Source organism: Papaver somniferum, unplaced genomic scaffold (assembly GCF_003573695.1).
Source record: "Papaver somniferum cultivar HN1 unplaced genomic scaffold, ASM357369v1 unplaced-scaffold_57, whole genome shotgun sequence".
In the NCBI taxonomy this organism is placed as follows: Eukaryota; Viridiplantae; Streptophyta; class Magnoliopsida; order Ranunculales; family Papaveraceae; genus Papaver; species Papaver somniferum.
Genome location: NW_020648415.1, coordinates 833,056 through 905,144, shown reverse-complemented (window position 1 = coordinate 905,144; position 72,089 = coordinate 833,056). Strand labels below are relative to the sequence as shown.

The window sequence follows — 72,089 nt, the reverse complement described above, 5'->3', positions numbered from 1 at the left end:
AACATCAAACACAATTTCCATCTCCATTTCCAAGCTAAAAAACCAAGGAAGGGTACCAAGAGGTCGAAGGAAGAGGACGAGCGCATTAGTAAATTAACCGTGGAACAAAAAGAGGAAGAGAAGAGGTTATTTGATGAAAAATGGAAGGAGGATGGAATGATTTGGAGAGCGTTCATGAAAGCATGGGACAAGATCGTTTGGTCAATAACCGAGGAATGATACGAACGTAACTTGAAGAAGTTTGAGGATGAATATGGCACGGACTACCCAAAGGCCGATGAGTATTGTAAAACACAATGGTTACCGATTAATGAGAGGTTTGTGTATGCATGGACATACGAGGAGACGCGCATTGCAGAGGGGTCTCATGGTCGATTAAAGAAAATACTTCTAGGTAATCAAAATGGAGTTGTGTCGATCCAAGAAGCAGTCCATGAATTCACCAATCGTGATCTCATAAAGATTAAGGATTCTATGCAATTTAGTGTGCATAAATTTCCTACGGAACATGAAAAGGAAAGATTTCTTCTAAGGGGCATCGTTCATAAAGTTTCAAAATGGGAAATAAATCACATGATGGAACAATTGAAGTTATATAAGGCTTATGATGACGAGAATATGGTTTGTGTTTGCAAGGATATGATAGGTATTGGTCTCCCATGTCGTCATAAAATGGGTAGGTACGTCGATGTGATTGACATCAATGATATTCATCCATTTTGGAAGCAATTAAATTTCACTCCAAGCACCCCCGTAGTTGATGGTCCGTCGTTCATGGAGTCGGAATTGTGTGGAAGAATAGCCGAGAGTTATGCTACATCAAATGGCACCAAGAAGCAAATATTGATGCATGATTTGGAGCAAGCTCTTCACCCTAGTTTAAGGGAGGTTGATGAACCTATCAAGCAAAAGAGTGCGGGTAGGCCAAACACCAAAGTGTCGAGGACCATTGAAAGAAAAGAATTGAAGGAGTATTTGTCTAATAAAAGAATATTGTGTAGGCATGAGAGTTTGGAAGCCGAATTTGAAGATGAGCTGGTACCAAAGAAAAGAGGTTGTCCAAGAAAACATCAATGTGGACCGACCGTCCGACAAGTGAGGCCAAAGGTCTCTACCGAGCCTTCTCAAGTAAGTCAAGCCGAGGCGGTGGAAGAAGTTGTGTTGGTGGAGACCCAAACTAGCTCCGTAGTTATTGATCAAATGAGCGACTCGCAACAAGCACAATCAACGGAAATGGTGACTATAAGAGAGGAGTATGGTACTCTTTGTTGTCCTAGGGATTTTAATGGAAGACCAACACGATCAAGATATACGATTATAGAAGAGTATATGTAACAACTCCCTCCACTCATTGTTCCATTTGTTTTGTCCACCGACGAGGTTGATGGGGTTGTCAATTGTGGGTTTCACGTCGTTATGGAACAAATTGGTTACTTTGGAGAGTCGGTGAATGAAGATGTCACCCAATGGAAAGATTTAAGAACTAAGATGGCAGTATAACTAATCAAGGACAAAGATTTCTATATTGGGATGATTAAGGAAGGAGATAGACACGACAAAGAACTACAATTCAAAGACTTAGTTGCGCGTTTAAAGTGCCGAAAGGGATTGAAGATAATCGGATCCAAGTATTGGATGACAATGCCTAAATGTGGATATCTCTTAGCGGACACTTTGAATTGCGTGGTACATTTCTTTGTTCCTCCTAAGTATGGACACTCTTTTACGTTTTCCCCTACAAGGACGGTTTGCGATGGCCGGTCAAAGATAGAAGAATCGTTATGGCATTTGTGAATGAGATGCATTTTATCGGTTTAAGAGTAAAGAGAGAGTGTCCATCACCTCCGTTGGGTGGTTGGATTGATTACTTCCCAAAAAATCATTGTAACGATTGGTTGAAACAATATGAGACCAACATGTTGGATTGGGATCGCGTCATGAAGGACAACTTTCCGGAAGGCCTACTCGAATTGGTTCCGTCAGATGATGAAGATGAATGATCGTTACTTTTGAAAGATGTGTTTTTTTGGAACTTTCTGGAAACTTCTGTGAAGTATAAAGCTATAATCGGTATAATCGGTAGGTATATTATTAATATATCAACCGATTATACAAGTTTTTGTAAAAAGAAACAATCAATGTTATAATCGGTTATCATATTTTCTAATGCTACTTCCGATTGTAAGTCTGACAAAAAAACTAAAAAAGTTTCCCAGAATCGGTAGATTACATATTAAATAAACATCCGATTGTGAACAAACTCTGACAAAAAAGAGTGAAATTTTTTCCCAGAATCGGTAGACAACATATGAAATAAACTTCTGGTTTCCTGTAATCGGTAGACTACATAAGCTAATAACCTCCGATTGTAACCATCGATCAATCATCACACTGTTGCCACAGACTTCAGGAATTCATAACTCCCATCATAAGTGAATTCTTCACCCTTTTCCACTAAGTACTGTCTTTCTGCGAGTGTCTCCTACATAAACAAACACAAAATTATGTCAACTTCATTTTAGTAAGAAAGATTAGACAACCGGTGTTATTTTAAAAAAAGTATGCAAATACTTACAAATTGTTAGATCGACAAGCTTAAGTGGCTAGTGTTAAACATCCTCTTCTATATCGTTATGTAATCATTTACCCATTTTTGGACAAGTCGGAAATGATCATGAACTTGTTGGAGTGATCATTGCTTTGGATTTCCATACTCTTGCACAAATTGGCTATATACCCTCGCCCAAAAGGCTTCGGGTGTTAACCTTCCTATTTTGACATCTTCACGTCTTGTTTCATGATACCATGTTTTCACAATGACCAAATCTTCAGCTGCGTCAAATATTGCCATGCTTGTAAGTTAAGATATAGAATGAATTCACAAGAGTAGACGATGGAAAATGTATTTGTAGAATACACGATGCTATATATGTGTTGTTTGGTGCACAAATAAGAAGAGTTTACTCTCCTTATATAGATGAGAGTTCCAACGTCTCTATTTTTTGAAAATATGGCCGTTGATGCGTACTTTTACAAGACTGTACTGAAATTACGTACAATTATACCATAAAATCGGTAGGAAATGGTTGAACCAAAGCAACCGATTATGCGTAATCGGTAGACATTGATAGTCATATACTACCGATTATAGGTTGTTTTGTCAACAGAGTTCTCAGTCTCATTAGAGTGGTATAATCGGTAGACATTGATTGTTATATACTACCGATTGTGTGTGGTTTTCGAGGCACGACTAGATTATTTTGAAAGAAATAGCCGTTGGAGTATAATCGGTAGGTATATAAAGAATTAAAACTTCTGATTTTCATAAATATTTTGAAATTCATAACAATATCACCTGCATATCATCATAATTTTACATTGAACTTCCACAATTCTATTACAAGGTATTGTTATTAGCGTCGTGGACGTGTTGGACGAGTCCTAAACGGATTGAATCTTTCCATCGCCCTAAGGATTATAAAATGAGCTTCATAACGGAAGCTTGATCTTTTCCGCCATTCCCCGAGAGATCGTTCTATAATCTCATCATTGGTTTCACCCCTCAATCGATATTGATTCACAAGATAAGTTAAATGGACGAATTCTTTGACGTGTGCGTTTATTGAACCAATTCGGCAGAAAAGATCAGCGGAGTGGCGGTTGTTTGGGTTACCGGTGTCGGCGCAGAATATTTCGTAAATTCTCCCCAAATAACTCATACTCATTATGCCGCCTCTACGTTCTTCTCCTTGTCTCGGATAGAATTGAACATAGCGCCTACATAAAGATAAATCTTCTTCAATCGTGAACTCAATTGGATTGATGAATGGTTGGGGCATTATGTTGAAGATGATGTTGGAGAGAGTTTAAAGGTTCCATGGAGGGTAAAAGGATACAATCCTTATATAGAGTTTAGAGTTCCAACGGCTCTATTTTGTTGGGGAAACTGTATAATCGGTGGTCAAATAAGGTGATGTAACTTCCAATTATACAGTTGCCCAAAATTTGGTTTTTGCAGAAATCTTAAATTTTTCGAATTTGAGAACTAAAATAATCGGTAGATAATAGGACTTCCGATTATACAGTTGCCCCAAATTTTGTTTTTGCAGAAATCTCAATTTTTTTCGAATTTGGGAACTAGAATAATCGGTAGTTAACCTGCCTACCGATTCTAAGTTGCCCCAAATTTCTTCTTTGACGAAGTCACCAATTTTTGGAATTTAGGAGGTACCATAATCGGTAGCTTAGTGAGGTTCTCAGTCCTACCGATTGTTATAGAAGCCAGATACGAGTTAGGCACAAAAACACACTTAATCGGTAGTATAATCACGTTAATAAGCTTCCGATTGCGGTATATTAATCGGACACAAAAAAGCTTCCGATTGTGTAAGGGCATTAACGTATTCTCCGCGTTTTTGAACATCCCTTAACGCTGTGTATGGGTTGGGAATAAAAAAATCGCCCCTAATTCTTTTGCGGTCGCCCCTAAAAATGACAGATTGTTTAAGTAATGCTAACATACATTTATTAACTAACAGACACATACCCAAAGTAAATTGAGAAGTTTCCCAAATATTTGTTTAAGTGTTAAAGTTCCTTGGCACTGCAATGTCTCCAATGGTTACAATTTATTGTGTTGCCTGCAATAGGTGGATTTCTTGATGGTCTCGGAACTAGCTTGTATGCTATAAGACCTCAAATATGAGAATGAGGTCTTGGACTAACTGAGAATTTAAGGAGCACGAATGTGTTGCCTGGCAAGTACACTCTACGTATTGCAGCGTGGCTGTAATTGGTATAGATTTCTTGATGGTCGTGGAACTAGTTTATATGCTTGTAAGACTTCCGATCAATAAGGATGCTCCGATGGGATGGACAGCATGCAACACATTTTTATTGATTGTGCCTTTTCTACTCAAGAGAAGTAGTTTGCGTTTCCAAGTTAGGTGGACTGAAGAAAATTAGTGGAGACTATTTCTAAGGAGCAATACTGGCACAACTTCGATAGATTTTTTTTAAACAAAATTGCTTTTTGTAGCTGCTTATCAAGGGGGATTTTATGATGCCAAAACTCCCTTCAAAAAGATTCAAGATCTTCCAAGAGCAAAAACAACAGATTTAAGGCCGGTGAAATACAAATTTGAAATAAATTCGTAATCATTAGAGACATTGCAGGTCTAGGAACTTAAACACTTAAACACTTAAACAAACATTTGGGAAATTTCTCGATTTGTATTAGCCTGTTAAAACAAAGATGCAAAATTTCTCATTGAAAGAACAAAACAAACAAAGATATTTAAGTCAATTTTATATACATACCTCAAAATTGGTTAAAAAGACCAAAATCAACAACCCTTGGGTGAAAATGACATATAGATTTTGATACTGTTTAAATGGACAAAAATGTAAAAATAGCCAGGATGTAAACAGTTTCATCCTACCCATTTTCAAATACTTTTTCTTATTTTTAACTAGTATAGCACGCACGCGCGATACGCCTGCCATTTTGTTTCCGCTTCCCAAACAAATCAAAATTTTCATTTAATAATTTTCCAATTACAATACCCATTTACGCAAAATGTTCATATACTACAGCAAGTAAAACACTAATATAAACAACAAACGCAATTGTATCTTACTCTATGATTCTAAGGCTACAACAGGGGAACGAAGACTTCCTTACCGGCCATCGCCACAAAGAGGTATAGCTTCAATCAAAAAACATAAAAAGAGAACTTTTATAACTTGTGCTCTGTGTGCCAATTCTTATGATTAAAAAATGATAATTGTGGAGAATTTATAGGCCTTCCAACCTCGAGAATCACCTTAATAATATCTCACCACAACAATTGCTAAAGCATTAGACCCTGTTTCAGCAAATGGATGCCAGCAGCTAATTTCTATACCTCTTCGACGCACCTGCATGAATAAAAGCGCAAGTACTTGGTTTACATTTGATAGGAGGTCGAATTGACAAAGACGATGAATTTATTAGGTGACCTGGGAGCATTTTATAAAGCCATGATGTTTTCAGTTTGACATGGCCAGAAAGCAAGAACGAAGTGCGGTTTGAACACATTTGTTATGACTGATAACTACCTGACGTCTATTGTATTAACCACCATGTCGGCCTATACCTAGATCGCAAATCTTATATGTGAACTACTTTAATGAATTAAATTAAAACTACTTTTAGGACAACAATTTGAGATGTAAAAGTACATACCACATCAAGAACTCCTTTTGGGTCAGCTAAAAGCCTTTACCATAGTATAAAACTATTGGATCCATCATCCTGAAATTCACTTATATTTAGAGACCAAAAAAATGGAACACATCCTCCAAATAACATGATGAGCTGCAATTAGTAAGGCATAATTGAAGCAGCAGCTAGTCACCTGTTTCCTTCCATCCATCCTGGAAAAGGTTCCATGTAAGTACTTTCAATGACACTCGGACGTATTATGGCTACAGGTATATCCCCTCTCATACTGTTGATTATCATTTCTCCCATGGCCGTAGTGAGCACATATGTGTCTTGCCAACCTTAGGTCCTCGCCCTGTTAAAATGACAAACCAACTTCCGGTAAAGAATGAGCGTTATTAAACAAAGTTAAAACCTCTAAGAGTAATGTTGTAAGCAGAGAAGTAGAAAAAAAAAACCTGTATTACCTTTCAAAACCCAATTCAAATTTTCTTGGAATGTCTCTTTTGAATGCAAATCCAACTTCATTTCAGCTTCAATATCTATCAAGGGTGGAGCTCTTGCATGGGTATTAGATGCGAGTCGTTCCCTTGCTAGGCTATCCCTGATAGAAAATGGCTTTTCCAAGATTCTACCTTGTCTTTGTCCGTTAACATAGGTTGTCGATGAAATGAAGACTACATCCATATTACTAAATTATATTTCAAACTCTAAAATACAAGAATTATGAAACAAAATCGTATATTAAGTTTGTTTTGATTGTGAACTTGTATTCTTACCACTTGATACTTGCAAGAACAGTTGAAGTTTCTTGCACCTTTTTACAAAGTCATAAGTCAAAAAGGTCCTCGAGTGTTTATATTCATAGCAACATCGTACCTGCAATCATGCAACTACCTGTGTGAGAGAATACAATGCGTGTGCCGGTGTATGTTGCTTGCCTAAGCTTTCCGATCCTCAGTACTTTTCTTGAGCTGTATTACTAAAGTTTCTAACATTTATAAAACCATTTCAAGTATAAGCCATCAAGCAAGTGTCAGTGATTGAGGTATAGAGAGACATACCAACCTCTAATAATTTTGAAATGGAGGGAGTATTCACTTGATTTCTCAACTTTATCTCTCTTAAATAAAAATCATCAGTAGCTTAAGAGCTCTGGTTGGAACCAAATGGAAGTGGTGTTCGGGCAATTTTGGGCTCGGAAGACACCGTGTCTCAAACAATCCCTACTATGACTAAACCATAACCTTAGAATATTTTCATGTTGGCTAGACAAACAAAAAGTTATGGAATAATTTGAAAAGTATGGAGGACTAAGAAATACAATAGGTTGAATAGAATCACAATCTTCAATATTCTCTATTACGCTCTTACAACAAACATACAAAGAATCGCCAATCCAAAGCAACCAAATATATGAGAATAAGTGAACATGTTTTCTCTCAGGAATATCAACAAACTACTGAACTTCACAAATTTAAAAAAAAAAAATCACAATTTCAATGTGTTCTTTGCCGAAATCCTGAAGAATCGAAAAAAATGGCAACTGAAATTGGGAAACAAACTAAAATTCAAAGATAGATCAAATAAGAGTAGAAAAACGGTGACAAAATTCATAAATTTGAACGAATTAGATTTGGACTTGACGAACCTAAAGACACAATTTCGAGATAGAAGTAATCAATTCGTAATCTGTTTCGTAGCCGTTATTGTACTGTAGCTCTGTTCACAGTTGGGGTGTGTTCAAGGATGAGAGAGCAGGACAGACAAAACGAAGATGAAATGGCCTCAGGTGTTCCGTAGCATAATGAATGGAAAGCAATTGCAATGGTTGCTGAAATAGGAAGCCAAAATTAGGTCAAAAATCGGTGATTCAAATTGTCAAAATTAAAGAAGAATAAGATTAACAATCGAATAACCTGGTTTTTAATCTGTTGTTAGGTATCATATTTGTCGTAGCTGTTGTTCTTGTTTCATGGTGGAGGTGTTGTTCTTGTTACATGATGGAGGTGTTTCAGACGAGAAGTGTTCGAGAGTAAAAGTGAAAGAGTGTTATACAGAAATGAAAAATAAAAAGGTGTGCGGGGATTCGAACGCGGAACCTATATGCCCGTGTTTACCACTTTTTTCCGTACTTTACTATTATACCCTTTCCGTCCTTATGTTATTACTTACTATATAACCTGTTAGTAAGATCTAGATAAAAGGGCAGATCTGATATTCCGCCATGCTACACCAAACCACCCAAAAAGGGGTTTTTTCTTTATATTAGTAAGATTTACATCGGTTTCATCCTTGCTATTTTTTAAGTGTAAGTCAGGATGAATCCAGTTTCATCTTTGCTATTTTTTTGGTGTTCATTTCACCCATAATAATTTTTACCCATCCATTTGAAACATGTATTAAAAATATTTGGACAAATGACCGATTTTCCGTATACATACAGTCTCGACCAGAAATTTAACAAAACATTGAAACTAATTTTAGTAAATATGTTAACAATCAACAACATTGTAACAACTAGATCATTTCAAAATGCTAACACTTGCTTAATGTCACTCGCCTTCGTAACCTCACATTGCCTCTATATAGCCTCCACATATGAACATTTGAAGTATGTCACTTTGTTGTTTGGACGCAGAAGACACTTGACCACATCTTTTACTTAATTGAGAGGAAAAATCATAGTGCGTCATGTTGTTGTTCCTGTTGAAATCGGCATCCATGACTTGGTTGTGAAGATGATAATCAAAGAGGGAAATCTGTTGTTGTTGATATTTTTGGGGGTTAGGGAACCTAGATCTGGTTTCTTCTTTCACTACGGAGAGGCGGATGGATAATATGGAGCAAAACTATCATACTTATAAGACACAAAAATCTGCCCTGTTTGATTAGGGTTTATTGTACTCGTTTGATCTGTCTTTTATTATTGGATGTAAGGGTTGAAACGTATGCCCCAGTGTGACCGTGATAGCGGACCTGCATATCTGTGCTAGACAGTTTTGTTAGTTTGACCACACGAGCCAGGATTTTGTGGGATTTTGTGCACATGTAGTGGCATAAAACCACACACTACATCCAACGAAGTATAAGATGATTTAACACAAAGTAAAGATACACAAGCAAATGTAGACACAAGGGTATACGTGGTTCGGTATGATTACCTACGTCCACGGGGTGAAAGGATGAATGTTCTTATTTCTCTTCTTTGGTTACAAGTTGTTCTCTCCTTCTCAAATGGTGAAGCTCTCACAACTCAAGTATGATGCCTTGTTTTTCTCTCTCAACCTACCTCTCTCTTTTGACCATCTCCCATCGTCTTACCGAGTGCTTTCTGATTGTTCGCCCGACCTGTCAGAGGATAAGGATCACGTCACATCTGACCCACGTGATACCTCGCTCCTTGCGCCGTCTGGTTCTATCTTGTGCTTCGCCGCTCTTTGTTCTTTGGTGTATCACAGCTTAGGATCTTGCCACCTAGCCCTGTGGATTATCTACACCTACATTTATGCCCCTTCTTTCGCTCGTGTGCTTGGCACGAGGGAAAGAAAATCGCTCCACCTTCCCACATCCTTGAGCATGCCGAGAATTCCGCCATGCAGTCTCCTACTAATTCTCCCTTTATGACTTGTAACCGTTGTTGTCGGTTGAGGCGCTGCACCCTATAAATACCTACCTTCATGTTCTCTTTCCTTTGCTCGCCATTTTTCAGAGAAACCAAGTGATGTTCTTCTTTTTTCTTTTCCTCTCACTTTACCGACGCCATTAATTCCGGTGATTCCCTTATCTTCTCCGCCTTCGGCTATGTTGTTTTTGTTGGTGAGGTTTGTGACAGTAGTGGTTAGTTCTTCTTTTTTCTTCTCTCTTCACCAACGTTCGTATCTCTCCGTTCGCTTTCTGCCATGGCTACTTCTTCTCCGTCAATGACTGAAAAAAGGTGTGTGAGTGATACCTTCTCCGAGGGCGATGTTGTTTCTCTTGATTTCCTATTTTGGCTTGAGAGTCTTTCCCATCACGATTATCGTGCTATAAATTACCTTTTCCATGATGATTCTCCATCTTTTTCATGTAGGGCTGATAAGAGAGTCTCCAAAGACTTGTCTGATGATGAGTTTATTTAACAGTTGATGGAAGAATTTGGTCTTCACAACTATGAAGTGACCCTAGTCTCGGGCCAGACGGGTGTGTTGAAGAAGACCGATGTCGATAAGCATGATCAGTCGTCCGAGGCGGTCATCGTCACTCGTGGGAAGTTGGAACTTGACCTTCGCTTTCCTCTATACAACCCTTCCAGCCCTTTCTACTATGAGGTATTATCGCAGCTTCGTCCGTATCGGGCCTTGACTCAGTGGAATGGAAACACTTTCCATCTGATGAATTAGTGGAGAGACCGAGGCGACGGTCGCGGATCTACGGCCGATTGGTCGACCTATAAGCCTGGAGATGCTCCCGATTGCACTTCTTCCAATTTTATCGTGAACTACCGGAGCGGGACAGCCACCAATGGCGACCTTGCTGGTTTTGCTGCTAGCCCTCACCGTCAGAAATCTATGCCCGAGGGTGTTGACAGATTGATGCTAGATGTTGATCCCCTTGGTAAAGGTTCCAATAAGCGTGCTCGCCACACCAGTGACCCATACTGGGACCGAGTTCCACTTCTTGTTTGCGGCCAAATTTTGCATGGTATCTTTCCTCCTCCTCAATTTCCTACAGAGCCTTATCCATTCTGGGTAATTAACGATGATAAGGTATGTTGTTTTCTTTCCACTTTCTTTGATTCATGCTGTATCGGCTTAGTGTATTGATTACTTTCTTGTCGTAGGTTAAGCCTCAGGGAGAGCCTACCAAATCTTCTTCTATTTCCAAGAAGAGGAGCGCTGGAACAAGGGTCGAGGAAGACCAGGGGAAGGTAACAAACATATAGCTTTTATTCTAAGTACATATACTTGCCCATGTTTTTTGCCTTCACGTTTTCTGACGCTGAACCTTGTGTAGAAAATCTCTAGGCGCGAGGATGAAGATGTTGGAGGGTCCGATACTGTTGGTGGTGAAGGTTTGGTTCCAAGGTATAATCCTCCTCGGGGAAAGGTGGCGGTGAAGGGAGTGGTGCTGAAAAGCTCGGACATTGTGATCGACATCCCCGATCAAGAAGATGAGGACGATATATTCGGGGAAGAGCAGCTGTTTGATGAGGATGCTGGTGGTCAGAAGGAAGGGGAGGTTCCTGCGGAAACTGCTATTATGACTCCTATCGCGCAGTCTGGAGCTCAGGGGCCGACCCATACATCGCTCCAAAAGCTTCCCTAGAAGGATGTTGGGTCTCCATCGGGTGTTCTGACATCTTTTACCATATCGGGCCCTATGTGTGACTCTCTTGGCGCATTACACTCGGAGGAGTTCGACTCCTATACTGATGAGCAGATGATTGTTGTCGTGCTCCTGTATATCCTGACATTGCGCCGGTCATTGATAATCTGATAAGTGGTTTATTTGAACTCTTCGTTTTGATGTTTTCGGGCCTTACTAATCTCGTCTTGGGATGAAATTTGTAGGCGTTGAATCGGTCGAGGTTGAAGGCTGCACTCCGCCGACAAGAGATTAGGAAGTTGGAGGCTACTCTTCGGTAGGAGAAGGAACAATCTCGTGACCTGGAGATCAAACTCGCCGATGCTCAAGGTATATTGTTTACATAGTTGTGTTGATTGAGTTTTTCGTACCAATGTCCTGAGTCAATTATTGTTCTTCTAGCCGAAATATCTAGTATAGATCTAAACGCTTCTTCGGAGTATAGGCTTATGAAGAGAAAATGGGATATCGAGAAAGATCATGTGGAGAATCTTCGATAACGAATTTCCAATAAGGATGGGAAGATAGACCGACAGGAGGCCGAGATCCGGCAACTTCAAGAGGAATTGGACAAATATCGCATGTTTGAGTATGTCCCCGAGGAGATAGATAACTTACGGGCTCACTTGGGCATGTTTCAAAGACTTGCTGGTGATAAAACGTTACTAGCCGATAATCTGAAGAGTCAAAATGGTTCCCTTAGGCTTCAAAATCGAGATCTTCATGAAGATCGGCGATGAATTTTGAGGGAAAAAGTTGTGGCCGAATAGTCCAACCGAGATCTTCTTGAAAGGACCAAGGGTTTCGATAAGTTTTCCAGTGACCTAGAGTGGACCCAAGCCCAGTTATCGATGCTACAATTTTCCTATAATCGTTAGAGGGCCGAGTGGAGGGATCACAAGAAATATTGCCCTTCAAATGAATTCAATGTACAATACTATAATGAGTTAACTTTGAAACTTTCTAAGGCCGAGGATGAGTTGTCCAAGTACGTGGAGTCGTTAGAATCTGTGTTGTCAACCCTATCAGGTCTCTGGAGTGCATGTTTGGGTGGCCTTAAGACCGAGTTAATTTGTTGTTTTTATTCCATGTTCTGTTATATTCCGTGTTTAACATGCTTATAATGTTTTATTGCATCCGAGCAGGGTCGTGCTAAGGATCTGGAACGAGATGTGCACAACCTCGGGCAAGAGCTGGAGCAGTGGAAGAAGGTTGAAGGCGATATGAAGGTTAAGCTCCAAGCCGCCGAGTCAAGGTCCGAGCAGCTTTCTCAGCATATTGTGGACGAGATAAACTCTCATCAGAGCGAGCTTGCTGAGGCGATCAAGGCCGGTGTAAACGAGTACATCAAGCAAAAGCGTCGCGAGGTTGCTCGGAGGAATGGAGGGGCCGGTGCTGTTCCACCCAGGAGTTGATCAATCCTTTTGAGGTGTTGCGCCACTAATTTTCCCTTTGTTGCGGGTTGTAATTCGTTTGAACACTTGTCCCATGCTTCTTTGAACAATTTGTTTAAATGGGGTGCTGCGTCGCCAAGCTTCTTTTTCCTTTTCTATTTTCCTTGACAATTTCCGCCTTTTTCATTGTGTTGACAATTCTCTTGACAATTTCCGCCTTATCTTGTTGTTTATGTTACGCACCTGCATTTGATGTCACATGTATTGGTTATTCGTACCTTTTCTGTCGAACACACTCAACAAGGAGGGTCATCGGGCCCGATGCCATGTCCCAGCCGAGGTATCTCATCACTATCTTTTAGATTCAGTGGAAGGGTTATAGTCTCCCTAGGTCTAGGCCCGATAATCCCGAGTGGTTATCGACCAACCAACTCGGGCAAGTGGTCACGTCCACCTGCGATGGGGGTAACCTTTCAGATGTAAGTAGGTTACCTAGATGAAAAGAAATCGTATCTTAACAACCTTTGGTATCTGGCTTCCAACTACCAGTACCCTTAGGCTACCTCGGCACTTCCACACTGGCTTTGCCCCGAGTATCGAATAGCCAGTCGACTTTAAGTCACCTCGGCACTTCCACACTGGCTTTGCCCCTAGTATGAATGACCATTCGAGTGTAAGACACCTCGGAACTTCCTCACTGGATTTGCACCGAGTACGAATGACCATTCGAGTGTAAGTCACCTTGGCACTTCCTCACTGGCTTTTCCCCGAGTATGAATGACCATTGGTCGCTCATGTCATATTTCCTACCCCTCGCGGTTTTAAAGAAATGAATGACAAGTATGTTTACCTATTTCCCTCGAACCCCTCATGGGTAATAGAGTTTCAGATGCTGAGCGTTACACGGTTTTAACTCGGGTTTGCCGTCTGGTTTGAGTAATCGATAAGCTCCATCGTCATCTTTAGACACGATTGTGTATGGTCCACCCCACCTTGCCGCTAGTTTACCGCCCTTTTTGTCACGTTCCCAATCGGCTAAATATTTCAACACTAACTTCCCCGGTTGAAACTCTCTTGGTCGAACTCGTTTTTTGTATTCTCGTTGTAATCTTCTTTGGTAATTCTCTATTATTTGAAACGCCATCTCCCTTGTTTCCTCCAAGTCATCGAGCTTGGACAATATTAGATATGCCGATATGTTTCGCCTCCAGGCTTCAGTTCTTGTGGTGGGTATCACTGCTTCAGTTGGTAGTATCGCTTCGGTTCCATAGGTCAGCATGAAAGGTGATAGCCCTTTTGCTTCCTTTCGAGTGGTTCGATAGGCCCATAAAACATTGTAGAGTTCTTCGCAACAATTACCGTATTCTCCATCTAATTTTTTCTTCATATTGTCGGCGATAGTTTTGTTTGTGATCTCGACCTTCCCATTAGTTTGAGGGTATATGGGGGTAGCCTTGCTTTTTCTGATGTTGTAGGTGTTAAATAGTAGGTCGATGTTTTCACCCTGGAGTTGTTTTCCATTATCCGAGATGATGGCCGCCGGTACTCCGAAACGACATATGATGTGCTCCCAAATGAATCTGAAGACGTCCTTGTCACGGATATGTCTCAGTGGTTCCGCCTCCACCAATTTAGTGAAGTAATCCGTCGCTACTATTAAGTATTTTCTCTTCCCCGATCCTACATGTAATGGTCCCACGATATCGATCCCCCACTTTACGAAGGGTCACGGGCTTACTACCGAGTTTAGAGTTACTGATGGTGCATGTATCTTCTTACCAAACCGCTGGCATTCTTCGCAAGCTTGCGCCATTTGTTTTGCATCATCGTTCATATACGGCCAGAAGTATCCCATCGTTTTCGCTCTCGCTGACAGACTTCGTCCCGAGCTGTGATTTCCCGCTGCTCCATAGTGTAGTTCATTCAGGATTGTCTAGCCTTCTTCCTTACTTAAGCATCTTAAGAGTGGTCCCAGGTATGATTTCATGTATAGGATTCCGTCTCTTATCTCATAAGCGGCCGATTTGCTTTTCACTTTTTTGATCTCGGGTCGCCCCTTGGGTAACTCGCCTGTCTCCAAGTACGAATGAATCGGCTTTCTCCAATCTCCGTCCGGATATCTGTCGGTCGAGTTGATAGCCACGTCGATGTGCACGTCGGGTGTCTCTGGTATAGATGGGGTGAGGAGTCTCATGACACGAATACCCTCCACACTTGGGTTTGTGAGATGGGATGAAATATATGCCAATACGTCAGAGTGTCGATTATCTTTTCTGCATATGTGGAGAAATTTGATGCTGGGGATCTGGTCGATATAGAATTGGGCGAGCTCCCAGTACTTCTGCAAAACCGGTTCGTGGATGGCGTATTTTCCTGTGATTTGTCGGATCACCAACTGCGAGTCGCTAGTTAGTCTTACATTTTGTAGGCCCATCTCGACGATTAATCTCAGTGCGTGAATCGTAGCTTCGTACTCGGTGACGTTGTTTGTCGCCTTAAATTCTAATCTAAACGAATGGACCATTTTTCGTCCCTTTGGTGTGGTAAATACTATCCCAAGCCCCGATCCATCTTTGTTCGACGCTCTATCGACGAATACTTCCCAACGTGATGGGCTACTTTCTTCGAGTAAGTCGGACGGGTATTCTCGATCTTCTTCCATTCCGGGTATGTCCTCGACCTCATCTTCGTCGCTTAGTGGAAAATCCGCCAAGAAATCTGTCACTATTTGTGCCTTCACTGCTATCCTCATTTCGAAGAAAACATTGAACTGTTTAATTTGCGCCCCCCATTTGGAGATCCTTCCAGATCGGCCTGCATTGTCCAGTACCGCCTCAATAGGTGATTTTGTGAGCACACGGATCGGATGGGCTTGGAAATACGTCCTTAGCTTCAAGGTGGCGAAAGCTAGTGCTAGAATCATCTTTTTCATCCTTGTATAATTTTTCTCGGACGGACTTAATGTTTTGTTGATGAAGTAAACGGGCTTTTCCTCGTTCCCTTCATTTCGAACTAAGACTGCACTGATAGTACATGAAGTTGCTCCGAGGTATAATGTGAGGACCTATGACGTCTCGGGTCTTTGTAATACTGGAAGACTTGCAAGATGTAGCTTAATATTCTGAAACGCCTCCTCATAGGCGTCCGTCCATTTGAATTTCTCTCCTTTTTTAAGAGTGCTAAAGAAATCCTTGCATTTGTCGGACGACCGAGATATGAATCGCCCCAATGCTGCTATACTTCCATTCAGCTTTTGTACGTCTTTTATTGTGGCTGGTGACGACATCTCGAGGATGGCTCTGACTTTCTCGGGATCTACTTCTATCCCCTTTGGAGTGATGATATATCCCAAAAATTTTCCCGATGTGACCTAAAAATCGCATTTGGTCGGGTTAACTTTCATTTTATATTCTCTCATCATTTGAAAAATTTCCCGCAGGTCTCGGATGTGATTCTTGGCTAGGAGACTTTTTACTAGCAGATCATCGACATGGACCTCAATGGTGTTGTGGATCTGGTCTTCAAACATGTCGCCCACCAACCTCTGATATGTGGCGCCTGCATTCTTCAGCCCAAACGGCATCTTGGTGTAGCAGTATAGGCCCCTTGGTGTGAAGAAGGAGGTGTGTTCTTGATCCTCAGGAGCCAGCGGGATCTGGTTATACCCCGCGTATCTGTCCATCAACGTTAGTGCCTCGTACCCCACTATAGATTCCACCAGTTGATCGATACTTAGGAGAGGGAAACTGTCCTTCGTACAAGCTTTGTTCAGGTCGCTGAAGTCGATACAGATTCCAACTCCTCCGTTTCTCTTTGGTACCACGACCATGTTAGATATCCACTGTCGGTAGTGCGATTTCCTAATTATTCCCGATTCCTGTAACTTCTTTAGCTCCTTCTCGACGGCCGCCTGTAATTCTGGTGCGATTCGCCTCATCTTTTGTCGGACTGGCTTGAAGCTTGGGTCGATCCTTAGATGGTGACAGCATACCTCCATATCTATACCCTCCATATCGTGCATGTTCCATGCGAATGCTTCCATGTTTTTCTTTAGCACCTCCACGAGCTAGTTTACTTGTCCGTCCGATAGTAAGGACCCGATCCTTACCACCTTTGGTTCTTCTACAGTTCCCAAATTAATCTCCCGAGTAGGTTCCATGGCCGAGAAGTTTGGTTTTGATTCCTTCATCGCCGTTTTCTCCTTTAATTGCTATGAAGGCTCGTTTCCTTGTGCTTCATAAGTCATGACCGCCTGCGAAATAACTCTTTCCAATTCTTCTGCGACTTTGGCTTCTTTAGCCCTTTTCTTCTCTCCCCTTTGTCGTGCTCGCCGCTCCTCATTTATCTGGGCATCGACCTGCATGCACTGTCGGGCTTCCTTTAGATCTCCTACGACCTCAGCTATCCCCTTGTACGTTGGGAATCGTAGCCTTTGATGATAGGTCGATGCCACTCCTTTGATTCCCGCGATCCATGGTCTTCTGATTATAGCTTCATAGGGAGAGGCGACATCAACGACGCAGAATGTGGTTAAAGTATCTAGGGACATCCATCTGGTACCCTTAGAGTTACTTCGCCCTATGGGATAGTTACGGTCCCATTAAAATCGTAGATACGATAAGTCGATGGGACGAGTATATCACCTGACAACTCCATCCTTTTGAACGTATCGTAGAAGAGTACTTCGACTGAGATCCCACTATCTACTAGTATCCTTCTTACCCCCCATTCCTCAATCAGTAGGGTGATAACCAATGGATCACTGTGAGCTTGGTCGTTCATCGGGACATCCTGAGCCGAGAAAAAGATGGGTCGCATCATACAGGATTCCATCGGCAAAGCTTTTACTACACTGAAAATTTCCTTCCCATTATGATCTCTTTTGTGGATTCTTGACATGATTCCAGGATTCAGATTGTACGCTTGAGTGGCGGAATGGGAAATCATGTTGACAAACTGTGTGGATATGTCTATCCGGACCTGATGAACGGGTGCATCGGGCGCTGCAATCATATGGGCTGGGTGTCGGACGAACTGCCTCAGATAACCATCTCTAATAAGGTGTTTCACGATGTCTTTCACTTCTCGACAGTTATTTGTAGATTGGCCTCGATATTGATGATAATGGCAATATTCTGGGTGATCCTTGGTCTCCTCGAACTGTACCCCTCTTGAAGATGGGTATATGATGTCACTCCTTTTTTCGACCTCTTTGAAGATTTCTTCTAGTGGAGCATTCAAAGGGGTGTAGTTCTCGCCTCGTGCCTCGGCCTCTTTCCTTTAGCCACCGATTCCTTCTTCCCATTTCCGCGGGTAGGTGGGCTCGGTCTCTTCTCGGGACGCCTTTTAACATCGTCCGATGTCGACTCGGGCGCCGCAGTAGCCTCTTGCACTCCCCTATCCCTTGACTCTTCCTGAATTTCTTTTAGGGCGATGAAACGTTCTTGCATTTTCCTCATTTCTTTCAATGTTTGTGGTTTTTCAGTGAACATGGCTATCCAGATGGGATCCGACCTCCCAAGTGCGTTTTCAAACCCGAATATCTGCTGGTCGACGGGTACTTTCCCAATTTATGTACACAAATTTCTCCATCTATCGGTCAATGATCTGAGAGGTTCTCTGAACCGTCGGGCCAAGGTGAATAACCTGTTGACCCTGGGCCGAGGTCTGCTGTTGCGCATGTATGTTTCAAGGAAGGATTCGACCAGAGTCTCATAATTGTTGATTGTTCCTGGTGTTAGGTTGTAGAACCATTTCCTTTCCTCGCCTTCCAAACTTGCAGGGAAGAACTTGCACATTACCACCTCATGGTTTTTCCATTGTATTAGGGACATTGTATACATCTTCAAATGCTCAACTGCGTCTCCCATGCCGTCGAACCTTGATGGTAAGGTGGGGATCGTGCACTTAGGTGGGAAGGCTCTTAGTTCTAGCTCTTGGGTGAAAGGGGTCCTCTCGGCCTCGCTGATGACCTCGACGATCTTATCTTCTTCGCCGGTTCTGACAACTTCCTTATCTTTTCCTCTAACTCTCTTAGCTTGGCTTCAGTCACATTGTGGGACCTTGTGTTTCTCTGTTGATTATTCCTCTCATGCCTTTCGTCGTCTGTCGATGAATCCTCGGGTGGACCGTATCTTCCGATAGGTGGTGTTGGGGGAGGTCCTGATCGACCGGAATTGCTTGTTCCTACTGCAGGTGGTACCTGCCCTATTCGGCTCTGGTGTCCTGATGTACCTCGACCTTAAGTTCCGTAGCTGATAGTTCTCGAACTCTGGAGCTAGGTTCCTCTGCTGAAGATACTTTAAAGCCGACTCTTGCCTTCTTTGGATTTCCAGAATTGCGAGCAATGTTGGATCTGTACTCTCATGGCTAGAGTGACCATTTGGATGGCCTAAATGGGAAGGGGGTGGTGCCGTCATCATAGGTGGTGGAGGTGGTACTGCGGGGGGTATCTGAGTCGATGTCGCCGGATCAATTCCGATAGTTGTTTCTCATCCTAGTTGTACTCTCCTTAGTCGTTCTTTCTCTCGCCCGAGGGATTCTTGATACTTAGCTTGTCGTCTGATGTTTCGTCTCTGAGCATGCAGGATCAATGCTGCCTCATCATCTTCCGTGTCTGACGCGGTAAGTCCATCTATTTGATCATCCCTCCTTGGGGGCGAGGCGATTCGCTCCAGAGGCGATGGGTCACCGTCTCGTTCCAGATCGATCTCCTCGTCCACAGTTGGCATACCCCTTGCAGCAGCTCGTGATTCCTCTGGTGGTGGATGCCCGTTACTCTCTAGCCTCGTCCCATTTACTCCCCCTTACATGTTGTTACTGGAGATCGTGCGGTTCCTCAGAGTTCTTCCAATTCCTAATGTTCTAGCCATCGGACACAGTGTGTCGTTAGTCCGAGAGTTGTCCCTACCTACATCAGTGAAAACAGACAATACCTTACTTTGACCTGTTTTTGAAAAGTTTCTATAGTACGCACAGTTTTTAGAAGAAAAAGGTGACTGACACCAAGACTGAGTTTCAAAAGTACGATTCCTTCTGCTCTGCCATGCTGACCTCGCCAATTTTCCATGTTCAGACTCTAAGTGTCTCCTTTTAGACGAGTATCATGCTATGTCGCTTTCAAAGTTGCACGACGTCGCTTTCAGTACCACGACTCTGCATTATCTACAATTTTTCCTACATTCCCTAGACTCCAAATCATTAACACCTAGTTCTCTGTGGGTAAAAGGTCCAAATTCGTACTTTTATGAGGTCAGCACGCCACGGCAAAAACTGGACTAAGACTTATGCACTCCCTTGGAACTACAAAGGGATGTCTTACCTTGATTCCTTGGATTCCTTCACCGGCGACCAATAATCTCGCCGTGCTGCTGTTTTGGCATTTTACCCGGCCAACATGGAACCTCAAACAACTTCAACCACACATTGAAGATGTTATTTGGGAGTTTATGGGTATTCCGTTGATGAACTCGCGGGACAAAACCTAAGATCAAAATACGAACACAAGTGTGAAAAGTACTATGAAAATGAAGATTAAGACACGAAAACAGACTCGCCTACAAGCGAGACTAGTCGATTGTTCGGGATCGACCTAACTGAAAATGTTTGCTAACGACTCGATCTTAACAACAAAAACTTAACTATCTCAAAGTCTTCAAAATAAACGATCATATACAGACTTTCACCGAGCAGAGTTCATCCCATAGCATCAACTAACACACAGAGTGTTTTTAGAAGCTTTTGGATCGTCTCTGTCGGCACATGCAGTCAACGTATCCAGAGAACTTAGACGTTCCCATTAGTCGGCGCCAGAATGTAGTGGCATAAAACCACACACTACATCCAACAAAGTATAATATTATTTAACACAAAGTGAAGATACACAAGCAAATGTAGACACAAGGATATACGTGGTTCGGTATGATTACCTACGTCCACGGGGTGAAAGGATGAATGTTCTTATTTATCTTCTTTGGTTACAAGTTCTTCTCTCCTTCTCAAATGGTGAAGCTCTCACAACTCAAGTATGATGCCTTGTTTTTCTCTCTCTCTCTCTCTCAACCTGCCTCTCTCTCTCTCGACCTGCCCTTATATTTATAGGCCAAGGTCGACATACAACAAAATTACAATGTTGGTCACATTACATCAATTTAGTTGTTCCCTATCGGACCTTCACTTCTCGCCCAACTTTCTGTTTTGACCAATAGTTCTTCACCCGAGGCCGAGTCTTAATCGTCCGGTTAACACGATGTCGCCCTTCTCTTCTTCTCGTTCCTTTTTTTGACCATCTCCCTTCGTCTGACCGAGTGCTTTCTGATTGTTCACCCGACCTGTCAGAAGATAAGGATCATGTCACATCCGACCCACGTGATACCTCGCTCCTTGCGCCGTCTGGTTCTATCTTGTGCTTCGCCGCTCTTTGTTCTTTGGTGTATCACAGCTTAGGATCTTGCCACCTAGCCCTGTGGATTATGTACACCTACATTTATACCCCTTCTTTCGCTCGTGTGCTTGGCACGAGGGAAATAAAATCGCTCCACCTTCCCACGTCCTCTAGCATGCCGAGAATTCCGCCATGCAGTCTCCTACTAATTCTCCCTTTATGACTTGTAACCGTTGTTGTCGGTTGAGGCGCTGCACCCTATAAATACCTACCTTCATGTTCTCATTCCTTTGCTCGCCATTTTTCAGAGAAACCAAGTGTTGTTCTTATTTTTTCTTTTCCTCCCACTTTACCGACGCCATTAATTCCGGTGATTCCCTTATCTTCTCCACCTTCGGATGTGCTGTTTTTGTTGGTGAGGTTTGCGACAGTCGTGGTTATAAGGATTGATGGAACCAAAAAAAAATTCCAAGCTGAACCAGTATTGCTATAAACTCGTTAAAAAGAGTTCTTCACTGATTTTCTTCAGTCCACCCGACTTAAAACACAAAATACTTTTGTAATGGTTTGACGACAACATGACCTAAAATGCACAGCTCAACACGGAAAAATATTTTAATTCCGTCGAGCTGAATGAATGCAATATTAGCTCAACAACATGACTATGGAATTCTTTAGGATAATCTACGGGTCATTTGCCCAAATAGTTTTAAAACATGGTTCTAATGGACGAGTAAAAATTAGTATGGGTGAAATGGACACCAAAAAAATAGCAAGAATGAAACTGGATTCATCCTGTCTTAAACTTAAAAAAGAGCGAGGATGAAATTGGATGCATCCTGATGTAAATTAGAAGAAAAAAAATATTTGAAAATGGGTAGGATGAAACTGTTTACATCCTGGCTATTTTTACATATTCGTCCATTTGAACGGTATCAAATTTTACATGTCTTTTTCACCCAGGAATTGTCGTTATTGGGTTAATTGACCAATTTTGTGTTTGCTGAAAGATTTGAAGGTGCGCCACGGAAAGTCTGTCTAACTCCATTCAATTGGTTTGACAACAACATGACCAGAAATGCACAGCTCAACAGTCTGTCTAGTTGAATGCAATATTAGCTCAACAACGTGAATAAGGATGTGTAAGTGGGAGCAATATGCTGAAATATTTTGAATGTCAGAAGCCAGACACCATGGGAGTGTTTTTCTTGCATATGTTCGAGAAAGTGAAAACTTTCAGATTTTCTTATGGAGGTCTGTCCAACTCCATGTGATTCGGTCACCTGGTCTTCCACTTTCGGTTTTACCAAAAGAAGCATCTATCTTGACTAATTACTTTCCGAGGAAAATTATTTTCGTGAATTTAAGTCATTATTAAATCTTGGATCATAATTTAAGTCATGCACAATAAATTGTTCATAACCAAATTCATCAAGTATGAAAAAATGTTCTTAAGTATAAGTAGTCATATTTCGAGAACAATATTTATGATAAAGTTGACTCGAAATTTCAGTTATGCATGTACTGTCTAATTTAGTCATGCGACAATATCTCATAGATAGATAGGTGAAAACTTGAGAAATATATGGTTCAATATTCACTTACCTTTTGATGTTGAAGTCTCCAAAGCTCATGTTGAGATTCGTCTTCAAACGGTGGAACAAAGTGATGTTAAAGCACTGCTCGATCAAACTCGCAAGCGTTGCTATCTCAAGCTTGTTTGTCAAGTTTAGTTGATCAAAATTACATACTTGATTTCTAGTCTACTTATAGATATGTCTCGGATTAGGATAAAATGTGTAGTTGAGCTTTAGACTTCACGACGTTTACCAATTAAAGAAGAAGATATACTGATGATCTTGGGGGAACTTCATCAACAAAAGGTATGTAGAGACTAAAACTTATCTATCACTCAGAAGTCTATTCTATTCTATCTTCTAATAAGACTGAGTCATATAGCTATATAGACTTTAACATTATACACATTTGATATTTCGAGCCGAGTTTATCTCGCTTATCTATTTCTTGAAATACATGTTGGAAGCTTTTTGATTTAGCTCTGTTCATCATATTCTTGAAGAGTTTAGTTGGAGACAATTTATTTTTCGGAAACTAACTATTAAGTCAAAAGATGATCATGTGAAAATTACCTTGAACATCTGTTAGAGCATAGCTTGGTCGACCTCGCATGCGTTTCTATCTCAACCATGTTTTTCAATATTAGTGATCAAAACTATGAGTCTTGATTTCTAGCCTACATAGCTAAGTCTTGGACTAGGATAGAAAAGTGTAGTTGAGCTCAAGGACTTCATGGCGATTCATCATACAACGACGAAGATCTATACAAGGAACCGTGGAACTTCATCAACAAAAAGGTATTTTGAGACTTGAACTTATCTATCACTCAAAAGTCTATCTATTTTATATCCTACTTCTTATGAGATAAAAGTTGTATTATATATAGACTAGACCATACATATTTGACATTTCGAGCTGAGCATTCATTGCTTATTTTTTTCTCGAAATCATGTGTTGGTAAAGCGTTTCGCTTTGATCAAGTTTATCTTCACCTAGTGACGGAAGTCATGAAAAGTTTCAATCACTTTGAGAATTTCTCTGACATGAATCGGTCTGTGAATAACGGCTACATAGCGTCCTATGAGAATGTCTCAATGATTAAAATGATAGTTTAGAGTACATAACCATGTATTCATTGAACCGAAGTTTTCGAACTTTGTTGTTCAAGAGAAATCGTAAGGATTGTGGAATTGGCTTGCCAAGTCCGCGAACTGTCGGAAGTTCTCGACCGAGAATTTCTGTTGGATTTTCCAAAACTCGTTTTTGTGCTAAGTCCGTGAACTGGCGGAAGTTCTCTTTCCGAGAATTTCTGCTGAGTCTGGAAAACTCAACCGATTAACTTAAGTCCGCGAACTTGTTTGTGAACTTAAGAGGTTATGATCTAAATATATCCTCTGAACATGAAACATTAAATTACTAAGGAATGCTTTATGCAAACCGTGGCTATAATGTTCATGAGCCGATTCAATCGAATCGGCTCATCTTTGTTTCAATTGTGTCTTGTGTAGTTACATAAGATCTCATAGCAATTGAACAACTCTTTAACTAGTTCATTTGAGTCAATTGAACTAGTTATGGTTGAAGAAGAACAAGGTTAATATGAAATTCTCATATGGTTAACCTTTTGGTTTACTATGTTGAACCAACATACACGTACACGTTTGGGCATGGTTTTTGCAGACCCAGTAAACATCTACCCAAGTGTGTGTGACAAGCTAAGTTTTCGATCTAACGGTTGAGAAATATTAGATTGAATCTAAATCAGGTTTTCATCTAACGGTGAATACGGATTTCTTTGTAACTAAGGCAAAACTCTGATTTGAAGGCTATATAAAGGAGACATCTAGCTTTGAGCAAAACTAATCCCCACACGTCTGTGTGATACTAGTGCGCTCTCTAGAGTTGAATCTCCTTTACCCTTTGGTTTTGTTCTCTAAAACCAGGTTAACGACTTAAAGACTTCATTGGGATTGTAAAGCCAGACCGATACTACTTTTATCGTAGTTGTGTGATCTGATCTTGCATCTTCTATCGTACGAGTACAATCAATTGATTAGCTTGAGATCGTGAGAGTTCTACGATAGGCAAGATAAAGAAGTCACAAACATCTTTGTCTCACTGTTTGTGATTCCTCGACAAACTGCCTGTGTAGTCAGGAAGGATGAGATGATTGATTAATCTAGGCTGTTATTTGGGAATATAAGACCGGATTATCAATTGGTTCATGTTCACCTTGATTTTATATCTTAAGATGGAACAAAACCTAGGGTTTATCTGTGGGAGACAGATTTATCCTTTGATAGACTTTTCTGTGTGAGACAGATCTGTTTATTATAAAGTCTGTGATTTTGGGTTGCATCAACTCTTGGTTGTGGGTGAGATCATCTAAGGGAATCAAGTGCGCAGTATCCTGCTGGGATCAGAGGCGTAGGAGTACAACTGTACCTTGGATCGGTGGGAGACTGATTGGGGTTCAACTATAGTCCAGTCCGAAGTTAGATTGGAGTAGGCTAGTGTCTATAGCGGCTTAATACAGTGTGTATTCAATCTGGACTAGGTCCAGGGGTTTTTCTGCATTTGCGGTTTCCTCGTTAACAAAATTTCTGGTGTTTGTGTTATTTCTTTTCCGCATTATATTTTATATAATTGAAATAATACAGGTTGTGCGTTCATGATCATCAATTGGAAATCCAACCTTTGGTTGTTGATTGATATTGATTGATCCTTGGACATTGGTATTTGGTACCGTCCAAGTTATTCCTTGTATTTGATAAAGACTCGCTATTGTTTTTAGCTTGAGTGATATCAAAAACAAGAGAGAGATATTATCTCCTTGAGATACTTTTATCTAGATTGAGTCTGACTGTCTAGTTGATTCTCTAGCAAAGTATTTCAGAGTTAGTCCATACAGATTGCTAAGCAAAATATTGGGTGGTGTTGTTAGACCCCCAATTTTTCAATTGGTATCATAGTAGGAAAACGCGTTTAAGACCTAACAAGTCTGTGTTTTTAGCGATCTGACTCTATGGACGGAAGTGCTATCTCTGTAAACGTACCACCAGTCTTCGATGGCTGAAACTATCTATGGTGGAAAGTTGATATGCGCACATTTCTTCAGTTGCATGACTTCCAATCATGGATCTATGTTATGAATGGCTATGAAACTGCCATTGTTATGGAAAGAGATGCATTTGTACCTAAAGAATTTCTTATGTATAATGGTGTCTAGTTAATTGCTGCAAGTCAAAACTCCGACGGGCTAAACGCCATTCTACATGCGATTACCCCAAATCTTCGACATCATGTGGCCTTATGCACGACATCTAAAGAATCTTTGGATACTTTGGAAAGCGTATTTTAAGGTAATCCCAGTGAAAAGGAAGCTAGGCTTGAAAACCTTAATTTTGAATGGGAAGATCTTTATATGGCAGAAGAAGAATCGTTTGACAATTTTTATCACATACTGTCTGAAATTGTTAATGCATCATGTGCATTGGGTAAGACCATTCCTGAAAAAGAAATTGTGATGAAAATCCTCCGATTGCTGCCATCCTGATACGAGTCTAAAAAACATGTCATCGTTGAGGGAAATAAACTTAATACTCTTTCACGAAACACACTTGTTGGAAAAATTATAATTTTCGATCGCGAATACATGTTAAGAGATGACCATCAATTGTCTAGAAATCATGTCTCTTCTCTCCTGATTGGAAGATCTGTCATCCTAAATTGACGAACGAGAAAAGTGAGAATTGCTTTATTTCTACGTTGTCTCTGTTTATACAGAAACTTAAGAAAATTCTCAGACATAGCAAAAGAAAGTCTCAAAAAGAAACTCCGTTAGTCAATGTAAAGGATAAGAATATCCAGAAAATCCGTACTAATGAAACTGGTCTTACATGCTATAAAAGTGTTCAGGTCACTTCGAAGATCCAGAAACGGAGGTAAGAAAGATAACTAAAGCATGGATGAATACTCTTGATTACTGTCCTGAGGAAATCTATGATTGCTCTCGCAGTCTTTTTGCTGAAAATTATTCTCTTGATTACTTCATGACATGTCCGTCTACGTCTCATGAGTTGGGTCAACAAACCTCTCATGATTTTTTGTTGAGCTCCAAGGGTTTCTCAGAAAAGGATCTACCAAATCTCTTTGTTCATTTGAGTTCATATTAGGATCATCTTAGCACGATAAATCAAAAACAGTCCTGCCTGGCTAACCATTATATGCTGAAAAAAAAGGAAGTCTACCTTTCATCAAAAGGGGTTTTCAAAAACGGTGCAGGACTTGCAAAGATCTGCAGTCAAGTTTTTAAAAACTGTGATTAGAATGGATAGAAAAGTTCTTCATAACTCTCCTTTTCAAATGGATAAGCAGAAACCTAGTGGAACAGGTGGTTTCTCTCTTTGCAAAGATTATCCCAGTCCAACTTTGGATTGGAGGCCTTACGCTCAGTAATCTTGTTAAAAAATGATTCTTTTGTTTTCTTCCTCTTATACAAGAATCATGATATACAAGGGGACTGTAATATAATCTTGTTATTTTTTGTTTGTGCTTTTACCAGGTCTTGTTCGTGAACGGCTTCAGCTTTTTGGATAACCATCTTATGTTAGGGTTTGGTAAAAAGGGTGTTTCTGGGAATTCTACAATTGTATTCCTTTAAAATCTCTACCTCTTCAGCACTCTCATTTCATCTTCTCTATCGTATCCTCCTCTAGTCTTTCAAGTAAAGAAAGTGATGTATTGAAGGTTCTATTTCCTTCGAAGAAGATTCGTTTCGACTCTTCTGACAATGAGATGTGCTATGACAAACATGTCTCTTCTTTTGATGAGAATCCTACTGTCTCTCAGTTCGATATGCTCTCTTTAACCATGAATCTCGTCTTGGAACAAGTTTGTGCTCTGAAAAATGAACTTGAAGTTTCTTCCAGAAGACTTGAGGAGAAAATGGATAGTCTTGAATCAAGGATTGACCTAATCGAAGATGAGCTTGAAGAATATATGGAATACGAGAAGAATATTCAAGGTAAATGAAATGATTTATAAGAGGTCTAGATGCCTAGTATGTCTTCTTTTTGGATTAGTTGGAAGAATAACTAGTGCTTTGAATATCGATAATTGTGACTACACATGGCTATTTTTGTTTTCATCATCTTATGTTAATTTTTAGTTTTTTTGGTATTGAATTCTAAAAATATTTGGAGGATGATGTTATTGCAGTATTGATCTTTATGATTTTGTGATATTGTAATTTGTTAATGGGATATGTATTGCTTGCATCCGTGAACTCGAAGGTCCCATATGCGGTCAAAAGTAAAGTCGTTCATGAATTTGTATTCATATTGATGAAACGACGAATGAACTTTTGACAATTGCAAAATTTATGCCTATGCAGTCACGTATTTGATGGGAAATAGGATAAAATCTTTTGTTCGACAAGGATAAAGTCTATTATATCGTTATGATGGAAAATAGAATAGATCCTTGTATGTTATCCGCGGTATTTATCTTCATTGATCCATCTTGCTATGTTTTACCGTGAAGGCTTCATTGTGTGTCTTATGTTGAGCACGATACAACTAAGTCGATTTTTCTTATTGGCTTGTTGGTTGTTCCATAAGATGTTATATGTCGAGCATTAGGAACTAAATTAATCAACCAGTTTGGTTATTTAGTTTGTACTCCATAAGTTTTCTTTCTTATGTCGAGTACATGTACGGTTAAGGTTGTCATATTCTATGATGAACTTAGTCGAGGTTCCATAAGTTCTCTTATGTTGATCCCAAAATAATTAAATTGATTACTTAGGTGATTTGTTTGGTTGTTTGTATTCCAATTAGATTAATTATAGGTTCTCTTGTAATTAGTCTAGTTGAGTTTTCATATATTCCACAAATTCTTGTGTTGAGTATATGAACGGCTATACTAATCATGTTCTATTGGTTAATGTAGTCGTATATTTCGTAAGGTTTTCCTTATGTTGAGTATGTGAACGATTAAGTAAACTTATGTTGAGCACTTTCAATTAAATTGATCACTTTTGTGGTTTGATTTAGTTGCGTATTCCAATTGAATTAATCATGGGTTTACTTGTGATTAATTTGGTTGAGTTTTGGATATAGAAAATCATTTCTATGATTTTTGGTGTCCAATTTAAAAATTCTTCTTTTCTTTCGAAATTAAGGTCGCTCTTGTTGTTCTTTCGGGAATGACATCAAATGGGGGAGAGTTCTTTTGAACTTGTGCTTAATGGTAATACCTTGCGGGGTGTGCGACTGTGGAATTTTATAGGGGTTATTTTGTATCTTAAAACTCCTTGATGAATGCATTTAGCTTCGGCTTTATGATTGCATCTAAATTAAGTTGGTATGTATTTTTCTTTTAGTCTATGAAATGTCTCTTGTGGAAATTTCATTATGATCCCATTCTTGTACCTTTGCCAATTTTATTGACAAAAAGGGGGAGAAATAATGTAGTTCACACTACAAATACATATGGTTTTCGGATCATTGTGTAAGGGGGAGTGGTTTCCATGATCGAGATGGAGTATTGACTAAGGGGGAGTGATACATATCACGGTAGTATTATTGTTAAATTCGTGATACAATTGGACTTTGATGTTACATAATAATACTATGTCACTGTATAATGATGATTGAGAATCTCGATTTATCTCATTGTTTTAGCTACGGATCTTCAACAACTGTGATGCTAAACTTACAACCTTTGGGATCATTGGAGTACTTGGAAGGACGAAGATTTCAGGGAACGTTGAAGATTAGACTATGGAATAGGAGCCACTAAAGTTTATCTTTTTTGTATTCCATATGTACTAATAGTTTTGTCACTAAAATTGACAAAGGGGGAGATTGTTAGAGCATAGCTCGGTCAACCTCGCATGCGTTGCTATCTCAAGCATGTTTGTCAATGTTAGTGATCAAAACTATGAGTCTTGATTTCTAGCCTACATAGATAAGTCTCGGACTAGGATAGAAAAGTGTAGTTGAGCTCAAGGACTTCATGGCGATTCATCATACAACGACGAAGATCTTTACAAGGAACCGTGGAACTTCATCAACAAAAAGGTATGTGGATACTTGAACTTATCTATCACTCAAAAGGCTATCTATTCTATCTCATACTACTTGTGATACAAAAGTCGTATGATATATAGACTAGATCACACACATTTGACATTTCTAGCTGAGCATTCATTGCTTATCTTTTTCTCGAAATAATGTGTTGGTAAAGCGTTTCGCTTTGATCAAGTTTATCTTCACCTAGTGACGAAAGTCATGAAAAGTTTCAATCACTTTGAGAATTGCTCTGACGTGAATCGGTCTGTCAATAACGGCTACATAGCGTCCTCTGAGAATGTCTCAATGATTGAAATGAGAGTTTAGATTACATAACCATGTATTCCTTGAACCGAAGTTTCGAACTTTCGTGATCAAGAGAAATCGTAAGAATTATGGAATTGGCTTGCCAATTCTGCAAACCCAATCCGCAGACTCAGTCCGCGAACTGTCGGAAGTTCTCGACCGAGAACTTCTTCTGAATTTTCCAAAACACGTTTGTGTGCTAAGTCCGCGAACTCAGTCTGCGAACCCATTCCGCGAACTGGCGGAAGTTCTCTTTCCGAGAATTTCTGCTGAGTTTGGAAAAATCAAACGATTAACTTAAGTCCGCGAACTTGTTTGTGAACTTAATAGGTTATGATCTAAATATGTGCTCTGAACATGAAACATTAAATTACTAAGGAATGCTTTATGCAAACCGTGGCTATAATGTTCACGAGCCGATTTAATCGAATCGAATCATCTTTGTTTCAATTGTGTCTTGTGTAGTTACATAAGATCTCATAGCAATTGAACAACTCTTTAACTAGTTCATTTGAGTCAATTGAACTAGTTATGGTGAAGAAGAACAAGGTTAATATGAAATGCTCATATGGTTAACCTTTTGGGTTACTGTGTTGAACCAACATACACGTACACGTTTGGGCATGGTTTTCGCAAACCCAGTAAACGTCTACCCAAGTGTGTGTGACAAGCTAAGTTTTCTATCTAACAGTTAAGAAATATTATCTTGAATCTAAATAAGGTTTTCATCTAACGGTGAATATGGATTTCTTTGTAACTAAGGCAAAACTCTGATTTGAAGGATATATAAAGGAGACATCTAGATTTGAGCAAAACTAATCCCCACACGTCTGTGTGATACTAGTGCGCTCGCTAGAGTCGATTCTCATTTAACCTTTGGTTTTCTTCTCTAAAACCAGGTTAACGACTTAAAGACTTCATTGGGATTGTGAAGCCAGACCGATACTACTTTTATCGTAGTTGTGTGATATGATCTTGCATCTTCTATCATACGAGTACAATCGATTGATTGTCTTGAGATCATGAGAGTTCTCCGATAGGAAAGATAAATAAGTCACAAACATCTTCGTCTCACTATTTGTGATTCCTCGGCAAACCGCCTGTGTAGTCAGGAAGGATTGTAGAGAGGTGATTGATTAATCTAGGATGTTCTTCGGGAATATAAGACCAGATTATCAATTGGTTCCTATTCACCTTGATTTTATATCTTAAGACGGAACAAAACCTAAGGTTTATCTGCGGGATACAGATTTATCCTTTAGTAGACTTTTCTGTGTGAGACAGATCTGTTTATTATCAAGTCCGTGATTTTGGGTTGCAGCAACTCTTGGTTGTGGGTGAGATCAGCTAAGGGAATCAAGTGCGCAGTATCTGCTGGGATCAGAGGCGCAGGAGTATAACTGTACCTTGGATCGGTGCGAGACTGATTGGGGTTCAACTATATTCCAGTTCGAAGTTAGCTTGGAGTAGGCTAGTGTCTGTAGCGGCTTAATACAGTGTGTATTCAATATGGACTAGGTCCCGGGGTTTTTCTGCATTTGTGGTTTCCTCGTTAACAAAATTTTTGGTGTCTGTGTTATTTCTTTTCCGCATTATATTTTATATAATTGAAGTAATACAGGTTGTGCGTTCGTGATCATCAATTGGAAATCCAACCTTTGGTTGTTGATTGACATTGATTGATCCTTGGACATTGTTCTTTGGTACCGTCCAAGTTATTCCTTGTATTTGATAAAGAATCTGTAGGATCAGAATCTCGCAACAACGACACGCTTGCGAAATTACTAGAAATACATCAAGAAGACATCGCAGAATGATTTCAGAAATGACATAACAGATGACATCAGCTTAAACATGAGAAAAATATGATGATCGTGCGAAATTTAGGATGTTTGTGAAATTAACATTTGTAAGCTTGCGAAAATACCGCAAGCCAGATCCGAAAATAGGGGAAATATGAGCTGTCATCCACTATGTAAATACCTATATAAAGAGAAGAGCAGGAGAGAGAAAGGAGGATACACATTTTAGGATGAGAGAGGGAGACACAATTAGAGATAGAGAGAGAGAACAGAATTTGTATTATTATTATCTCCTTCTTCTTTCTTCTTCAACCAAGAGCTCCAAATACTCATTAATGGAGTCTCAATTGTAATTCATATGTAATTACAAACAATCATAGTGAAACCTAACCCCGTGGATGTAGATCACATTGATCGAACCACGTAAATCTTGCGTCTCTCTATATAATTTTAGCACTTTTATCTTTATTTTCATATCAAATAAGTTTAGATCTAGAAATCATAGTCATGATATTACAAGGGGTGTGTTTTAGGATTTCCTACAACTACATAATGGCGCTAGAAACAGGGAAGCTGAAGATCGAAAGTTGAAGATTGTTGTTGAGATTGTTCAAATCAAGAAAGTGAGTAAATAATTCAGTGAACCAGTTAAAAGAAAAATGATTAAAGTCAATGAAGATGACAAAAGATTGGAGTGTAATATGATAACAAAAACAATGGTTAATAAATTCCATGAAAACATCAAAGGAAGAATACATAAACGAAATTTTGAAGGAAGGAAGGTTATGACGGTAGAAAAGACATCACCCTTGAAAGATAGGGAAAAGCAAAAAATCACATTCATGGCGGCAGAAATACTAAAAGAAAATTTGAACCACACATCTCCATTGGTTATTACAGTTCCTATTACGCGAAAAGAGAAGGGGACAACAACAAAATCCACAGAAGAATGGATATTGAACAGAACTTTAGTCGATACAGGAAGTTCAGTGGATATAATATTTTATCATGCGTTCAGAGGAATGGGATTTAAAGATGAAGAAATGTCCAGTTCAACATATCTTGTTCATGGCTTTGGAAAATCCACAACAAAACCTAAAGGAGAAATAGTGGTACGAATTCCACTAGGAGAGATCGAAACACACGTGACACTATGCGTGGTGGATATGGAATCGCCATATAACATGTTGCTAGGAAGACCATGGATACATGCGATAAAATATGTAGTATCAACGTTGCATCAATGTATTAAATTCCCCACACCAAATGGAATAGGTGAAATCAGAGGAGATGTTGAAAATGCGAAATTATGTCATCAAATTTAAGTAAAGCATTATGAAGGACAAGCAAAAAGGAAACAATTTCGCAGAAAGTTGGCAAAGGAGGCAAAGAAAAAAGAAGAATTTAGTGTATACATAGTAAGGGAAAAAGAAGGCAGGGGAATACCCAGCGAAATTTCGGAAGAAGGAGAAGGACCTGTGAAAACAATAAAAGAACCAACACCAATGGGAGAACCCAAGTCCAGTTACACTGCCGCAGAACCAACAAAAGAAGTAAACGTTGGGACTATAGAAGAACCTCTAATATTGAGAATTGGAACCAAGATGGATGTTGAAGAAGAAGAAAGAACTGTTAACCTTTTGCGAGAATATAAAGACGTTTTCGCAGGGAGCATGGATGAGATACCGGGAATATATCAATCAATTGCATGTCACAAGTTGGAGATTAACAAGAATGTGAGACCATTTAAACAAAGAATAAGAAAAATCGCAACAGCTTACCATTCCCAAATAGAAGAAGAACTACAGAAAATGCTTGATGCAGGAATCATAAGAGAAGCTAAAGACCCAGAGTGGATAGCGAATATGGTCATTGTCCCAAAGAAAAACAAAGGAATAAGGATTTACATAGATTTCACTGATTTAAACAAAGCTTGCCCTAAAAATAGTTTCCCTTACCAGATATTCCTCAAATGGTGGAATCCGCAGCGGGAAATGATAGAGTATCGTCTTTAGATGGGTACAAAGGATATAACCAAATCCCTCTCACTGAAGAAGATCAAGAGCATACTGCTTTCTTTGCCCCTAGAGGTTTATATTGTTACACGAAAATGCCATTTGGTTTGCGAAATGCGGGAGCAACATACCAAATAATGGTAGAGAAGGTGTTCTCGAAATGGATACACAAAACATTAGAAGTATACATGGACGACATGTTAGTAAAGAGTAAAGAAGCCAAAGACCATGTACAGGACCTGAGGGAGATTTTTGAACAAATGCGGCAGTATAACATTAAAATGAATCCTGAGAAGTGTACTATTGGAGTTGCATCGGGAAAAAATTTAGGCTACATTGTATCAAAGGAAGGAATACAGGTTGATCCAGAAAAAGTGCAAGCAGTTCGTGACATGCCAACACCAGCAACAATAAAAGATGTACAGAAGTTGAATGGACTTTTAGCTTCGCTGGGGAGATTCATTTCGCGACCATCAGACAAATGCAAATATTTTTTCGATATACTCAGGAAGGGTGCGAAATTCAAATGGACTGATGAGTGCGAAAAATCTTTTCAAGGGATCAAAGAACATCTTATGAATACAACTATTTTACAAAAAGCAGAATCAGGAGAAGAATTATTGATCTATCTTGCGACGACGTCGCATGCATTAAGTGTCGTGTTATTGCGAATAGATGCAGGAGTGGAGAAACCCATATATTACATTAGCAAAACTTTTAATACTGCCGAGAAGAATTACTCAAAGATTGAGAAGCTAATCTTAGCATTAGTTTATGCATCATTTAAGCTCCGCATATATTTTCAAGCGCACAAGATAAAGGTATTAACAAAAGTACCAATTGAATCAGTGATGAAGAATTCAAAAAAATCAGGAAGAGTGGAGAGATGGAATGCACAAGTAGAACACTTTGATATTAAATATGAAATTTTGTCTTCACCAAAATCACAAGTTGTTGCAGATTTCTTGGCAGAATTTCCTTTAGAAGAAGATGAAGCGGTAGAAGAAATGATGGATATAGAAGAAGAACACGGAGATCCAAAAGACTTATTAACAGAACCAAATAGATGGGAGATATTGGTAGATGGATCATCAAATGGAGAAGGCAATGGAGTTGGAATTGTTTTAACTTCTCCGGAAGGAGTGAAGATGGATTTTTCATTCAGATTGGAATTCGCATCCACTAATAACGAAACGGAATATGAAGCTGTGATACATGCCTTAAAATTCAGAATAGAAATGAAACTAGAAATTGCCAGGATCACTAGTGATTCGCAACTAGTTAATCGCCAAATAAAGGGAGAGTACACTACAAATGAACCATCCTTGAAGAAATACAAGAAGGTCGTTGAAGAATTGTCAGCGAAAATCCAAAAAATAAAATGGAGGAACATTTCAAGGAAGGATAACAGACTCGCAGACGCTTTTGCTTTCATCTCAAGCATGATGAGAGATCCAACTACGAGATGCATAAACATACAAACACTTCTGTCACCATCAATCAATAAAGAAGAAGAAAAAGTGAACGTGATGATAATAGACGGTGAAGAAGAAGAACAAACAAAACAATTGCAGATATATTAAAGAAGAAATTGGAAGGACATCATAGAGCATGGTGCGAACAAGTACATAATGCAGTATGGGATTATAATACAACTAGAAGAGAAGCTACTGGAATGTCACCTTTTTGTTTAACATACGGAGTTGAAGCGGTGTTACCAACAGAAGTTGTTATTCCGACAACAAAGAGAGAAGCTTAGAAGAAAAATCTTAGTGCGGGTTTGATCTTAAACAAACTTGATGAATTAGAAGAAAAAAGAGAAAGAGATTTACAACATATGGAGAATTATCAGCGAAGATTAGCCCGAGAATATAATAAACGTGTCAAAGTACGCGAATTCCAACCAGGAGATTTAGTTCTGCGAGAGACACCAATATATCAGCGAGAAAATGGTGGAAAATTAGCGAAAAAATGGGATGGACCTTACATCATTAAGGAGATAGTTGGAACAGGAGCTTATAAATTAATGGATCCAGAAGGTAGAGATGTTGGTCATAGACTTGACAGACCATGGAACAGGTTGTACTTAAAAAGATATTATCCGTAAGAAGCTTTGAGAAGTTATAGATTCTGAAAGAATAATTGCGAGATTATTCATATCAAAACAAGATCATGATGTGCGAAACTTTCGCAGAGATAATCATAGAACAATGACATAAAAGAAAGGGGCGAACCTTTATGGCATACACCCTAGTTCGCGAATAAAATTTCGCAAGAGGCAAATATAAGACCTAAAGTACGTCATATAAGGGGGTACCTGTTGCATGGCTCAGGGAAAGGCTACACCTCCACCGGAACCTGAGTCATGGAGATTTGGGGTCAATAAAGCCCATCCGGGAGAGGCACCTTGGATTCTCAGCTTAAGCATATGACTTAGGTTGGGCGACTAAGGTAATAAGGACTCTCCCAAGGAGTGCAGAATATGATCAAGGCGCCGAGGTACACGGTTGAGTCAAGAGTGCCAGGGGCGTTTGAAGCGTACCTTGCCACTCTTGACAAGCCTTGGCTTATACTGCACTCGGCCCGAAGAAAACCCCACTTAAGGTGCAGTCTCGTAACCATAAGCCCTATAGGTAAAAGGGATAATAGGTTGCGAAAACAACTGGTTGTTGTTAAGACTGGATGGGAGGAGCTAACCTTGTATGGTAGAAGTACGCCTCCTTGAAGGGGCAACCAGGGGGGAGATAAGGGCGGCACCCTCCATTAGGGAGTTGATAAGTGTCTTAAGACGCAAATGTCATGAGGCTTTTTACTTGCAAGGGTATTAAGGCTTGTCATATTTGTGCAACAATCTTGAAGAGGCAATAATACAAAAGAAAAAGATAAGATGAGATCAATGGGTTTTCGCATGAAAGTGCGAAGACGTCCTGCGATTTCGTCGCAAGACGGCAATGTCATGGGGATTTATTTTCGCAAGAATATTTAGACCTGTCATATTGTCGCAACATTCCTGAAGAGGCCATAATACAAAAGAAAAAGTTAAGGCAAGATCAATGGGTTCTTGCATCAAAGTGCAAGAACGTCCTGCGATTTTGTCGCAATGACAAGAGGTGGCATAATAAAACCTTTAATTAGGAAGGCAAAATAAGACCACATGACAAAAAAAAATATTTATAAGTATTCATAACAGATCATTTCTCGCAAGAAAGATAATGAGAGGAAAGTATGGGAATCAATAAACAAGAGGCATTATCTTTCTCACCAGCAAAATACTAAAAGGGAAAATTGATTCCAAAGTTGGTTGAAGAATATTTTTCGGAAAAAATAATAAAGATGAGACAATTCAAGAAGATAGAACTAGATAAGAAGCTCATGCTTCAGTATTAATTCCAGTAGAAGGAGATAACAGACGTTCTTCGCCAATGTTCTCATTATGGCCAACCTCTCCTTCATTTCGATTCTGATCTTCACCTTGATTAGCACCTTGATTATCGCCAGCAATTACTTCTTCAGAAGAAATTTCTTTTTTATTTTCATCTTGATTAACACCAGCAGTTGCTTTCTTAGAAGGAATCTCTTCTCCATCTTCAAATAGATTATCCTCTGCACCACTTTCATAATCATAATAACTGTCAGCAGGACGAGGAACTTCATCATCATCTACTTCCAAAGGTTCGATTGATGTAGGTGGAAGAGATTTAGACAATAAAATATCATTTACAAGGACTTCATCCCGGAGATGAACATGACGAAGAAGTGCTCTCTGATGATTCCTATCTTGAATATCCTTAAAGTAAGCAAGATAATCAAGTCTTCTTTCTGCTCGGTCGCGAGAACCAGTAAGGACAGAGACGAGTAATGCATTTTCTTTGCGAATTTTGGCATATTTAGCCTCCAAAACAGAAATGGAGGAATGAAGATTTTTCTCAGACTCTGCGAAAGGTAAAATACAAAATTTCAGTAAGATGAAGAACTCAAAAAGATATGACAAAGAAAAGATAGTTAAGGCAGTAAAACTATTATGACTACCTTCCTTTTGCGAAATAAGATGTTGAATCAAGTTCAGACAACTATTCTCCCAACGATCCATCGCATCATCAAATTTATCTCCAACTAAACCTTTAAGTCGAGACTGAAGATTTTTCTCTTTAGAAATAAGAAAGGCATTCTTCTTCGCAAGAGAAGAATAAGATTCTTCTAATTTGGAATATTGTTCTTTAATTTGATTCGCCTTTACACTTAAAGCTATTCTACCTTGAATGAGTGTATCTCTTTCAGCGGTAGATGACTCTGTTACTTCTTTAAGTTCATTTCTCAAAGAGTGAAGAGATTGCTCTTGGTCATCACATACTTTCTGAAGGATGCCAAGTTGTTGCAAAGATATCGTCATCTTATTTAAACAAATTCGTTTCTCTTGAGATAGAGTTTTCTTCTCATCTGATAAAGATTTCATCCCAAGATTAGATTTAGTTAAAGAATAAGAGAGGCGAGACATTTCATTACTTAATAAATCTTGCCTCCGAACTAATTGGGTATTTTCATTGGTAAGATTATTTATATGATCAACAGAGTATGAATAGAGGTTATCTAATTGGTTATATTGATCCATCAAAATCTATTTATCAACACGGGCTTCTTCAACAGCAGATTCAAATTGATATCTCTCCATTATTCGTTTCTGGTTTAAGGCTTAACATGCGAAAGAGGGATTTCATGGATAATTAAATATGGGAAGGATAAAATCATTAGAAAGGCAAATTGAAGACACAGAGAAGGAAATCATACCTCTCAGTTCATCATTATTTTTGCGAAGGTTGTCACGATCCAGCAAAACATTCTGAAGCTTTTGATCAATGAGAGACTTTTTTCCATCATCAAGGACTTCAGACAAAACTTTGAAAGCAATATCTATTCCTTCCACGGTTTCTTTCGAAAAGGGAAGAGGCTCAGGTAGAGAACTGGCAATAATAGAAGGTTGAGAAACATTATCAATAGGAGGAGAAGAAATTTCATTCACAGAAGGATCAGTAATGGGGGTTTCAATCATTGAAAGGTCAGTTGAAGAAATGAAATCTGAGGCAGCTTTTTCTCGAATTGGAGATAATGGTTTAACTTGCGAAAATGTCGCAGGAGATTTAGAAGAGATAAGTAAGTGGAATGGAACAGAGGTTTCAACGGTTTTAAGGTGGAGAGATTTCTTGAGAGGTTTATTGACATCCTTATCACCCTGCGAATTACAATCCAGATAAGAAACAAAGGCAACAATATTGTTATTAGAAAAGAATAGAGGCAACTACGTACTCTTCAAGTCCAGTATTCTTTCACTCGTTCCTTCATCAACAAAGATCAAAGACTACTCCAACAACACGTATCTCTCTCCAACAACTACAACAACGGATTTTTTCCTGAAGATCGCTCTTTAACCAATATTCAAGAAAAAAAGAGGCAAGATGTAGGATCAAAATCTCGCAACAACGACACGCTTGCGAAATTACTAGCAATACATCACGAAGACATCGCAGAATGATTTCAGAAATGACATAACAGATGAGATCAGCTTAAACATGAGAAAAGTATGATGATTGTGCGAAATTTAGGATGTTTACGAAATTAACATTTGTAAGCTTGCGAAAATACAGCAAGCCAGATCCGAAAATAGGGGAAATATGAGTTGTCATCCACTATGTAAACACCTATATAAAGAGAAAAGCATGAGAGAGAAAGGAGGATAAACATTTTAGGATGAGATAGGGAGACACAATTAGAGAGATAGAAAACAGAATTCGTATTATTATTATCTCCTTCTTCTTCCTTCTTCAACCAAGAGCTCCAAATACTCATTAATGGAGTCTCAATTGTAATTCATATGTAATTACAAACAATCATAGTGAAACCTAACCCCGTGGATGTAGATCACATTGATCGAACCACGTAAATCTTGCGTCTCTCTTTATAATTTTAGCACTTTTATCTTTATTTTAAATCAAATAAGTTTAGATCTAGAAATCATAGTCATGGTAGTACAAGGGGTGTGTTGTAGGATTTCCTGCAACTACAGACTCGCTATTGTTTTTAGCTTGAGTAATATCAAAAACAAGAGAGAGATATTAACTCCTTGGGATACTTTTATCTAGATTGAGTCTGACTGTCTAGTTGATTCTCTAGAAAAGTATTTTGGAGTTAGTCCATACAGATTTCTAAGAGAAATATTGGGTGAGACAGTCATCTAATGTTAACTTGGGAAGTTTCGTATTGATCATTCGATCACTTGGAAATTACTTGAAGCTAATGGTATGTGTGAGACTACCATTGTCGTCTTTTAAGGATGTTTCAATAATTTAAATGAGTGTTTAGAAAAATTACCCATGTTTGGATAATACGGTATGCATACTCGGTATGCGAACTGTATTGTAATGATTCAGGTCCGGAACTCTTGTTTGCGTACCTAGAGTATGCAAACTGATTTACCTCAGAAGGTCCAAAACTATTGTTTGCGTACCTAGTATGTGAACTAGTTTACCCGAGTTGGGTTCGGAACAGTTGTTTGCGAATCGGGTTTGCGAACGGCTTGACTAGGCCAAGGTCCAGAGATGTTGTTCGCGTACCTAGTTTGCGAACACAGTGGTTAAGTTCTAAAATAGGTCATGTATGATTCTCATACTCATGAACTAAAACATTTATGATTTAAGGAATGCAAATTAACTTTGCAAACAATTGGTCAATGTTCATTAATTTATTCTTGTATAAGTACATTGTACGATTATGAATCAATTCGATTTTGTTTCAATTTGTTCATGGATATTTCTATGAGACAGTGAACAATTGAACAACTATATTCCAAACACAATCATAGATTCATTTGATTATCTATCATGATTGATTGATCATCATAATTGATCTAGAAGTGTTATATGAATACACCTAAGACAAAAGTGTTCATATGGATAATTTAGGTTAATTGTTATTGAGACAACCCAATATACACGTTTAGGTACGGTTACCATATCTAAATATAAGTATATTTCATTTGTGTGTAACAAGCTAAGACCATCTAACGGTGGAGATTAATTGCTTAATTTCTAAGAAGACTTAAATTGAATCTTAAGTTAGGATTTCATCTAACGGTGAATATTGAATGCTTTGTCACTAAGCTATCTTAGCTTTGATTGTAAGCAACCCTGATTTGAAAGGCTATATAAGGGAGAGCTCTACCAACTGGAAAACCTAATCCCGACACTTCCTTGTGTTCTAGTTCCAAAACCATTATTAGGTTAACTGATACATATTGATCTATGTACCTTGGTGACTATTATTATAGAGGCGGAATTCAGAATAATAACAGAAAAAAACTAGAAAACATAACACACTAGAAACCAGATTCGAAGAAAGTATCTTCTCTAGATTATTAACAAGAAAACTATTACAAATCTCTCTTTCTTACGCTCAGAATCTGTCTAAACAGTGGATAACCTTAAACTATTTTATTAAGCTTGCTTTTACAATAATTAATTGCCTCACAAACTTATTTCTAAGTGATTTGTCTCACAAACTTATTTCTAAGTGATTTGTCTCACAAACCTCCTTTCGTTGATCTAGGTGAGTCTGTATCACAAATCACACTCTAGATGTTTTTGCTATGAGCTAAGCATCACTATTTATATGTTTAACGGTTTCCAAAAGCTTATAAGAATTTATTTCCTTATCTAGGAATAATTCATTTTCTAGGTATATTTCCTGTTCTAGGAATATTACCTTGTTCTAGGAATAATTCGTTATCTTGGCATACTTCCTTACTTTGGTTTGGTTTCCCAAACCTCTTAGGAATTTATTTTCCTTTTATAGGAATACTGCCTTAAATCAGTAATCCCTCCTAAATGACAATTGTATCCTAAATCCATCTTGAGGATCACTAGTTCCCGGAGAGAGGAAGATACATATGTATCATGCGCTCCCCCTCAAGAACTTGAACTCCTGTGAAAGTTAGGGAACCCGTGAGTTTCTTTCTCCATGCTGAGCCATCTCTCCTTGCTGGGAACCTGACTTCGACTTCCAATTAGAAAATCATCCTTATCTTCTTGTCTTGCCTTAGTCTCTCTTCGCTCCATAATGTAATCATTTTCGAGTGGTTCTTCTTTATCAAACCACAAGTCTTCCACATGTGGCGATATTATCTTGTCATCTCTGTCATTATCTAGTAATGGTGGTTCAGACATCTTCAACCTTCCTAGGTCGTCCTATTGTTGTTTGGTTGGGGTTTCCAAACAAATTCTACTCGGCTTCCCGTCAAGAGAACGGATAAGGAGAATGAACTTTGTACTAGCATTCACCAACCTTTTTTCCTGAGTGGCTGTAATCAAGCTCGCTCCTTCAAGAGGAGAGTTTATAGCTCGTATTACAAAAGCTTTCCCATATTTGGTAAAGGTATACTTCTGGTCTCTCCTATGTAAAACCGCATCTTGATCCCATAAGTAAGGACTACCAAGTACAACCTGACAAACATCTAATGGAACTTGTTTGAGGGAAAAAACTGATTCTATTGTTTTTGGTAAATTTTGGTGTGTTGATGAGAAACGAATTCAAACCCTAAACAAATGCACTGCACAGGAGTACTTTTAGATTCGAGAGATCAATCTGTAAGACTCTGGACTAAACCAAGAAATGGTCGTTCCAGACTCAATTTGGTCAAGGATAAGGGTTGATCTTAGGGAGGGAAGCGAAGAAGGTGCTTTAGATCAGAGTGTTGAATTATGAAGGTGTGGTTGTTTATGACTTGTGTATCAGAAAATGGTTTCTAGCTACTTGTGTTGATAACACTTGTCTCCTGTCTTCGAAATAGATTGAAAACCTATTTATACAAGTCATTGAGGGCACTCTGATCTCTTAAGAAGTGGAGGAAGTTAAGTAGTGGAGAAGTGGATTTGTGCGGAAAGTAGTGATCATCGTGTTTCCGTTATGAGGGAAGAGTGACCACACGTTCACCAACTAGTCTCATTAACTGTCCGTCTTTCCTGACACTTTCTCATAATGGGCGCGTTGCATGCCTCACGCTGTAAACCGCCAGACCAACACCCCAGTGAGTATCCCCCAGTTTGTGACATGTTTGATGTCTCGAATGAGTGAGTCAAGTCGTGGGACTTGCCGCAGAGAATAGCATATGGTGCTATTAGGTGAAACAACTAAGTCGTTTATGAGGCCGACATAAACTAGTGCAAAATGGAAGTTAAACCACTGCCAAGATTAGAGGTAATATCAATTGTATTCATTAGTTGGAATCTGGTAGTGGTTTTTTCCAAAACAAGTTGAAATCTTTTTAAAACACCACTTCCTCTGACATTCAGTCGACTCTAGTGATAGAAACAGTTGTTTATATCGATTATATTTAACAAAAAAAAAAAGATTTGATTCAGCTGAATCTGAAGCTGAGTCAACTGAATCTGAATCTAGAATCAAACCAGTAGTAATGTGTTTATAACTGAATTTTACAAAATTAAATTGATAACTTAAAACTTGATCTGTATTAAAATGAGTTTGTTTACAACTTCTATTATCATACCTTTTAAGTTCTAAATATGAAAATTTCAACGATAAGTAAAAAATGCTCAACCTACATTCCTTTTACAAACTTAATAAATCAAAAAGCTTCAAAATCTTCCATGCGAGCTAGCAGCTTACTACAGACAACACTTCATTTACTAGCAAACTTGACAAATCAAAAAGCTTCAAAATCTTCCATTACTCCAATCTTAAGCTGCAATTAAAAACCAAGACTGTATCACTAAACAACCATTTGACACCTTCACCACGTAAACCTAAAATTATCCACTGAAATTGAAACTTACTGAAAATAAATGAATTGCATCTACTTCGCATACAAAACCAAGAACAAAAGAGAAGATTGCACAAGAATTACATACAATGATTCCAACAAGTGAGTAAAAATATTATAGAAATAAGGATCCTTGTCTATGGCTTCCTAGTTCTGACATTCCAAACAAAGAAAAACAGAAACCAGATTCAGACTTGTTTTATCAACAGATAAATAAAAATTTTAAATGCTCGTCAAACACAAGAAGTCTAAGGCATTACTGACCTTCAAAAAGATTGTACTTGCCAACTGCCATCTGAAACCTGTCATTAATTATATATGTCTTAGAAGTTCCGTATCAGGGTTTACGATTATGATCTTGTTCTGCAGCCACCAAAAGGGAATTTAATGTTTGAGATCGACAGGCATTACCGAAGAGCAATTAAAGAACCAACCCTCGAGTTACACAGCATTTTCATACTTGAATTACCTAAGGAACTCAGATAAGCACATGAAGAATAGAACCCCAACTGTCATTTCACAGCACATCAGTAGTTTAGTCATTCAGGAATATGTGTGCTAATGTTCACCTACAAAGGAGAGAACTTCCATTAGTAAACAATCAAAATAAGTATTAAAAATCACATTCACAAAAACACTACATGATATACAAGAACATAATGAAGTTTGTTTTTCTATTACCATGGATTTATCTGGCAAGTTGGATGTGAATTTAACACAAACAGCACCACTGTTACCATGACTCCTCTGAGTCTTTTGTAATTTGTTTATCAACTACAAAAAGAGAGGGTTTCTAAATAAGAAAACTAAAACCAAGTATTACAAATATCAGAACACTAATGCTGGCAAAGCGTAGAGCTTCCGGAATGTTTCACCTAAACAGGAGTTGCTGCTTGGATGACGATCAACCATATAAACATTAGATTGAGTAGTTCAATCTAGCCAAGTGTACCTAAACCCAACTGGTCGATTGACACATCCACATGTTAAAGATGACTATCCAGATTTTAGCAGATGTTTGTACCGAACAATGTCAAAGCACAAACTATTGAACCGCTGCATCAACAGAACAAGTTTATGGATGAACCATATATTGAACCAAGGTTCAGTTGGATATATATGATGTGCTTGTCATATCCACATTCTCTCTCCAGAACCATTTGAAACAAGGGTCTATTTAGAACTATAACTCAAGGGTCTGTGAAGAATATTCCATACTCCCGATAACAAAAATAAAAGTCTAAGAAGCAAATTACAGTCAGTAATCTAATTATATTCATTCAAAGGAATTTATGATAAAGCTTGTTCTTTACAACCTGAAAATCAAATAAAAAATCTCAGTAATTTATCATACTAAGTACTGGGGTATAAACTATAAAAGCATTCAATGACTAATTGAAATCTCAAGGATACAGAGTACCCATTATACTTACTTTGTCAAATTTCTTTAGTATTTTTACAAAACGAAGCATGTTTAAGTTCCTGAAACAGTACATACACCTGTTCACTATGACCCGGTTGAAAGTAACCCAGTAGTCTGCCCACCGGAATCAAACACACCAATGGTCCAGCACAAGCGCTAACTCTGAAGTGATGAGCTTTCTGTCACCTGTTTCAAACCAAATATAATCCTTTATTTTATCTGCACAACGAAAACAGAGACGTGAATTTATATTTATCCTTTGCTTACAAATTCACCTCCAAGTTCATCTAGCATCTAATGTTTGGGTTAAGCGTCTTCCAATGCTTCTTCAATCCCCTCGCCTGAGAATTTTCAAACAGTTAGGAGATGATAAAAATGCATGTATCTATTTATGAGAATATGGCATGCAGATTCGAATGACAACTCTAGTATTATAAAAGTTCATACAATTCAAAGTTAAATGAAAAATAGTATAGATTTCAACAAGCATGCTTGAAATATTCAATATTCTAATGTTTTTTTCCTATTAGACTTCTATTACGATTCTACTACCGTATAGGTTTTGTAGCCAACTAAATTTACAGAAACTTTTTTCTTTAAATGTGTTTATACCAAAAGAAAACAATTACCATCAAGTGGTATGCAGAGAGGAAGTTTCACTGCGATACTACACAACATACTCCCAAGTTAATAAGATCAATTTCATCTCTTGAGTCTCCATGTATACCTTTTGACTACCACAACATCACTAATTGGTTACGTTCGTGGAGTCTCTAAGGCTATCGACCTGAAACTAAGCACAACACTATAGCCAACATAAAGCTCATTACAACCTAACCTCACGCTTTGTATTATAGCTACCAAAGTACATCAAACAAGGGCAGTCTGAGAAAAGAAATGAACCATCTGTAAAATAAAATCAAGGGTTTGAGTAAATATCTTTGGAACTCTATAACTCTTCATCTCTGGCGTTGATTGAGGTAACTAAGCAACTGAGAGTTGTTTCAAAAATACAGAGTTCAAAAAAAAAAATTTGTTCGTGGAGAATTGAATCCTTTCTGCTAGGCATTTACACGAACAGTTAGACTGTTGATGATAATAACCCAAAGATCAGTGCCAATATAGCTCCACAAAATATCACAATTGAGAAAATCCCGAAAACAGTTTACTAAAAATGTGTAAAATCAGAGTGTCGTTCAATCAATTGGTACAAACAGAAAACCTAAACACCAAATTAGGAAAAAAATAAAACCAAATCCCAGACCTAAGAAATTATAATGGAAAAGATTTAGTAATTTTTGCACCTATCATAGGTTCGTCCCTGCTCATTTGCACATAAAAATAACAAAATTGACAGTGTAGACAAAACCCAGATTGAACTTTAACCCATAAAGTGATGGAAATGTTATACCTGTAGATCCAACTGAACCTGAGAGTCTGTTACATCACAAAAAAAACAGAAAAATAATTAAAACCCTATTATCAAAGAAATTGAAAAGAGAAAAAAAAATTGTTTTATGAAAAACCATAACTTTACCTTATGAAGTTTGAGAACGAGAATATGTTAAAGAAGAACTCCAACATCACCCCAAGATCTTCTCAATCAAAAAAAAGTAAGAAAATAATTAATACCCTAAAATCAGTGAAATTGAAAAACAAAACACAAAAGGGTAACGAAAACCTATTGATAACGACAAATTAAACCCAAGCGAGTTTCAGATCTACCACTTGAATAATGAGATGAGGGATTTCAGAAAAGAAATCAAGAGAAGGGTTTGTTGATTTCACTCATGTTTGGGATTTTTTAGGTTAGAAGTGGAGAAGAAGAATAAGAATCAGATAGAAAAGAAAAGAAAAATGAGATCGGAAATGGGAGAGAGGAACCGAGCGAGGAAATAAAAAACAGAAAAAGGTAACATAGGTTCTACTGAAAAATTTCTCATGAAATTTCTTTCTCCCGCAGACGTTTCTGAATTCCATTATTGAGCTCTATTATTTACAAAAATACCTCTCATAAAAACCATTGTGGGGAGATTAGTTTTATTTCGTAACTCCAACCATTCGTCATTTTCATCACGCTCCTCCAAAAATAGGATCATTAGCTTTATCATTATCGTTATATTGTTGGATTTCTAGGTAACGACGCTGCAATTTCTTATTATACTAGATAAAATCACTATCATTCAATTTCTGTTGCGTTATGTGATTTCGTTTTTTCGAGTGCAACTGAAATACATAAGATAAGTAAGTAATTCAACTAAAATACTTAATAGTAAGCACATGCTAATTTTTTTGTAGCTTGTTGTCATGAGAACATAGGGGTATACAGGCATGTTATGTTCGTAGTTCAATCGACCTACTATACAGAGCACTTAAGGGAAATGAGTTATGGTCAAGTCTTAACAGTAATACAACACTCCATAATCAATTAATTCAAAATATAGGTACTGGAATTGCATGGTTCGTGCATATTCAGAATATTACTAATGAGTGTAAAAGATTAGAATACTTACATTTTGAAATGTGCTCCAATTTCGCTCACATGGGGAAGCAGAACAAGTAAGACTCAATACTCTGATTGCAAATTTTTGTAGGTTTGGCGCATCGATTTCTCCAAATGTAATCCACCATTTATCTGTTATAAATATAAACAAAGTAGTTATAAAATCTATCTAACACAAATGTAGTCAAACTTTAAACTTAAAAAACAAACAAGCTTACGAGGTTGATCCTTATTTCTTCTTCTTTCGCAAGGCGGAGTTCCCAAGATCCCAACAACATCAACATACTTTCTCAATTCACCCGTAGCAGCATCAAGTTCATCTTCATTGGGTATAAGCCTTTGCATTGCTGTATGAAGTCCCCTTTTGATTTCTATGTACTTTGGATCACTATCCTTTTTATAAGCTTCAATAGTGTAGAATATGGAAGGATTCAAATAGTATGTCGCACAATGTAGAGCATGATTAAAGTTATTCTTCCATATTTTCTCAAAGCAAGCCTTAATTACACCCCATGTATCATCATCTTCACTGAATTTCTCCTCTAGTTGATTCCTTGCTATCCTCATTGCATCATAAAAAGAAGGCATTGTAGGTTTGCGCTCGATGTCCACCAACCTTACAACCTTAACTAAAGGTTTCAGCACACTACAAGCATAATCAACATCTTCCCAAAATGTGCTACTTGTAACAATTTTAAGTGCATTAATTCCAAGAGTTTCTTTTGAAAATCTAGTTTTTGCCCACCTATCATTCACAAACACCATTTGTAAAGGATTTTTATACTTTTGAAGACTTTTTAGTGTGTAATACTGAGTTGAAAATCTAGTCTTTGTAGACCTATGTAAGTCTGCACGTGTCAACTCCCTCATCAAGCACAATACTTGAAAATGAGCATAAATGTACGTAACAAGTCTTTTACCTAGAATGACGTCTGTCTTGATTCGCATAAGCTTGTCACCAAGTTCTTCTAGCATCAACTGGACACAATGAGCACCACAAGGAGTCCAAAATAGATTCGGGTATTCAAGCATTAAATCTTTCCCAGCCTTTTTAAAATTTGAACCATTGTCAGTAATGAATTGAACCACATTTTCTTTCCCGACATCTTCAATTGCCTCCTTTACAATCTCACGTATGAAATCAACATCATTGGTTCTGTTTGACGCATCTACAGACTTCAAGAAAACTGACCCTTTCGGAAAATTTGAACCATTGTCAGTAATGAATTGAACCACATTTTATTTCCCGACATCTTCAATTACCTCCAAGATGAAATGCTTTTCCATGCATCTTTCTTTAACTTCTCTTTCACTGAACAGTTTCTGTCAAGAGTGGATTGCTGAGTTTTCTGGTGGTCTGTCTGCATGAGTAAATCCATTGGACCCCTAGAACTACTTTGGCTCTTGAATTTTCTTTTACTCTGACTCTGAACAACTACTTGAATACTACTGCCCACATTAAAATCCTTTTCAACTTCTTGTACCTCATGGTCCTCATCATCAGTATCAGCATCAGACTTCTCATCAGATTGTGTGCGACGATACATAGCATCAACGTTATCCCTGTGAGCTTTCTTTAACTTCTTTTTACTGTCATTTTGTCTAATTTCATTTATAGTTTCAACTGTTGCTTTCATACATGATGAAACATTCCCTTTCACTTGTGTGATATGCTGCTTAAGCCTAGTAATTCCACCACCACGCATTTCTTTGTTACAAAGCGTACAACTTAGTTTCTTCGGAAATGTAGGATCTTTGCATGTAGCCCATTTCCATGCTGGATCTCTAGTTTGAGTCAGACTAGAAGATTGAGGGAGTATTGACCCACATGTAGTGTTTGATTTGTTAGAATTGGATGCATTAGAAGAATCCATAATCACAACCTGAAATTCATGTCAAATTGAAATTATGAGAACAATAAGAAAACTCTATTACCCAACTGAACTTTCTTATAATTGGGAGCCAACTGAACTTGGTACACCACTGGCTAATACAACCAATTATTAGCACAAAATTATTACCACTGCCTAATAAAACTCTAATTATGAACATCAATATATAGTCTATAAATTGATATCAGATAATGACACAAACATCACCTCAACCACATTCCTACCTGAGAGAAGCATAGAATGGATGCCTACCTCAGATTTGCATCCAGCTGAAAGAAGACTATTACTTGAGCCACATAAAGCAAAATTAAATACTTCTTGAGCTTAACCAGCAGTTAATACTGCTACCTGAGGAAACCAAACACCCAATTCTTCATTACTAAAGCAAATCAACAAGAACCCTAACATGCATCAAACACTGTCACAACTATGAAGTGAACTCAATATTTAATGACCTCACCAGCAAATCAACAAGAACCCATGACAAATCAAAAAGAACCCATGAAAAACAAATTCAGTAATTAAACAAAGAAGGCTTCAATTGAAATTAAAAACCCTAATCTCAGATTAACATCAAAAGAACACACAGTATGATAGAAAAGTTCTCAAAAGTCAAAATATATAAATCTAGCTTCGATTAACACCACAAACCCTAATCTTGCTTCGATTAACATACCTTGCTTCGATTATGTGAGAGAGAGTCAGAGACTGAAGAAGAAACGAAGTGAAGAAGAAACGAAGTGAAGAAGAGTGAATCGGTGGAATAGGATATTAGGATTAGTTATGTTAAATTACTAAATACCCTATCTCGGTTGTTAAAATCGGTGGAATTTCGGCCGATATAACCGAGTTTTTCGGTAACTTTTCCTATCACTGGAATTTCGTATTTCGCTGTGCTACGAGCCGAAAAGGGAAATTTCGGCGGAATTTTGGCCGAGATGGCCGAAATTGACTACCTTGCTGTGGATCACAACACCATAATCAAGTACTGCCCTGCAACAGTCGTTTTAGTGAAGCCCAGGAAGTGGTTAAAACCCATTTTCCACTAGTGATGTATGTATTCGATGCATGTAAAGCATCACATTAAACAGCTCAGAGTAATCGATGTGTATGAAACATCATTGTTTTGGAGCTCGATTGAATAAGTCGCGGATTGGGCGTCTTAAAAGGGTAGCATGACCGATCATCTTTGGGTGATCATTTGAAGGCCGCATGGACAAGCCATCACTTGGTCGATCGCTTCCCGTGAGAGAGAGGTGGTCGATGATTGCCATGCTATTTTGTTGGTTTGCTGGAAATAAATCTACATCGTCCAACTAGGATACCAAAGTTGGGTGGACGAGATGATTTGCGGCAGTTGCATATCGCTGTTGATAACTTAGGGTTTAAAAACCGTGTGGCCCACCCCTCTTTGGGTGAGCGTTTTGAGAAATTGAGCCTTAGCTTTAATAAGTCGGTCGGTCATGCGAAAAGGTGGGTCGATGGTGATCACATTAACATCTTCGAGACCGTCTGAAATTTAGATCTATACCGCTCGTTTAGGCTGGCGAAGATGGATGGTTGTGATCACTTTGCGATAAAAGTGTGTTGCCGTAATCCCCAATTAGGGTTTTGAGACAGCCACATCCACCTTAGTTCAATCAAACGATTTGGCGTGTCATTGACTTCCTTCGGGCAAGTCGATCAAGTGAGGATAAAATTGGGTCGATGGTGGACCCATGTGCACCCCCTTGACTGTCTGAAACGCGATCTAATTCGTCTAATTAGGCTAGCTAAGTTGGACGGACACGATCGATTCGCGACAGTTGTAAACTTCCGCAACCTAAATTTAGGGTTTTGAATACAGCTTGTCTGCTCGAGTTTGGGCAAGCGGTTGAGTACCCTATAGGCTAGCCGCAGGCAAGTCGGTCGACTAGGGCACTAGTGGTCCCACCGGTGATCATGCTGGTACTTCCTTAACTGTTCGTAGGAGGATCCAAGCCATCCAACCAGGCTGGAAAAGTTGGACGTTCGTGATGCTTCTGAGACCGTTTTATACGGTCTAGCTCATTTGAGCTATCTTTCAACAGCGCGACAACTCACGCTTGGGTGTGGTGTTTGACGGCGCCGAGGTGTGATAAATAGAGTTCGAACGGCTATAGCATTAGTGGGCCCGCCGTCAGTCGATATGATGATTTCCTAGTTTCGTAAGGAGTTGTAGATGGGGCAAAACGATTTGCTGGTTTTTTACGAAATTGAGGAGACGACCGTGCGGAGGAGACTCCTTGAACCGAGTGAAATTTTCAACCTCACACAGATGCACTGCAAGAAGGGAGTGCTTTGAATTCGAGAGATCAGTCTGTAGTACTCCGGCCTAAACCAAGACAATGGTCGTTCCAGAGTAAATTCGTTCACAAGAGAGGATGGGTCGATCTGTAGGAGGGAAGATGAGAAATGTGTGGAATCGATGATAATCAAAGATTGTAGGTGTGTTGTGTATTCTGAATAAGATAAGTTCTGAATGATTGAATCTCTGTTGAAAGTAATTGCTCAGATGATGAGTTGTTAATCTCTTGTTGTCTGTTTGACATAAGATTTCTGTTCTTTTCAATCATGATTCAGAGACTTATTTATATTGCTGGAATTGTAGACACCATGATCCCATGAAGTGTGAAAGTTGATGGAATCAAAGAGTGGGGAAATGTAAATCGTGTTTGAAACCAGTTGCTCATCGTGCGGAGACTTGGTCGATTTTCCATCCACTACTTTGTTAACTCCTTCAACTGATTGCACGACTTTCTCACATTCCATCGTGTGTATGAACACACGTGCTGTAGACCGCCAGAACAATCCCTAGTTAATATCCCCCCATGTGACACGATTGACATCTCGTGGTGTAATTAGTCAGTTGTTGACTTCATGACTTCATGGGACGATGAGTCCATGTATTTGCTGAGTTTAACATGATTTTGCAAAATGTTCTGAGACTCATGAATTGAACGTGTCTGTTGAGATAGAGGTATAATTCTCACGTTGATAGTTGAGGCGAGCAAGTATTTCTCATTCGATAAATTGTTGAATATTGAGGGTTGAACCAATATTCCTTGGTTTGAGCAAATATTGCTCATCTGAGCAAGTGTTGCTCGTCTGATGAATTATTGGTAGCGTGACCAAAATAAAACATTAATTAGAATACTGATAGATGAACCGAGTATAATAAAATGATGATCATGAGATCGTCGTAAAATTATTAGCCTTCGAATTTGGAATTATGATCCTTGGACTCAGAAAACCTAGCTTGATCAATTGATGACCAATTGATGGTTTATTAAAAATTCAACCATGGAATGAAGAAGGGACCGGATACATGGGATCATGGGTCGACCATGTAGCGCCCATATGCTCGAGTGAACAAATACCAAGATCTCTTGAAGAGTTGGTGAAAGAATGATCAAATGATGGTTCAATCATTTCTCATATAATGCTCGTCTGACCTTAGGTGATAAAACCGAATTAATTATGAAGAGGTGAGGGACCGACCAAGGGGTCATGAAACCGGCCCTGGATGTTCATGGGATCGAATGATGATCACTCTATGAAAATTCCAATATTATTTGGAAGAGTTTTGGACCTAATACATGCAATTGCGCAAATTAGGTCAAATCATGAAAATATGTGGGACCGGATCCGTGCGAGCCAAAGATCCAACCTTGGTCGTTCAAGGTAACATGCTCACGTCGTCGAAACGTTTGTGTCTCAGTCCTGAGAATTTTGATATTTTCTGGCATGCGTTTGAGCAACCATTTGAGAAAATATGACAAAATCAAGATTTTGCTGAAACTGAGGAAACTTCATGAAATGAAGGAAAATAATTATAAAATGAAGGAATGATGAGGCGTGGGATCGCTGAGGCCAAGGCATGGCCGGCCGGCCAGTGACCACGGTCCCATGGTGCCTTTTCCTAATTTTATATTATTTTCATGATTTTATGAAAATATCATGAAATCAAGGAGTTTGTTGAAATTAAGGATTTTCCTTGAAGTGAAGGAGTTTCCATGGGATAAAGGAAACAAATAATATTAAAATAATAAAATAAGGGAGTGTGGGACCGGCTTTGAGCATGGTCGGCCGGCTAGGGCCCGGTCCCGTGCGTTTCCCTAATTTTATGTATTTTTTGTGTATTATTTCCATGATTTGAAGGAATTTTCATAATTTGAGAGAAATACCATGAAATCAAGGAATTTCATGGGATCAAGGAAACTTAAAATAATAATAATAATAAAATAAAAGGACGTTTGGGACCGGTTAGGGCATGGCCGGCCGGCTGGGGACCGGTCCCACGAGTTTCCCTAATTTTATATTATATTTTTCATGGTTTTATGAAAATACCATGAGATTAAGGAGTTTTCATGAGATTAGGAAAATATTAATAAAATAATAAGGAACCATGAGGTGTGGGACGGTCGGGATCAAGGCATGGCCGTTTGGCCAATAAACACGGCCCACGACATTTTTCCCAATTTTATACTATCTCCTTGGTGCGAAGGAAACACCATGAAACTGAGGAGTTTCCTCAAAACGAAGAATATTTTTTCAAATGAAAGGATTTCATAAGATCAAGGAAAATAACAAAAATATGATAAAATATAAAACCGGCATGGGACTGGCCACGACATGGCCGGCCGGCCAGTGGGCCCAGTCCCCCAGCACCTTGGTCAATATTTTATTATTTATTATTTTCTTTCATATTTTGCATAGGTTCATTGTTTCGTCGTATTTTGAAATACTCGTTCGTGCGTTCAGGTGATTGTTAGTGCATCATCGTCGAGCACACTTGCACCTTTTGAGTCGGGGATTACTCGAAGGTAACTCAGACGCCCATATGTTGAATATTTATTACTAACCCATGGAATTCTGTTGGGAAGAACCATAGATTGAAGTAACGAAATATTACGAAAATATTTGAATATTTTCAGAAATCCAGTGGATGAATCCAAGAATTTAGGAATAATTAGTTGATGGCTCTATACTAGTACGATCGTCTAGGAGAATTAATTATTCTGAGCGACATGAGCTAGTTGAAGCGTCATATACTTTATATAGTCAGGGAAAATTGTTGTTTGTATCCTGAAGACGTTATTGCTCTATACTAGCAGGCAAGTTGTCTAGGAGTCGTCCAATCTCGTGATTCTATATAGAAGTAATTACTAAAGTGTTCAGTATTCATGAGATATGTCGTTGCCTAGCCGAGAGACTACATATCTGCATGTACTTTGAGAGACAGTATTCTCAGTCAGAGATTCGATGAGAGACCCGTGTCTCGATATGGCGTCTGATTGCTGGATCAGAAGTTCGTATGATTATGGGTTTATGATTTTAACCTTTGTCGAAAATCCACCATCTACAGGAGTGTTCTAGGCTTGCTGAAACACGCGGACAAATTGTGTGGTTGTGATCATTTCTAAGACCGATATTAACAGTCTAGATTTTCCTTAAGGAATTCAAGCGTGATCAAGCTATCTTAAAAGTGCGTCGATACGAGATTCTCTTTGTCAGAGAGTGATGTAGCTTGTGTGGGTATTTTCATGCAGATCTCAATACTGGCACTTCGGAAGATTCATGCTACTCTGCTGAGAGTGAACATTTATTCTTCATGTCATGTCAATATTGGGAGTTCGGCTGGGAACATGACATAAGAAAATATCAAGCGAGTCATGCATTAATGGGCAATGCTAGCAGAAGAAATAATTCACAGAATATATATATATATATATATATATTGAATTGCTCAATGAGCTTGGATGGTTTTTTCACTCGTCAGTTTTCAAATGGCTTTATCCCTCGCAGGGTGATAGCGCATTAAATACAAGATTTTACAGTTTTGACCCTGAATTAAAAAACACCATCAACAGAACTACGTCACATGTAACCTCATCAATGTATGACTCATCAAAAGCAAACTTGAACGTACACTGCTCTGCAACCTGTAGCCCACCTTCCTTGTGAATCCACCCTCAAGGATAGGGTTTCAGATGTAATTTGAAAGTCGTCAAACCCAACTTATGTACCAAAGAATGTGAAAGTAAATTCTTCTGACTTACTGGGTCAATAACAACATCTATAAGTGTTGTCTTAACCTGCATCTTAACTGTGAAGAGTCGTTCCCTAAGGTCATCTTTTAAAGGTCCTTCTTTTGCTCCTTCCATAAGAGAGAGCTTTGAGTTGGGTTCCGTTGGTCCTTGGACTTCTATTGGAGCTTGTGCAACTAGTGCTTCCTTCTTTGATACTTTATTCTGCAACCCTTTTGGTTTTAAATTAGGATACTTCATCCAACACTTGTCGACGACATGTCCTGTTTGTTTGCAATGAGTGAAAGTCAAACCTTCTTTGTCTTTAGACTTCCTATCCTCTTTGCTTATTTCATATCCTTTAGTGATGAAACCTCCAGATTTCCCCTTGGTGTTTCCCTCAACATCAGATTTCCTAAGCATGCCTTCGATGACATTAGCTTTTATGCTTGCTTTGGAGATATTATCCACCGAAAACATCTTCAACTCTTTCTGTATATACTCATGGAACCCGGAGATATACTTCATATTGATAGCATAATCTTCCAAGTCTAAATCCAAAACCATAGCTTGATTCTGAAATTCCGAAGTATATTCTTGCACGGTGTGGTTGTAAGTCTGCTTCAAGTCGTACCACTTGAACCATCTCTCTTCAAGGTAGCCAACTGGATAAAATTGTTTCCTCACAACTTCATTGGATCCCTTCCACGACATTGCTCCCTTACTTAGGTATTGTTTTTGATAAGATTTCCACCATATTAGAGCATGTTTTCAAAGCTTCAATGCCGCAAAATCTATCTTCTCCTTCGAACCATATTCAAATAAAGAAAAGTACGTCTCTATACGCTCTATCCAATCATCCAATTTCTCTACATCGACACTTCCATTATAAAGTGGAATATCAACATGAAAATCAATTTTTAGATTCTTACAATGATTCATAAACTTACCACGAGGTTTTTTTGCTGTTGTGCCTTTAGGAATCTCATCTTCTTTTTCCTCTTCGATTTCTTCTTCTTCCTCCTCATCCCCTTCTTCGAACCCCAAGATGGGGATTTCGTCTTTTTTGCAAGTTTCAGATTTGGTGTATTGGAATGAATACAAGAAACCAACTCGTCCATGGTAGTTTGAATCGTCTTCATCTCTTTTTTCTAACATAACCACCTTCTCGTCGGTAGTTTTTGGCTCATCAGTCTTAGACTCATCATCTAACTTTGTCATCCTTGGTTTTCTTGTTCTTTGAACGTATTCCTGCTTTTCGAGTAACTCACCAAGATTTTTGTAGAGATATCTAGTGAAGACCTTAAACCACAGGAATCTTCTCAAAAAGAAACTAACTTTCTCTGACGCCAACTTGATACGTATTGATCTCTGTACCTTGGTGACTATTATTATAGAGGAGGAATTCAGAATAATAACAGACGAAAACTAGAAAACATAACACACTAGAAACCAGAGTCGTAGAAAATATCTTCTCTAGATTATGAACAAGAAAACTATTACAACTATCTCTTTGTTACGCTCACAATCTCTCTAAACAGTGGATAACCTTTAACTGTTTTACTAAGCTTGCTTTTACAATAATTAATATCCACACAAAGGTGATTTGTCTCACAAACATCCCTCTCTGATCTAGGTGTGTTTGTATCACAAACCACACTCTAGATTTTCTTAGCTATGAGATAACCATCTCTATTTATAGGTTTAACGGTTTCCAAAACCTTATAGGAATTTATTTCCTTATCTAGAAATAATTCCTTTTCTAGGTATATTTCATGTTCTTGGAATATTACCTTGTTCTAGGAATAATTCCTTATCTTGGCGTACTTCCTTACTTTGCTTGGTTTCTCAAACCTCTTAGGAATTTATTTTCCTTTTATAGGAATACTACCTTAAATCAGTAATACCTCCTAAATTACAATTGTATCCTCAATCCATCTTGAGGATCACTAGTTCCCAGAGAGAGGAAGATACATATGTATCATTAACGACTTGAAGACTTCAATTGGTATTCGTGAAGCCAGATCCAACTATTTTCTCTGTAGTTGTGTATTATGATCTTACTTGTTTTATCGTATTGAGTTTTATCTTCTCTAAGGTTTACTCGAGATTTATCACCGATAAGTAAGATATAAAAAGTAATCACAACAGTTTTTCGTCTCATATTCTTGTGATTCCGCAATAAGTTTTCCTGTTAATAAGTTAGGTTATTGTGAGGTGACTGATATTTCTAGGCTGCTCTTCAGGAGTATAAGTCCGAGGTATTGGTTGGTTCCTGCTAACCTTAATTTTTGTATCAATAGACAGAACAATAATAATAAAGGATAGACATATCTGTGGGAGACAAATTTGTTTATAAGTATTCGATTTCGGGTCGTAGTAACTCTTACTTGTGGTCGAGATCAGCTAAGGGAATCAAGTGCGCAGAATCCAACGTGGTTCTAGAGGCGTCAGGAATGCGATTGTACCTTAATCGGTGTGAAACTTGGTTAGGGTTCAACTGCATTCCAGTTCGAAGTTAACTTGTAGTAGTCTAGTGTCTGTAGCGGCTTAATACAGTGTGGTGTTCAAAGCTAGACAAGGTCCCGAGTTTTTTTTGCATTTGCGGTTTCCTCGTTAACAAACTTTCTGGTGTCTGTGTTATTTATTTTCCGCATTATATTTGTTTATATAATTGAAATATCACAGGTTTTGCGTAGTTCAATCACAGTTGATAAATCCGACCTTGTTTGTTGGATATAACTTGATTGACACTTGGTCATTAGTCTTTGGTACTGTCCACGTATTTCTCATATCAATCAGGCTCATAGATTTCTATCTCTTTGATATATTTATTGATTGAGTCTCTCTTTTAAGTCGGTGCTCTCAGAATTATAGTAGAGTTAGTCCATACAGATTGCCGAACGAATTATTGGTGTGATTGTTATACCCCGCTTTATTCGGGTGATATCTGATTCTCAACTACACACTTCCTAATCTGAGACCTGACTAAATGTAGACTAGAAATCAAGATATAGTTTTGACAACTAAATTTGACAACAAGCTTGAGATAGCAAAACTTGTGAGTTCGACCGATTAATGCTCTAACAATCTCCCCCTTTGTCAATTTTAGTGACAAAACTACCAATAAATATGGATTAAAAGAAAAGCTTCAAAACTTCATAATCCATTATGCTTGTTATCCTTGGTTCTTCAACTCCTTGAATTCTTCGTTACTTCAAGTTGCAATGATTCCGAACATGTTCAACTCAACATCGTTGTTGTTGAAGATTCGTAGCGATAACAACTTTGAAAACATATATTCTTAATCGTCGTGATACAGAAACATGGTATTATTATCTTCTCCAAATTTCAATTGTATCACAACTTTGAAGTAATACTACTGTGATATGTTTCTACCCCTTAATATATGCTTACATCTTTTTCATAATAGGTGAAACCTATAGATATTGATTTACTCCCCATACATAATGATCCGTAAATCATATGTATGTAGTGCGAAAATACTAATTTATTCTCTCACTTTTTGTCAATAAAAATTGGCAAAGGCACAAAAATTATGGGATCGTAATGAATCCAATAAAAAGATATTTCAAGACTTAAAATGATTCACATCAACTTTAATTTAGATGATATCACATAATAAAAAAAATACTTAACACTCATCTAGGAGATTTAAGATACAAGCATCCCCTTTAAACTCCACATCCGCTTTCCCCACAAAGATATATCAATTAAGCAAAAGTTCATTTAAGAACTCTCCCCATTTGATGTCATTCCCAAGAGAACAACATGAGTGAGATTATATTAATGAAAAAGAAGGATTTTGTCGGACATTTTCAAATCACGTGGTTGCTAGAGGTTCTTCTTTTATAAACTTTCAAGACCAAGGTTGCTTTAGGTTTAATCTAAGATAGCTTTGGAACCAAACAATGAATAATCATTGTTGGATTAAAAATTTGACTTGAGATTAAGATACCAGAATATGCACTCTGGTTAGGATGAACCATAACCGAACTTTGTATAATGACATGTTCATGTAGGTTAGCCGAAATTATCCAATTGAACTATATACTTAACCATTTTCATGTAATACTTTAATACTTTTCATGAATCACACATATGATCAAAAATGTCTAGATAGTGTTTTTAAGAGTTGATCAAATGAAGATTATCTCATAGAAATAATTTTGATGGATCTGAAAATATTCAACAGGGTAGTACGTGTACCTGGTATGTGTACTATACATGTTCGTGAATGTCTTTGTCATGGTACTGTACCGGGTATGGATACCCTTAAGATAAAAAACAATTTCAGGAACTCACAGATCATTTATGGTTTGCATCAATATAGTTTATCTCGTGTCTCGGAGTGTCTGAGCTAGGTCCGAGACAACGAGATGTTTTCATCTCCCCGAGATACTCGGTTAAAATACCGGTACCAATTTCAGAAATTTCTAGAAAAAATATACCACAATTCGTTTTACTTTGCATCAGAAAAATGTAAGCCTACTCCTCTCCTCCTCTCCACCTGATCTAAGGTGCAAGTTTTTATCCCTCACAATTTGCAAGTATCTTTCTATGCATCGATTTTCAATCACCACCAAAATCAAATTGTTTTTTTCTTCTTTTGTTTCATTGACTTATCACCACCATTGTACTTATAAGAGACGACATCCTTGTAAATCTCTTCGTCTCTACATTAAATTCACAGGTAAGAGTACAAATTAAACTCCCCAAAGATTCTCTTCTTCCAAGTTCCATCAAACAATCATGCATAGACTTTTCATCGTTGTATTTGAATGAACCGTGGGTATACACTAGTTTTGGTTTATCACCATTGATTATTTATTTATTTCAGTTCGAATTGGGTGACGAGAACATCAATCTAACTTATAGATTTGATGAAGTATCATACGGAGTCAGAAATTCAGAAAAAAAATTGATTTTTAGGGCTTAAACTGATTTTACCAAACTACCCTCATCTCGGTTGTTTCTTTTTGGCCAGTTTCGGCCAATTTCAGCGACATTCCCGGTTACTTCCCGTCTCGAAGAAATTGATGATCTCGTTAGCTTGAGTGCGAAAAATGGAATTCTCACCGAAATTCCGGCTATCTCGGCCGCAATTGACTACATTGGTTTGCATACCTGGTATGTGTAACGTTTTTGATATCAAAACCAACAGTTCTTTTCCGGTTTGCATACTGGGTATGCGTATCGTTTCTGGTTCACGAGGCACTGACTTTTTGTGGTATGGATACCGGGTATGAGTCCCACAAAGTCGTTGCCGAATTATATCTATGCCGGTACATGTACTGAGTACATATTCCGCGGCTCCGGACTTATAACAGTTCTCCCAGTATGTGAACTGGTATGCATAATGTCATGTATCCAGATTAACAATAGTTATATATCTCTCTAATAATCAATTGGAAACATTCCCGAATAACATCAATGACACATATAACTATTCTAGGCTATTTTCAAATAATTAAATCTTGAATCATAATTTAAGTCATGCACAATAAATTGTTCATAACCAAATTCATCAAGTATGAACAAATGTTCTTAAGTATAAGTAGTCATATTTCGAGAACAATATTTACGATAAAGTTGACTCAAAATTTCAGTTATGCATGTACTGTCTAATTTAGTCATGAGACAATATCTCATAGAAATAGGTGGTCCAGTCTTCACTTACCTATTTATATTGAAGTTCTCCAAATCTCATGTTGATCTTTGCCTTCAAACGGTAGAACGCAGTGATATCCGATTCTCAACTGCACACTTCTATCTTAATCCGAGACCTGACTAAATGTATACTAGAAATCAAGATATAGTTTTGACAACTAAATTTGGCAACAAGCTTGATATAACAACGCTTGTGAGTTCGACCAAGTAATGCTATAACAATAGGGAAACAAATAGTGCTACGGACTTATAATCTTATAGTCTGATATTTTAAAGTGTTGTTGATGTAATTAATGACGAAATTAGACATACTTCAAAAATTAGTTTTAAAAACAATTTTATTATAATAAATTATATTTCTAATTTTAATATATTTAATAAAATATAAATAATATTTATTTTATTATTTTATTTTATTTATTTTTATAATTATTTTGTATTTAATAAAGAATTTTATGATTATGGTTTGCTTAAAAATATCATTATTTTAATTATTATTGTAATTATTATTTTGAGAAAATAGAGATATAATATAAAAGTTAGAAATATAATATTAAGTGTATAATATTTTAGGGTAAAACATGTTTTTATAATAAAAAAAATAACAAGGTTAAAATAGAGAATCAATTAAATCAAATTACGTGGGTCCACAACTTCTGTTTTTTCAGCTTTTAAAAGCTAGTGCTGAGTAGTTTTTTAAAAGCAGGCCTAAAATGAAAGTGCTTCTATCCAAAAGCACTTTGAAAAAAATTACCGAACACAATTTTTGGTAAAAGTTTGTTACAAATTTGTTAGAAAGTGCTTTTGGTTGAAAAAAACAATCCCAAACGGGGCTTTTGTCATGCAACTCTTCTATCGGATCCATAATAGAATCTTCTTGTACTTGATCAATAGTTGCCGACCACACCTCAATTTCTCTTCTTCTCACTAAGTCTTCGACCCATGGCCTAAAGAAACCAACTTTACGGTAGTTCAATTCCGAGTCACAAACTATTTTGGATAGCTATTCTTTTGCGGACCACCTCAATTTCTTCGCAATTCCTGCCCAATTTCATTAAATTTTGGACCCATGTCCTAAAGAATTGAAACCAACTTTACCGTAGTTTAATTCCGAGTCAGGGACGGAGGCATGTGAGCGCAAATGGGTGCGCTTGCACCCACTGAAATGTCAAATTTAATAAGATTAGGCTTGGTTTTTCTGTAATAATAGAGTCTTGTGGGTGCAAATATAAATCGCATAATTGAAGTCTTACCATTTCTAAGAGGTCAAAGTTAAACTGATAATTTTTATTATTAGCTTAGTTTTCTTCATCTTCCCGAGTTACCGACATTATCTCTTTGCAGAGTACAACAAAAGAAAAAAGAGAACCTTCTCTTCTCTGTAACTGTGTATCTCTTCCGCAAGAGATTATTAGCTGATGATTCTGATCACAAATCAGTTAAAGGTGACGCTTAAGGTACATTCATCACCATGATTTCCTTTTTATTCTAATTTTAATTCAGAAATATATATGATCATTTAGTTCGATTTGGGTATTTTCAAGCTAGGGTTTTTATTTTTTTCTTAATCAAAAGCAAAATTCGTCTTCTCTATAACTATAATCACAGTTCACATAACTAGAGTGAGATTCGTTAAAATACTCATTAATCCATAAGTAATCAGACCCTTGTCTTTTATTTGAATTTTTAGGGTTTTCTCAAAAAAATAAATTTAATTCATATTGTTTTTATTTGAAGCATCAATCTTTTGTTTTGTTTGATTTTGTAGATTTTTTTTATTTACAATGTTCTAATTAAAGCACCAATGTAGGTTTATGCAACCAATTCCGTGATCTATGAAAACTCAATTGTCGATGGAGAGGTTTTACAAAAGGAAGGCGACAGTTGATTTATCATGGCCTTCAAAACGAGGTGGTGGCAGTACAAATGAACTTGGTGAGCTTGCTTTTTCTTTACAAACTGAAGTGCAAGAAATGGGGGATGCTGTAGGTTGGTACTTGCGTATACAATGTGAAATGGGGAAGATGATATAACATAGATTAATTAGCATCAGGTTGGGTTTACATGAATGATTTATTTTCTCCATCTTTTTGGAAGACTTATGGTTATGGATCTTTTGATTTTTGCAGTTGATGTAATTACAGATGTATATTGTCTATCAGACAAATCAACTACAAGATCCTTTTTTTTGTTAATATATATAATACTCTTTGGAAAAGAGATGTTACGTATAATTTACATTTTTCCTATTAGATTCATGTTGTGGTTGGTGGGATGAGTTCATCTATTTTAGCGAAAATGGTAAGCTTTACATTTCTGTATATAAGCATATTAGTTGGAATAAGTTTGCTTGCTAGCTCGTTCAACAGTCATGCTTTTGAACTCCTTCTGTCTTTATTACAGGTATCTCAACCCTGGATCCAAAGGATAAAGTTTGCATATGCAAAGCATAGTCCAGTCCTGTAATTTGTTTGGTTGAGGAGGAAGCTGTGCTAAAAATGCTTTTGGAGCTTGATATATATCTTGATGGTTGTGTCCGAATACTAAATTGCAGTGGAACTTGTACGAAGGTAAAAATTTTAAACGACGATTTTGATTCAGTTAAAATTTTTTTTTGTGAATATTAGAATTTTTTTTTCGACCCCACAACCTTTAAGTCCTGGCTCTGTCCCTGTTCCGAGTCACAAACTATTCCTCAAATGACCGAAAAACCGAGTCTGAGACTTACTAAAATAGGGGAGAAACTGAAAGAATTGGGGAAATTGAAATACCTTAACTACGATAAAATGTCTATTTTGGATAAGCATTTCTCTTTCGGTTTATTTCTAACATAAGAGAGTTTTTTGTTTTTGTTTTTTTTTGTTTTTTGTAGATTGTGACAGAAGAGAATTAAACTCGGAATTATGTCAACATCTCTAACTGGTTTTTTCGGTGCTGTGATCGAAATACTTTTAGTTGTTGTATTACGTGGGTTTTATCTTTTTCCTTTACTTTATACTTTTTCATTTCCAAAAAAAAATAATGTATAATGTAAACTTTTTTATTTAACGGCCGTGATAAAAAATGTAAAATATATTCGAAGAAAATTTTCTTCTTTCACACTTGATGAAGATGAGACCAACTAAAAGTAACCTGTTATAGGGGCTGAACCAGTTGGACGGACTGAAAAGGACTATTTAACCCTTACGTAGTTTGGTGTTGACAATCTAGTTTAGTGTTAATGATTAAGTTTCACTTATATTAACTCTAAATCAAAACAAAATCAGATTTTAGAGTTCAAAAAAAAAAAGTTTAGAGGAGAAGAAAAGAAAAACTTTTGTGATATTTGTGACACCCTAGGTTTTGATTCACTCAACCAAAATGAGTGATTCCAGTGACAAATTTGAGATGGATGAATCTCTATATGATAGAGAAAACAAATACTACATACCTCTTGATGGAGATCGAATATGGAGTATTTGTTAGATGTCATAGATGTTTTAACCCATAGTGAAGGTCAATCTCAATCAAGTGAAGAAATTAACCAAGAAAGTGAAGATGATCTAAGTTGATATTTAAACATAAGCAATATTGATGGATTTAATATGTGTCTAAAGAAAAGTGTTCATATTGGGCTTTTAGTTACCCTTTGGGTTTAGCACAGTGTTTGCCAGTTCTCTTAAAAGACGTTTATGTTTGTTTAAACTCTTGGTAAGGAAAACATATTGTGAACTGTTAATCAAAGGGAAACTCTTTGTTTCCTACTTTGACCCAATTTCCAGAAAGTGGTCACGAGACTGACCCTATTCTTGGAAATACCTCTTGAGTTCGCCATATATATACCACACACTTGAATAGAGTTTTCTCGTTCAAGCCTCTCTTGCAATTAAGCATGTCTCCACGTTCCCTGTCTCATTAAAACATGGAAGAAGACTCAATACACCAAATTCAGGATTAGTAACTAGAAGTCGCAACAGCTTATTTATGTTGCGAATTTTCAGTTGCAAAACATTTGCAACGGTGACCACTGTTACAAAACTCGCAACTGTTTGAACCTTTTACGATTCACAACTAAATTGGGTTGTACGCGTGCGACTCGTGAGTGTGGCTACACACACATTTAAGTTGACTCGATTTCAGCCCATTCAGATGTGAAACTGACTCGGGTTTATCCTATTATTATCATCGAACTCTATTCTATCTCATTCTCATCTCTCTTTCTCTTTCGTTCTCATCTCTCCTTCTCTTTTGTCATGTCTGAAATTCGAAGATTTCAGAGATATCAAATCCCAAATCAAGCCAACCTTTTTATTTTTCTCCTTAGGGTTTGAGGTTTACATACAAAAGTTGTTTTAGGGTTCAGTCTCTCTTATGTAGTCTCCAAAACTCTCAAGAGCAGCAGCACAACGAAGAAGAAAAGCCCTAAACTTCTTATTTCCTTGTAAGTATAATTAGGAGTATCTCGCTTGATTTCATCCCTATGTTTGATTTTTTTATTCTGGGTTTGGTTGAATCTGATTTGTGTGAAATCCATAAATTTCTAGGGTTTTTTATTTGAGAGATCGTGAAGAGGATTGACGTTTTCCTCGTCAAAGAGTTTGGAAATGGAAATCAAATGGTTCAATTGAGTAAAGAACCTAACAATCTCTGCAGCGTTAACACCTTCAAACACTCTGGTAAACAACAACTGGTTTTGTACTTTTGAGTTTCTAATTTGGGTTTTGTTTCGATTCTATTGTTTAGATTTTAGGGTTTTTGTTAAGATTTGTTGATGTTGGTGGTAATTTGGTGTATTGTAGGGTGAGATACTGCAAAGAGTATTTCAGTTCAAGCTGGAAAAAATTCAGGTATTGTTCTGGCTACTATCAAGACTAAAAAACAGAAGTACCCTTCAGCTTTGGTGCACAAAACTGTCATGAAGCTAGGAAACATACCTTGTCTTCTCGTATCACTGAAATTCAGGTTTAATAATCATAATTCCTCTACATATTTTTATCAATTATAATCAAATAGTTTGATTTCGTTTACTAATTCTAGTCGATTTTATGGTGTAAAGGTAAAACTTTCTGAGAGAGTATTAGAGCTTCTTGTGTTTCCCGGCGATGATGTTCTGCTACTGCTCCTTGATATTGGCAAGTTCATGTTTGATACTTAAATTTGTGATTTTATTAGTATACGGCTAAAGTTTGGAATTAGTTTTTGATTATTTACTCTGTGTTTTGTTTTTAGGTTGTGGCTCTGGACTAAGCGGAGAAACATTATCAGAGAGTGGAAACCAATGGACTGGCTTAGATATCTGATTCGATGTCAAGTGAAACGGTCAGTTTTTTTTTTGTGTAAATTTGATTTGCTTGTGCTAGATCTTCATTTGATTAATCTAAGTCTTGTTTTGATAATAAATGTTGCGTTGGAGCGGGATGTAGAAGGTGATCTTTGCTAAGCGATATGTGTCAGGTAATTCTTTTTGTTTATTTTCGACTCAAATTGCCGTCTTGATGATTTGTGAGTCATAGTTTGCAATATTAAGGATTAGGTAGCTCAGGGCTGCAGATTGGACATAGGTGCCGAAACCTCAGTACAACCGGCCTCTAGTTTTATCAAAGTTCACAAATATTGTTCTGAGAAGCTATTATTGTACATTGTAGTTCTGGAACCAATGATTTTTAAATATTTGTATGATTCATAATCATGTTTAGTAAATGAAAGTTGAAAGCATTTTATGATTTTTGTGTATTTGTGTAGGATCCTTCTAATATTTAGAAACTTACTTAATGTACTTCCCAAAAAAGAAATGATAAATTGTATATGCCGATTGCTATTATTAGTCCCTCTTAACCATCTCAGGATCTTGTTACTTTGCGATAACAAGTCTGAGTTGTTACTAGCAAATACACACTTCATCCGTACTTCCACAGTTGTATAAATATTTCAATTGGTTAATTCAGTTAGTTCCCAAGCTGCATCGTTAACCCCCACATGCTCAGTTACATTTTTTATTCATGACTTAAAATTCAATACTGCATACTACTTGTCATTATATCATTAACCACTAGGTTCACAACCAACCTAATTAGAAAGGTATCTTGCAGACTGCTAGCGTAATTTTATTTTGATCAATGTGGCTAGTGATGGCTATTTTAGTTCTTGGAATTAAATACTGCTACTGCTTGTCCTAGTTCCAAGTTATTTGTCCTTACAAATTTTATGACCTTTTGAGGATACTGCTAATTATTTGTTTCAAGTCTTATCTGTATGGAATTTGTTACTGCATAAGAAGTTCACATTTTCTTAATGCATATGGCTGACAGCTGCAAGTTACTGAATGAAATTACTTCAAAATTCTTTGGAAGCCATGAGACCGGTAATTAGTTAAAACAAACCACTTTTAGTAAATTTCGTGGAAGCCATGAGACCAATTATTAGTTAAAACTAACCAATTTCAGTAAATTCTGTGGAAGCCATGAGGCCAACAGATAGAATTTAGCCACTTATTTTCATGTAAAGGTTGCAGCATTTATAGCACCTTGCTTTATTTTGCTCTTACAGTAGTGATCATTTGCACTATCAATAACAACCAGGATTTCACATCTAGTAATTGGTGATGGATTGGTTGGTTGTTGGGGTACGAGGTATGATTTTGTGAAAAATGTTGGGGTACTGCAGAACAAATTGTTACTTTGCAGCAGGCAGGTCTACTGCTCTTTTCCATATTTTTTTGTTAAGAATTAACAGAAATGTAAGCAGTTAATTTGATGCATTTGGTTAACCATTGAGTTATTACATTTTAATACATGACAAGTTTAAGCATACGCAGAAGTAATACATTCGCAATAATTGTAACTTGCTTACTGCATAAACACCATTTTCATAGTACTGGTACTTTATTATTATTATTATTGATTGAAGGGAACTTTGTTCATTTTCTCTTTCTATCAATGTTTATTAACTATCTGATGTTATAAACATTTGTCGCTTTTTGGTTTCAGGACTTGGGTTTTATGGATGGAGTTATTAATGGTGATATTGGCATCTCAGTGCTGCAGGTTGGAATTCTTTTAACCTCTTATGTAAAATGTGCGTTGTTTCTGGATCATTTTTATGCTCTAAAGCTTAATTGCTTGGTTCAGAATTGGTACAGTATAGTATGTATTTTGGTGCATGCATGAATTGGAAAATTGTTCTTTTTCGAATGCTTTACTCACTGACTTTAATGTGTACTTGTTGTCGCAAATCAAACAGTGGATTTGCTACGCAGATAGGTCCTCTCATAATCCAAGACTGAGATTGAAGTATGTCTTAAACTGGTTATTTTTAACATCTTATTAAGTTTATATTTCATGTAGACCTGTATTGAAATGGCGCAATTTCATTGCAGGGCATTTCTTGGATCACTATATCGGTGTTTACCCTAAAAGCAATGACCAGCTTGAATTGATCCTAGGATTTGCTAAGCGTGCTGGCTTTGCAGCTGGTATGGTTGTTGATTTTTCCCCACAGGTAAACTTAGGACGATTTATGATGTTTCTATAACAGACCTCTAAAATCATTTGTAAAAGTATTGCCTTTTATTGACCCAAATATTGGAGGCACAGCTGATCCTGATTTATGGGTTACAATATTTAGTAAGAATGAGTAGGTCATTCTAGAGTCACTAAGTCTGTAATATTTGATTTATTGATATTTTCTTTCGCTAAGGCCTAAGATTACTTATTTTCTTTTGTTGGAGCAGGTGGCTGAAGGGGAGTTTCCACTTGCTGCATTTTATGGAGGGTGAGCTTAAATTCATAGTCTTTTTAGTTGTATGTTAATTTTTTATTGTGGCCTTAATGTCTTTTTGTTGGTCTTGTTTGTGCAGGAAGGAGATTTCTAGATACAAAGACCTTGACTGTAAAAGAAGAAGATAAAACAATCAATATTTACGGGTCTACAAAAATTAAAAGGTATGATATACAAAGAAAAAGAAAATTATGTTGTGCATGCGATAAATAGGAAGTCGGGAAAAAGGTGAATAGATTTCAAGTGGAAAGGTAATTCTCTTCATAATACTGTACGTTTCTTTCCATTTTGTAGTTTTAGTATTTTTAGTGAATTGAGGTTCCTGAATAAAGTTTTCTGAATCAGCTGAGGTTTGTAGGAAACCACCAACATTGTTTCGCAACACTGGCAACCAAACAATGGTCTTCTTATGACCCATGATATCGCAGTAGTCAGGTCTGAACCTTGAAGAAGCAGTTCCATGCATAGCTTTCTCAAGGAATGATACATATGTAATGTCCGCAACCGGTGGAAAGATATCATTATTTAACATGATGACTTACAAGGTGAGTGGAAAATTCATGCACTGATGGACAATTTTTTGATCATGCTCTCATTGCAAACTTTGCCAAAACTAATGAAATCATTAAACGTACAGGCAATGACAACATTTGTGCCACCTCCAGCGGCTTCAACATACGTAGTGAAGTTAACCAATGTGGTTTTTGAGTATGTTGATGGTTTCAGGAGGCTTGATAGGCGATCTTCAAGAAATTCTACAAGGACTGATTTATTTCCTTGTCAGGCTTCTCCCTAAATCTAAGGTAAGGATAATCCTCTTTGTGTGCTTAGTGATTCTGGTCATATTGGTTCCTGGGTTCATGATGAGATTGGCACACATGGTTGGCCTTTTCAACCACTACTCCTTTGCAGGGTACAATCTAACTAATCAGTTAGCACTTGGCCTCTTTAACAACTGCAGCAATAGCAACTTGTATTACAGTAAACAACAATGAATTCCTAGTACCTACCACAACAACAGATTCTAATGCTTTGCCACAGCAGCAACAACAGATTCTAGTGCTGCAAAGCATATTCTAATACCACAGCATCGGTAAGCCTTGACTTGTTATGAGATTTTTCTTAATTCATTCTACATTAAATCCTCGAGATAAAAATGAAGTTGAAATTTGCGAAATTTTAATTCACTTTTGTATGAGATTGATTATGAGTTCTGACATACTATCGAACTACTTTTTTTTTGTAGATATCTGGTCACATCATCCTCTAACTGAACAGGCTTTATGTATTTGGATTTCAATGTGAGAGTTCTTTTTTCTCTAAGTAACTTTGTAAGATCACCTTGGTGTGTGAAATTGAATTTATAGATATATCCAAATCACAATCCTTCATATAATTTTTGTAATGTCTTACTTTTTGTGTAAATGGATGGAGTTCATCATGGTTTTGTTGGATTAATTTGAGTTCTAAATGAACATGGGATACCTGATTTTGTTTCAGGGAAATGTTGCTGGTCAAAACCTGTTCTGGTTACTATTTTTTTTTGGTGTTGCTTAACCTGGTTTTGACCGGTCAAAATATGGTTTTGATCGGTCAAAGCCAAATTCGCAACTGCAGTAGCTGTTGCGACCTTTCGACGTTGCAGCAGTCGACTTTCGTAACAGAGAAGAACTGTTGCGAACCCACTTTGCAACAGCCACTAAATTTGGTGTAGTGACACCTGACAATAATTGAGTGATATTTGGTCAAAAGGGAAGAAGAAAAGAACTCTGATAGAAGATGAGGTTGGAAACTCTTATACTACTAAGGGCCATCCCAATGCGAAATGCTAATTTGCATATGATCATCAAGATGAGAACAAAAGGACATGATCTCTGCTAATGTTGCTTATGATTTTTTAAAACAATTTGAGGCGACGAAGACTCCAACTTGTTGAATCCTGGAGAGGTCAAGATAAGTTGAGAACTGAATTGAAAAAGGTTTCATCTGACCTTGTTCTTATGAAATTACATGTCACTGACCTTCTCAATGAAGAGATTTTCCCCGCAGAGTTCGTGGATGTTGTTGAAGATATATAAACTCAAAGTCTCAAAACTAATGATGCTTCCAGTGATATCTAAGTAGATGTTATTTCTTTTTATTTATTAGTTAACTCCTTGTAGGAATTTTATTCTTATTGTTTCAAGGATGAACACAATTGTCAACACCAGACAATTTATTAGCTTTGCTTTTCATGTATCAAGTTTCACTTTCAGTTTATCTAGCAAGAACTCAAACGATTGTGACATATCCTTGTTTATAAATAGCGAAGAATCCATATACCATTCACTTAGAGGCAGTTTTTCATACCTATTATCCGCAACAGAATGTAACTTAATTAACAATATTGGTTCTAAAAACTCTACCATTAAAATTTAAATCTTATCCACCAAAAAATTATAAGATCATACATCGTTTGAGATTTTTTCTTTTTCTTTTTTAATATTATTCATTTCGATAGGTCCTTCATAGATCGGCTAGATATATTTTCTACCTTTACCATAGAGGAAGCCATCTACAAATAAAGTTCATAATCATAACATGTTTGGATACCACCAGAAGCAGAAGATAGAAGCGAAATATTTTGTAACTTCTTGCAATATATATCCATCTTAAAAGTTGGGGACTCACTTCTGACTAACGTTAAAGTTTTTCTACAGTTGCACCTACTACACTGTACTTACAAGAGTAAATAGTAAACGTCGTACAAGAGTAATTAGTGAAAGTTAGGATGTAATAAGTAACTCAAAACCCTAACTCTAAACTCATCTCATTCCACATACCAATGAGTCAAAAAGTATACACACA

At 37.7% G+C, this 72,089-nt stretch overlaps 3 long non-coding RNA genes and 1 pseudogene across 11 annotated transcripts; 2 read left to right on the top strand and 2 right to left on the bottom strand.

Annotated features, from left to right (window-relative positions):
• Positions 1–5,517: 5,517 nt before the first annotated feature.
• Positions 5,518–8,258, bottom strand: LOC113343310. Of its 4 annotated transcripts, none has more exons than XR_003357156.1 (7): positions 8,125–8,258; positions 7,274–8,039; positions 6,985–7,084; positions 6,673–6,882; positions 6,399–6,580; positions 6,227–6,295; positions 5,518–5,919 (listed from the first exon to the last, which is right to left on the bottom strand). It is a non-coding gene; the product is annotated as an uncharacterized LOC113343310 (long non-coding RNA). The 4 variants fall into 4 exon arrangements; XR_003357153.1 differs by having other exon boundaries at positions 6,399–6,560; XR_003357154.1 differs by having other exon boundaries at positions 6,399–6,560; positions 7,857–8,039.
• Positions 8,259–43,586: 35,328 nt separating this feature from the next.
• Positions 43,587–47,596, bottom strand: LOC113343353. 6 transcript variants are annotated; one of them, XR_003357200.1, is made up of 10 exons: positions 47,080–47,594; positions 46,892–46,949; positions 46,766–46,791; positions 45,630–45,695; positions 45,365–45,540; positions 44,807–45,247; positions 44,613–44,705; positions 44,401–44,500; positions 44,196–44,294; positions 43,587–43,853 (listed from the first exon to the last, which is right to left on the bottom strand). It is a non-coding gene; the product is annotated as an uncharacterized LOC113343353 (long non-coding RNA). The 6 variants fall into 6 exon arrangements; XR_003357199.1 differs by adding an exon at positions 44,020–44,084 and having other exon boundaries at positions 43,598–43,853; positions 44,807–45,540; positions 47,080–47,595; XR_003357201.1 differs by having other exon boundaries at positions 44,392–44,500; positions 44,807–45,540; positions 47,080–47,596.
• Positions 47,597–65,692: 18,096 nt separating this feature from the next.
• On the top strand, positions 65,693–66,599 carry LOC113343347. Its single transcript, XR_003357167.1, has 4 exons — positions 65,693–65,907; positions 66,011–66,142; positions 66,266–66,428; positions 66,523–66,599. It is a non-coding gene; the product is annotated as an uncharacterized LOC113343347 (long non-coding RNA).
• Positions 66,600–66,744: 145 nt separating this feature from the next.
• Positions 66,745–70,630, top strand: LOC113343253 (annotated as a pseudogene).
• The last annotated feature ends 1,459 nt before the right edge of the window (positions 70,631–72,089 follow it).